Consider the following 72089-nt stretch of genomic DNA (forward strand, 5'->3'; position numbering starts at 1 on the left):
TGGTGTAGAACTGCTTTTCAGATAAGCAAGTTTAAAGAGCACATTCTCTTGTGATCCCTTGCAAAGCTTTTCTGGAAATTGGCATCATTTCAAAAGATAGAGGTGTACCTGACCCATTAGAAAATGAGGACAAAGTCTACCTCCAAATTTGGCTTATCTCTGCCAGTCCCGTTAACACCTGGGGCACAACTCTTCACTGGAGCTCTGTGCAGTAGACATCTCTTTTCTAAGACTGGGCAAGGACTAGACAGAGAAGAGTAAATAGTAAGAGCCATGAACATTGTCTTGGATCTCCTTCTACTTCTGGCCACCATCATCTACTCCTATTTGGAGGCACTGGTGAAGTTTTTCATTCCCCGGAGGAGAAAATCTGTGGCTGGGGAAATTGTTCTCATTACTGGAGCCGGGCATGGGATAGGCAAACTGACTGCCTATGAATTTGCAAAACGGAAAAGCAAACTGGTTCTGTGGGACATTAATAAGGTAATAGATTCATCTGCCTATTTCTTTTAAAATCATAACCAATTCACGTGTTTTAAAAATTGACTTGGCATCTGCTTATCTTTTTATTTTTAACTGTTTGATAAATAAACTTCTTGGAGCCTTATTCTACCTATGCATCAGTTTGATTAGATGAAAGGAACGTAACTGAAACCTAACAGAGATTTTTATACCATGGTATACAAGTTGCTAACACAAGCTTAGGAGCCCTTCTCCCTCTAAGCTGTTTAACTTGGGGATGTCACTTAATTTCTCTGTATTTCAGTTTCCTTAACCCTGAAATGGGGATAATACCTCAGAGAATGATCAAGAACTGGAGTTGGCAAACTTCAGTCAATGGGCCATATCCAGCCAAGGGGCAGCCTATCAAGCTAAGAATGTTTTTTACTTGCTTTTTCTTCCTTTATTAGAGAAGCTGTGGGTCTACAGAACAATCATGAATAAAGTACAAGACTCCCATATATCACCCCCCCACCAACATTCTGCATTGGTGTGGAAGACCTGTCACAATTGATGATTGCCTGGTTTCTTACATTTGTAAAGGGTTATCAAAACAAGCAAACAAAAAAGAATATGCCACCGAGATCTTTTATGTTCTCCTCTCCCAATCCTAAATATTTACTATGTGGCTCTTTACAGAAAAAGTTTTCTAATCCCAGGTTAAGAGGATTAAATGAGTGAATATTTTAAGTGCTTAGAAGAGTGCCTGGTACATGATAAGCATTTTGTTTTTAAAGTAAAATCTACATGCAATGAGTCATTCTGCAACCCATGGATCTAGGATTAAATATGACTTTTAAGTCTTATTATTTATCAAATACATTTTGTAAGGCTATAGCTGCCATGGACAGTGATCCCTCTGATGGATCTGGCCAAAGTAAATTGAAAACCTCCTGGAAAGGATTCACCATTCCTGTTGCCATTAAGAACATTTGTGATCCATGGGAGGAGGTCAAAAGATCAACAATCACCGGAGTTTGGAAGAAGTTGATTCCAACCTTAATGGATGACTTTGAGGGGTTCAACACTTCAGTGTCCTGAAGATGTGGTATGAATAGCAAAAGAATTAGAGTTAGAACTGGAGCCTGAAGGTGTGATTGAATTGCTACAATCATATGATAAAATTTGAATCGATGAAGCGTTGTTTCTCAAGGAAGAAGTAGTTTCTTGAGATGGAATCTACTCCTGGTGAAGATGCTGTGAACATTGTTGAGATGACAACAAAGGATTCAGAATATTACATCAATTTAGTTGACAAAGTGGTGGCAGGGTTTGAGAGGATTGACTCCAATTTGGAAAGAAGGTCTGTGGGTAGAGTGCAATCAAATGGTATCTCATGCTACAGAGATATCTTTCAAAAAAGGAAGAATCCATCAATGCAGCAGAATTCATTGTTGTGTTATTTTAAGAAATTGCCATAACCACCCCAACTTTTAGCAACCACCACCCTGATCAGTCAGCAGTCATCAACATTGAGGCAAGACCCTCCACCAGCAAAAAGATTACAGGTCACTGAAGACCCATGATGTTAGTATTTTTTTTTTTTTATCAATGAAGTATTTTTTAATTAAGGCATGTATGCTGTTTTTTGTTTTTTTGACATAATGATATTGCATACTTAATGAACTACAGTATAATGTCGACATAACTTTTTTATGCACTGGGAAACCAAAAAAATTATGTGACTCTATTACAATATCCGCTTTATTGCAGTGGTCTGGAACTGAGTCTGCAATATCTCCGAGGTGTATCTGTAACAACATGAATTTAACCTTAGATTTCTTTCCAGACATTGACTTTGGGGAAAGGAATGGTATTTACTACATTTTTTAGTTTTAAAATTTCCAGTACAAGAAAAAGCAAAATTAGAAAGAAGTTCTATTAAATGATTTTAATGAAATTCTGTTCAAAGGGCCAAAACTCACAAGGTTTCTTTGAATCCTTGAATTTTACTCTTAAACATTTATGGTACTAAATGATTCACTCAAAGGCTGTAAATGCAACTTTGATCTCCTGTAACACAAAAAGGCACTAACTGCCCTTCTGTTACAGCTGGCTCTTTTTGCTTTACAAGATAAGAGTCATGTTAGCAATTTGACCCTCATTCAATCTGAACTGTTGCTTGGGGAACATCATCAAAGTGGAGAAAATGTTCGCTTTGCTTACAAAAAAAGACCAGGAGGGCTCTGGTTCAGTTAGAAGACTGAAGAATTTTTAATTATTTAATGAAATTGTCTAATGAAAGCTCTTATTACTAATGCCCTGTACTGAACTCGAACTAGAGATGAAAGAGTGATGGTGGTGTTTGCAGTATGGCAGTGAGCAAATTGCTGGCTGAAACCTAACTCAGGTGAAAGGTTCTCCTGTCCTCTCTTTTTTATTCCCCTGAACCTACCCCACCCCCACCCCCCACATGAGCCCATATGAGGGGGTATTGGCTCTGTGACTAAGGATCCTAATCTATTTAGGGTTTCTGCTCTTGGGATTTCAGGCTGCTGCTCCAAGGTCATAGCCCAAGATCATGAAATATCAAGGACTCCAGGGAGGTCGCATTGGCAAGGGAACTCACCTGGCCACTTATTCATGGGTTACCCCAAATTCCATCAACACGACTAACATTCCAATATGTGAATACAAAGGCTTTTGAGTATCTTGCCTCTTCATTACAGAGAAGAGTTTACATGTTGCAAGAGAAAAAAGAATACTTTTTTATCATATTCTCTACAAAAGTCAACAGAAGTCAAAACTGAAAAGAATTCTCCTTTTCCAGAAATGCAGATCAAGAAACATTAGGGTCATTTAATCTTGGAAAAAAAGTCACTGAATTTAGGCTGATTAAGTAAGTTGCTCTGTTCCATGTTCCAGAGTTTTGTGCAAGTTTGTTCCATAAATGAGAATACGTTCTGGTCCTTCCCCATCTTCTCCAGAACACCTGAAGAATATAATATATTCCTAAGAATACTAACTTTGTCTCCCTATGAAAGTCATTGCCAAATAAGGATTTTTCTTTCCCCTTCCTTCCTCCAGGAATAAATCAGAATCAAGAAAAAAATACAAAGGGCAGGGTCTATAGTTTTAAATTATTGCTAGTTTAGGCACCAGGAATCGAACCCGGGTCCCTCCATGGCAGGCGAGAACTTTGCCTGCTGAGCCACCATGGCCTGGCCCGAGAGCAATCTTTTTCAAAAACGGTCTTCAAGCTGTAAGAGTAGCCTATTTTTAAAAGCCTCCAAACCACTATGAAAAACTATAAAAACATGAAGGACTCTTTCTTGCTTTTCTTTATTTTGACTGGTGTGGATTGGCTGTCTAGAGTGCAACAACACAAAAGGTGAAAACATACGTCCTATATGAATGCTCACTGGCAGAGAAGCCAGGCATAATCTATTCACAAAATAAGCAATCAGTCTTTCTCCAGGAATTTTCTTAAACAGAAGGAGGCATTTTTGGATATGAATGCTAATCCTCCAAAAAATTTCTTCTTCAGTGCCTTCTCCCCTACTCCTCAGTCCTCTGGAACCAACATCTTTCTCAATTTGTTTTTCCCAATTACAGCACGGTGTTGAAGAAACTGCAGTTCAGTGCCGTAAACTGGGGGCCACCACACACGCTTTTGTAGTAGACTGCAGTAGCAGAGAGGAGATTTACAGCTCCGTAAACCAGGTGAGACTTTAGGTTACAAATTTCTTCAGATGACTTTGCACTCACTGCCAGACTTGGAAAATGAAAAGATCCATTGTGAATGGATTAGATTTTAACTTCTGCTAATTGAGGTAGTTATGTGACCAAGTATGATACATATTTTCCTTGCATATCCTCCATTCAGCTTTGCCTATTATTATTGTCATGTTATTAGTCTATTTCAATCTGATCAGGAATTTGAGCAGTGGCACAGAGTGACTGAGAAAAGATTCATCACCAGGGAAAATGGATCACTTTCTAGTATCCTTTTGGTCCTATTATTTTTGCAGTACTTTCACTTCCCCCTCGCCTTTTTATTATCTCCTTTGTGAGATTCTATTTATTTTGGTGGTAATCTAATCTTCTATAGAAAATGTAATAATAATTTTTATAACAATTTTTAAAAGGAGCAAATATCAAGTGCTCACAATGAGCCAAGCACTCTGATAAACTATTGTATTATTTTAATTTAATTTGAACAACAATCAGTTAACCTCATTTTGCAGATGAGCAAATTGAGGCTCAGAGAAGTTGAGCCAATTGCCAAAGGTCTTGTAGCTAATGGGTGATAGAATCAGGATTACATAGCAGCACCTTAAAAATGTTTGTTCCGAATTTATGTATCAGTTTATCAGCACTAATAATTTCACTTTAGTTATAAGCTGTTGTAAACCATGATGTACTGGGTACTGAAATTTAGGTGTAAAAAAATAAAAGCAGTTTATCCCACCTTTGTGACATTCCCTTTCCTTTACTATTTGGGCTAGAATCTTTTTTCTACCTTAACTCTGAGCGGCCTCATGAAGTACAATAAAGAATCAAATCCCCATATGATACCAGCCTCATAACTGGAGTTTCTATAACATACCAAATTTATGTGCTCTTTTAATTTCAAAAGGTAAAGAAAGAAGTGGGTGACGTAACCATCATAGTAAATAATGCCGGGACAATATATCCAGCTGATCTCCTTAGTACCAAAGATGAAGAAATTACCAAAATGTTTGAGGTCAACATCCTTGCACATTTTTGGGTATGAATCAGAAAATTTTCTCTTTATGTATGTCTGATACCTCCCCTTAAGATCCGTGAAGTTCATAATTCAGTTCACAACTTTCTGGGTGGGAGACTGGCCACTTACGTAAAGAATCCCAAATTAATTTGAATGGACGAGCCATAGAATCTCTGATATAAGGACCCAGAATTTAAGGGGACAAAACCCACCATAATTTAAGCTACTTAGTTTGTCTCATCCACCAGTATTATCAGGCACACATTCCACAGAGGCTTGTGGAGTGAATGAAATAGCAGAAAACCCCATGTGGAAAACCTAAGTATTGCAACAGCATAATCCAAGCAGTTCTGGAGACTTCCATATTATGCTAACTAAAATATCATCCAAAATATCCCAAATTTAATAGAGCTTATCAGAGGGAGGGATATGATTTTAAAGAACTTCCACTTACTCAGATACACAAGTCTATAAGATTTGAAGTTTTTGTAAAAAGCATTATATTTGTGTAAAAAAAATAAAGTAGGCTTTTTGGAGAACCTGAAAACAGCTAAACATTAAAATAATAGTAGAGTGGTTAAGGGGGCAGGCTCTGAGTCAGACTACCTGAGCTCTAATCTGATTGTGTCAATAACAGTGTAAAGTTAACTTCTCTGAGCTCAGCTTCCTTATATGAAATGCACATAACAGCACTTAACCCACAGGGTTGCTGGCAGAGTCAAGAGGTTAATACATGTGAGGTACTTACAGCGGTGTTCAATAAATATTAGCTAGAATTACTTCAGTGGAAAGTAGAGGAGGTGATGCTGGCTCCAGGAGTAGGCAGGGAATCAACCAGTCTAAAGAAGAAAACTCTCAGCTGAGGAAAAAAAAACTGACAAAAATATCAAAAGTCAGAAATAGTAACATATTTTAACTTAAGGAAACAAATTAACTATTGGGAATTAATAGCAGAACTTTGGTTCCTATTAACTTTCTATAAAGTTTGCTGAAGGTTATAGGGTACAGCTTTTCAATTCTTTAGAAGAGATACATACAGTGTATATCTACCCAGGACCTCATTTCATGGAATTGTAGAACTGAAAGGACATCTGAAATCACTACACTGGTATATGTGCAAGCATTTGGGATACTTCTGGGTGGGACACTAGACAAGTTCTAGATCCATGCGTTGTTAGAACTTAGCAATATGACTATACAGACATCTCATAACTGGTTAGTTTTATGGAAAACTGAAATATCAATTTCAACTTCCTTTGTAGAGAGGATTTATATTAATTAACCTTCCAGTGTCTCAGAGTTAGTGGAGAACATAGCATAAATAGCGTCCTGGAAGAGAGAAGAGGAAAAAATGTATGTCCTCCTAACTTCTTCAGCCTCACAAAACTATAGTTTTCTGTAGTTGTGAAATAAATTCTCCCAAAACTTTTGTGGTTTAATATACAATAAATGTTTATTATCCCTCACAGTTTTGTGGGTCAGAAATTCAGTGGTGGCTTGCTTTGGCACTTCTGGTGCTCAAGCAATTGCACAAGATTCATGGGGTAGGTCTGCAAAATGTTCATAAAAATATTGATATTTGCTATAAAACAGTAAAACTTTGGAGAAATAGAAATGCTTTTTGTTTACCATAGCATCAATATATAATGCACAATATTTCTACAGGGAGATGTGAAATCTAGTCATGATGCATAATGATTATGGGTCAGTATAAAACTTTTAGCTTATTTGATTCAATTGATTTGATACTGGTAGATAGGATTTGATTCTTCTAGTTAGAATAATAGAGCACCAAACCAAAAAGTTACATGATCCTACATTATCATCCGGAATTCTTTTGGCTCTGAGAAATCTGAAATTTTCCCGATAGTACTGTTTAGATGATGTATCTGAAAAGAAGCTATTTGATTCCTTCTGAAGGGAAGAAGGGGGAATGTTAGGATGGGTTCTTAGCTCAATTCCAGCTCAAACCAATAAAATATTAGTCTTGTTCATTTCTATCATCTATATAGAAGTAATCATGGATTCTTGGCATATACTGCATATCATCACAAAAGTTGTTTCAAATGCCATTCTGTCCTAACAAAGATAAAACTACCTGGTTTGGAAACGTAATGCCTATGTTATTGTTTCCTTTCTCTCTGCAATGATCCTTAAGATCATAAAAGTACTTCTTCCATCAATGATGAAGAGAAATCATGGCCACGTTGTCACAGTGGCTTCAGTGTGCGGCCATAGAGTGATTCCTTATCTCATCCCATATTGGTAAGTGTTTCTTTCCAGCGAGTTTATGTATTTTTTTATTTTAATGGGTTATTAGCCTTTATATCCCAATCCTCATAGCAAAGTAATTTAGATTTACCAAATATAAATAATAGTCAAGAACAGATTTTTAAAACTGACCTCCTGAAACAATTTAGCTATTGTAACTAAAATATTTCTAGATTCTGAAAACTCTTCTGTGGAAAGCAGTGAAAAAGCACAATAGTGCCAAGCATGTTTCCATCATATCCTGGAATGAACAGATGTTGATAAAAGAAACAGGAAGACTGCAGACCAACTGAAACATACAGAAATCCAAAGGAACACAAATCTATGTCAAGGCTTTGATGCCCAGAATAAGCCAGTCAGAATGATCCCTGGATGAAAATATTTTCCAGTGGGCTTGTGTCATGAAAGGGTGTGTGTGTGTGTGAGAGAGAGAGAGAGAGATTAAGAGAAAGCAAAAGAAAAACAGTGTCTGCCTGATTAAAATACACAGATAGCATACTCCATTCCCAAGCAAGGACATAAAAGAAAAAAGGTTGGAGGCTCTAAGCCTACACTATTTGCAACTTGTCCTTTCCTTGTAAACTCTTCTATTGGTATCTCATTTGCTTCCTTCTGCCTCTATCAACCTCATAGAAAAATTTAACTTGCTAACATTTGGCCATTTCTTTTTGTAACTGCCAATACGAGTATCAGTGGTAGGTGTGTGAGTGGGTAGTTGGTGGATTTATTATTTACTTATACATACAAATCCAAGGTTACACTTAGTCATAAGCCAAATTATTTTTGACACTGAATGAATGATGAATATAGTTAAATTTCAAAAATTGAGATGTCCTAGCATGCACATATGGTTGTTTCAATCTGCTTCTGTACCATCTTAAAACACAAATAAGAATTGCAGAAATTCATCATTTACCATTGTTTAAAAAATGTGGAAACCAGATGTAATAATAGTTTCCTTTTTTATCTTCTCCCTTAAGAAAGCAACCAACCTTTAACCTTATTGCTTTCATTGTCATCTATGTCAAAAATAACATTTATATAGTTCCTTACAGATAATAAAATTTTTGCATCTATCATTTGATTTAATCCTCAAAATTTTTAAATCCTAAAAAATCCTCAAAATCCTCTGATTTTTTAAGATCAGAAAATCAAAGGAAGAAGATAAAGTGATGTGCTGAAGTTCTCACATACAAACACACCAACAACCACACCATCTACAATATTTTGAACCCAGGTCATCACAATGTAATTAAGAAGCCAAAGTAGCACAGGACTTCCGGAGAAGATGGCGGCTTAGTAAGACGCGCGGGTCTTAGTTCCTCCTCCAGAAAAGCAACTAAAGAAACAGAAACAATACAAAACAGCTCCCGGAGTCACGACAGAGACCAAAAAAGACAGCGTACCCCATTCTGGAACGGCTGAACGGGTAGGGAGAATCCACTGCTGTGAGATACCCGAGGGGTGCACGTTTTCCCGGCTGGGGTGGCTGGCGTCTGGGGTCCCCTCCACGCACGTGGCTCCCCGGTCTGACTGGGAACATTGGATAGCGGGGCCCTCCCGTCACGCTTGGTGTCTCGGGCCAGCTGGGCAATTTGGACCGGCACTCCCCCAAGCCACGGCCAGCGACCCCCGCCTCCACGCGCGGTTTCCCGGGCCGACTGCCCCGCAGACAAACGACCGCCACGAGCGCCACCTACTGGGCAGGAAAAGAAAAACAGAGCCCAGAGATTCCACAGAAAAACCTTTCAACCAGCTGGGTCCCACACCCAGGGAGATCTGATCAAATGCCCAGACACCAGCAGAAAATAATGGATGACGCTCGGAAAATTGAAGATATGGCCCAATCAAAGGAACAAACCAATAGTTCAAATGAGATACAGGAGCTGAGACAACTAATGCTGAATATACGAACAGAAATGGAAAAACTCTTCAAAAACCAAATCAATAAACTGAGGGAGGACATGAAGAAGATATGGGCTGAACAAAAAGAAGAAATAGAAAATCTGAAAAAACAAATCACAGAACTTGTGGGAGTGAAGGACAAAGAAGAAAAAATGGAAAAAACAATGGATACCTACAATGGTAGATCTAAAGAGACAGAAGCTACAATTAGTGAACTGGAGGATGGAACAACTGAATTCCAAAAAGAAACAGAAACTATAGGGAAAAGAATGGAAAAACTTGAGCAGGGAATCAGGGAACTGAATGACAATATGAAGCGCACAAATATACGTGTTGTGGGTGTCCCAGAAGGAGAAGAGAAGGGAAAAGGAGGAGAAAAACTAATGGAAGAAATTATCACTGAAAATTTCCCAACTCTTATGAAAGACCTAAATATACAGATCCAAGAAGTGCAGCGCACCCCAAAGAGAATAGACCCAAATAGGCGTTCTCCAAGACATTTACTAGTTAGAATGTCAGAGGTCAAAGAGAAAGAGAGGATCTTGAAAGCAGCAAGAGAAAAACAATCTGTCACATACAAGGGAAACCCAATAAGACTATGTGTAGATTTCTCAGCAGAAACCATGGAAGCTAGAAGACAGTGGGATGATATATTTAAATCACTAAAAGAGAAAAACTGCCAACCAAGACTCCTATATCCAGCAAAATTGTCCTTCAAAAATGAAGGAGAAATTAAAACATTTATAGACAAAAAGTCACTGAGAGAATTTGTGACCAAGAGACCAGCTCTGCAAGAAATACTAAAGGGAGCACTAGAGTCAGATACGAAAAGACAGAAGAGAGAGGTATGGAGTAAAGTGTAGAAAGAAGGAAAATCAGATATGATATATATAATACAAAAGCCAAAATGGTAGAGGAAAATATTATCCAAACAGTAACAACTCTAAAAGTTAATGGACTGAATTTCCCAATCAAAAGACATAGAATGGCAGAATGGATTACGACCCAGCAATACCACTGCTAGGTATCTACTCAAAGGACTTAAGGGCAAAGACACAGACGGACATTTGCACACCAGTGTTTATAGCAGCATTATCTACAACTTCAAAGAGATGGAAACAGCCAAAATGCCCATCAACAGACGAGTGGCTAAACAAACTGTGGCGTATACCTACGATGGAATATTATGCAGCTTTAAGACAGACTAAACTTATGAAGCATGTAATAACATAGATGGACCTAGAGAACATTATGCTGAGTGAGTCTAGCCAAAAACTAAAGGACAAATACTGTATGGTCCCACTGATGTGAACCGACATTCGAGAATCAGCTTGGACTATATCATTGGTAACAGAGACCAGCAGGAGTTAGAAACAGGGTAAGATAATGGGTAATTGGAGCTGAAGGGATACAGACTGTGCAACAGGACTAGATACAAAAACTCAAAAATGGACAGCACAATAATACCTAAGTGTAATGTAACTAGGTTGGAACACTGAATGAAGCTGCACCTGAAATATGGTTTTTTGTTTGTTTGTTTGTGTGTTTGTATCTTTTGTTTTTGTTTTTTCTTTTTCCTTTTTATATATATATATATTATTAGTATTATTATTTTAATTCTCTTCTCTATATTAACATTCTATATCTTTTTCTGCTGTTTTGCTAGTTCTTTTCCTAAATCGATGCAAATGTACTAAGAAATGATGATCATACATCTATGTGATGATACTAAGAATTACTGAGTGCATGTGTAGAATGGAATGATTTCTAAATGTTGTGTTAATTTCTTTTCTTTTTTTTGATTAATAAAAAAATTAAAAAAAATATAAAAAAAAAAAAAAAAAAAAAAAAAAAAAAAAAAAGAAGCCAAAGTGACAATCAGTGTCAATGGAGAAACTGACAAAGGGAGAGAGATGTGCAGAATCCTACAGAAGTTTCTCAATACAGATATTAGTTATGCACTATTTCTCAATCTGTTTTTCTGATTCATATTTTTCAAAATAACAACAGTGATAAAACTGATTAGAAAATAGTTTGAAGATTAAATGGAAAATCTTACGTGTATGGTGAAAAGCAAGCATTAAGCCTGGCAATAAAAATTATTATGATTCATGCTACTATTCTCATTGCTAATTAAGAAGTGGATACATTCAGAATTCTGTATAATCATATAAGAAATTTTAAATATTTAAGTGAATGTCCATTTATCACAAGTAGAAGATTTGGGGCTTTGGCTTCTACTTCTTTTCAAACCAAATCAACACAACCATCTCACTGAAAGCTACAAACTGCGTTTCACTTCCTGTTAGGTAACAGTGGTTGTTAATTATCTTACAGTTCCAGCAAATTTGCTGCTGTTGGCTTTCACAGAGCTCTGACATCAGAACTTGAAGCCTTGGGAAAAAATGGTATCAAAACCTCGTGTCTCTGCCCATTTTTTGTGAATACTGGGTTCATCAAAATCCCAAGCACAAGGTGAGCTCAAAATCAAGTTAAGATAAGAATCTGGAATGAGAAGTTGATATGTAAATTTCATGGTCAACTTTGAGGTGGGTCAACTGAGGTAAGGGAAAAACAATGAAAAAGGGAAACAATTTTTTCTTACTAATGTTATTGTATTGGATTTTTTTCATTTTGATATTAAATGTTTAAAGAAAAAAACATATTAGGGATTCAGCAGGAGTAATAAGCTACCACTGAATTAGGCATCTGTGTGTTCATTTGCATCCAGGTAGATGATTCAACACACACTGGGGTGCAGAGAGTGAGGGGGAGTGTGGTATGGGATGGGCTGGAGAGATGTGTAGGAAGAAACTGAGAGTCTCCTCTTCTGGAAACCACCCCCCAAAAATTGAATGATACCTAATATCCCCCTTTTCCTGTTAGGGTTCATTCTCAAATAGAGATAACCACCTTATAGAAAGGCATGGTATATGCTTCTTTTATATCTTCCACAGCCCTGATCACAATGCTAATATAAAATACTCCAACTTTTCTTAAACTCGTCTGATCCTAAGAATCATCACTGATGATTATATAAAATGTAAATGTTGTTAGCCCCTTCCCTTAGAGATTCTGTTTCAGTAGGCTAGGATGAACTCCAAGAATGAGTTTGATTTTAACAAGTATCCCAGGTTAGCCTGGAAGCAGGTTTGGAAAACAGTGATATATTAAATATAATCTGATGCAGAGTGGTTCAGTGGTAGAATGCTCATTCTCCATGCAGGAGACCTGGGTTCAATTTCCAGAGCATGCACCCGCATCCCTAGCACCCCAAAGAGAAAATATAATCACATGCATGGGATTACTATTACCACCCTGTCGTGCATAAAACTGTCCCTAGAAACACATTAAATTGAGTTTCTAACCCTTTAGTCAATATGAGTTTCTTCTAGAACTTTGTCTCTGCTGTGGCAGGATTTCAGAGAGGAGAAACTGGTCCTAAAAGGGAGGGGGGAAAGCAGAAAGGTGAAGACGACTGCCCTAAAAATAAGCCACCTGTTTCATAAATTTGCCTCAGCCCAAGAGTATATTTTGCTGCAGGTTGACAAAATATATTAAGCTTGTTAATCTGAAATCAATTTATTACTGGAAGGGAATTAGTCTTAAGTATCATTCAAAAGAATTAACAGATTCCCTTTTAAGCTCAACCTCTTTAGACTCTTAAACTCTGAGTTAGCTGTGTTGTCTCTGGATCTGGATTTACTGCTTAGAATTGAAGCCCTAGGGCTATTAACAATGCTAGAATAGAGAACTTGAAAACACAATATCTGAGTAAACACACTGGGATACAATTGGGACCCTCAGCTCAGTTTTCTTAGATTGGAAATTGGACTCCATTAAAATCCTCTTGGAAGGCACTCAGGTGTAGAGTAGAAGGATCTGTGCCAAGAATACCTGACCAGCTAGTGGAGAAGGCATAACAGATTAGAAGAGTAAGCATAGTGTGATCCTGTGTAGTATGGGGATCTGGGGACAACCCTGGAGAAAGACATGGGACACACTAAAGATCTGCCACAAATATCACCTAGGCTGCTGGATTCTGAATTTCTTATGCAAGAACTAAAATGCCAATGTACTGATATCTGGCTTGTCTCTGAGACTGGGTCAATGGGCACAGATGGAAAAAACCAAGGAGAGGCAAAGCAGAAACCAGTAATTCAGTAATTTAGGAAAATGTTGATTTGTGTTACGCTCTACTGACTTTCCACTCAAATCTATGGAAATCTCAAGCCCATAATAATCAATAAACCACAGAATCTCGGGGAAGGAAGTTTTACCATTCACTGCCTACTTAGCTCTTCTGAACAACACAGCACATACCTAACCCTCTCAACTTTGATTCAACATTTTCAGTGCATTTATGTTTTAATTCTGTTATCATTTTACACTAGTGAGCATTTTACACTGGGCCGAAGGTTATATGCACTTCTCTAGAACTATGTACATAGTCTTCAGGAAAAGCAAGGCCACATACCCAGTTGTAATATAATACTCCCTGTGCACATCTTGGACTCTCAGTAAATTGCAAGATAGGCAAGTTAGAGGTGTGTTTCAAGTACTCAATGCCTTTAAAACAATCCAGCTTTATGAGATATCACCATATGGAAGAAGGTATAATTAGCTATAGAATTCTTTCCTTACATTTAACAGGCCCTAGAGATGCCAAGTGATTCCTTTCTGTCCCATTGTTAATCCTACCCACTTCTCTTTCTTACCTGGCTCCCCTACTTCTCCACCATCTTATTCCTCTCCACTACTTTGGCTGAGTGTGCCATAAAACACACCTAGTGGATGTGAAAGTATGAGATTGTGATAACAAAGCTTCAACTTGGCATGGAGGATGTTAGGATTCATGACTTGAATCCTGGAATATTTTAAATCAATTTTAAATTTGGTGGAAAGAAAAATGAATTATCTTGCCTTTGTTAATAAAGACATCCTTTTCTCTTTTTAATCACAGACTGTGGCTTGTATTGGAGACAGATGCAGTTGTAAGAAGCCTGATAGATGGAATACTTACCAACAAGAAAATTATTTTTGTTCCATCATACATCAATCTCTCTCTAACACTGGAGAGGTAAGTACAGTGAAAATACTAAAGCACTAATAGAGCCTTTCAGCAATGAAAGTTGCCTTGAAAACTCTGCAACCGAGTAAGAACAGTAAAATTTCCTCTGTTATTGCCTCACCCATTCTGAAAAAAATGGGTTGATTCATTTTCTCTACTGTATCCACCATCTACACTCAATCTTTGGTTTAAAAAAATGCAATATGGTGAAGTGGTTAAGAATAAAGGCTTTGTGCTCACTTTGGCAGCATATATACTAAAACTGGAATGATACAGAGAAGATTAGCATGGCCCCGGTGCAAGGATGACATGCAAATTCGTGAAGCGTTCCATATTTAGAAAAAAAAAAGAAAAAGAATAAAGACTCTGAAAAAAATGCCTGCTGGGATTTTGATTGGGATTGCATTAACTCTATGAATCAATTGATAGGAATTGACATATTAACAATGCTGAGTCTTCAAATCTATGTAACACAATATATCTTTCCATTTAAAAAAATGTTTTAAATTTCTCTAAGCAATTTTGACAATTTTCAGGGTAAGTCTTGCACATCTTTTGTCAGATTTACCCAAAGTATTTCATATATTTGGTACTATTGTAAATGGTTTTAAAAAATTGTATTTTCCATTTTTCATTCTCATTATATAGAAATATAATAGATTATTGTATCCTGAAAGCTTGCTAAGCTCATTTCTAGTAGTTTTTTCATAGATTCCGTAAGATTTTTTTTTACATAAATGATCATGTTGCCTTCCCATAAAGACATTTTTACTTCCTTCTTTCCAATCTGTATACTTTTTATTTCTTTTTCTTGCCTTACCACTTCATCTATAACCTCCAATACAGTGTTGAATAGAATTGATGAGAGAGAACTTCCAAGTCTTGTTCATTACATGGGAGTATTCAGTCTTTGACAATTCAGTATATTAGCTGTAGAATTTTTGTTTGTTTGTTTTAGTCCATGGTTTCACTTAAGATTCACTATTTGTGTTGTATACTTCCATGGATTCTTTTTTACTTGTAACATATATATGACCTAAAATTTCCCCTTTTAATTACATTCAAATCTTCTTCCTTTTTTTAATCCAATTTGACAGTCCTTGCCATTTAATTGGGTATTTACACCATTAACATTTAATGTGATTATCAGTATAGTTAGAATTTAAACTGTCATCATACTATTTATTTTTTTATGCATCCCACCTATTCTTTGTTCCTTTTTTCTTCCTGACTTCTTTTTTATTAAATTGACTATTTTCATGTTTCTATTTTATTTCCTTTGTTGACGTATTAAAATTCTTTGTTTGTTATTTTAGTGTTTTAGTTATTACTTTAGGGTTTGTAGTATGCATCTTTAGCTTGTCACAGACTACCTTACATGAAATCTATACTAACTCATATGTTTTGGTTCGGCTTTCTGAGACCATGAAATGATAAAAAGTTCATTAGGTTTAAAAGTAGTTTAATTACTAGTGTAAAATAGAATACATTATCGCACTGAAAGTGAACCTAATACAGGTTTACTATTGTAAAACTTTACAATAGTATACTTCCATTTTCCCCTTCCCAGGCTTCATGCTATTGTTTTCACACACCTTACTTTTGCATATGTTATATACCCAAGACAGCACTGTTATTATTTTTGCTTAAACAGTCAATCATCTCTAAAAGAGATCTAAATTTTTAAAAAGTGTGTATATTTACCCATTCAGTTACCATTTCTGATCATCTTCATTCACTTGTATAGGTGCAGATTTCCAGTTGGTATCATTTCCCTTTGCCTCAAGGACAGCCTTTACTGTTTTTTTAGTGGAGGTCTGATGGTGATGAATTATTTCACTTTTTGTATGCCTGACAAATTCTTTATTTTACCTTAGTTTTTTTTTTTTAACTTTTTTTATTAATTAAAAAAATTAACAAATAAAACATTACGATATCATTCCATTCTACATATACAATCAGTAATTCTTAATATCATCACATAGTTGCATATTCATCATTTCTTAGAACATTTGCATCGATTTAGAAAAAGAAATAAAAAGACAACAGAAAAAGAAATAAAATGATAACAGAGAAAAAAAGATTATACATACCATACCCCTTACCCCTCGCTTTCATTTACCACTAGCATTTCAAACTAAATTTATTTTAACATTTGTTCCCCCTATTATTTATTTTTATTCCATATGTTCTACTCTTCTGTTGATATAGTAGCTAAAAGGAGCATCAGGCATAAGGTTTTCACATTCACAGAGTCTCATTGTGAAAGCTATATCATTGTTCAATCATCATCAAGAAACATGGCTACTGGAACACAGCTCCACATTTTCAGGAAGCTCCCTCCATCCTCTCTGCTACATCTTGAACAACAAGGTGATATCTACTTAATGCATAAGAATAACCTCCAGGATAACCTCTCGACTCTGTTTGGAATCTCTCAGCCATTGACACTTTGTCTCATTTCACTCTTCCCCCTTTGGTCGAGAAGGTTCTCTCAGTCCCTTGATGTTAATTCTCAGCTCCTTCTAGGGTTTTTCTCAGTCCCTTGATGCTGAGTCTCAGCTCCTTCCAGGGTTTTTCTCAGTCCCTTGATGCTGAGTCTCAGCTCATTCCAGGATCTCTGTCCCATGTTGCCAGGAAGGTCCACACCCCTGGGAGTCATGTCCCACGCAGAGAAGGGGAGGGTGGTGAGACTGCTCGTCATGTTGGCTGGAGAGAGAGGCCACATCTGAGCAACAAAAGAGGCTCTCTTGGGGGTGACTCTTAGGCCTAAATTTAAAGTAGACTTGACATATCCTTTGCGGGGTTAAGTTTCATATGAACAACCCCCAAGACTGGGGGCTCAGCCTATAGCTTTGGTTGTCCACACTGCTTGTGAGAATATCAGGAATTCAACTTGGGGAAGTTGAATTTCTCCCCACTCTCACCATTCCCCAAAGGGGGCTTGCAAACACTTTTCTAGTCACTGATCAATTCACTCTGGGATTCATCGGGGCATCACTTTGGACAAACTAACAAAATCTCATGTCCTACCTGAGATTCCAAGTACTTATGACATTCAATCTACATGAGTTATATTAGGAAATGCTCTAGTCAAAATATAAATTTTGTAACAAATAAATATTTTTTGCTTTAGTCTCACACATAAGGTGACATTTTAAAGTATTAATTATCATCTATTTTCAGCACCCTGCAATAATGACATTCCTTTGTTCTTCCTCATGCAAAAACATTTTTAAAATTTGTACATTGTACATTTCACTATTATTATACATGCTAGGCATTCCTAGATTATACCATCTTGATCTTTACCATTTATCTTTCTTTCTGATTTCATTTATGTCCCCAGCCCCCTCCCTCTATCATTCTCACATGCAGGTTCATTCAGTGTTTTAACATAATTACATTACTGTTAGGTAGTATTGTGCTGTCCATATCTGAGATTTTATATTCAGTCCTGTTGCACAATCTATATCCCTTCAGCTCCAATCACCCAATATCTCACCCTATTTCTATCTCCTGATGGTCTCTGTTACCAAGTGTGGAGAGCCGCCTCCCGGGTCTGGCCTAGTGGACACGCTGCGGCCTGCTCTAGAGTTCCCCCCGCCCATCGAGTGAGTCAAGATGGCGCCCGCATCCTGTTTCCGCGTATGACGTACGCGCCCACCAACCCTATCTTCCAATCACCTCTGTATACGTGGCACTAACCTATTGGGTTTGGGCACAGTATATGAGGTTACCCGGACAGGGTGGGTGGAGACGACCCATAGGGAGCCGTACCTGACGGCCGCATAGAGGTTGTTCCCCCGCGGGGTATTCTGTCCCACGCGGAATTTGTAACAGAGCTTGCAAGCTTAGCTCCAGTAAAGGTCTGTGCTCACAACTGCAGCGTGTCTCGAACCCGTGTCTGTCACTTGAGTCGGTTTGTCTGCGTCTGTCTCTCTCTCCCTCCTGTTCCCTCCGCCGGCCGGGGACCTGACACCGAGCGAGACGGCGCCGGACAAGTGGTGGCCCGTACGGGGACCCTCCTCTCTCGACACCTCTTCTGCAAGGAGAGCCGTACTGTCTCTTCTTGAACTGAGAAGGACGTGCATCCTGAGCTCGCAGCGGACTTCCCGCGCCTGATCACCGCAAGAAGGTGAGTACTTCTTATTACGTGAGAGTTAAGGCCCGCGGGCTTTCAGGTAGCCCCGGGGACTCGGAAGAGCTCTCCGAGTGATTAAAGTACAGTGCCGACTGCAAACATGGGGCAGTCCGGAAGTTTACCTTTGTTAGCTCCCTTAAAGACCCTTTTAGCGGACGGCTCCTGTGAAAGTGAGCCGCCCACTTGTAAGCCGCCAGAGTCTGGCGCTAGTTCAGACGACTCTGACTCAGAGTCAGATGGTGACGAGACCGAGGGTGCAGACGCGCCTCCGCTGATCGATTGGGGGAGGCCCCCTGTCTCACCCACGCAGCCTTCTGCCCCGCCAGCGCCTGCTGCAGGGGCGCGGCGGCTTCCGGTGAATGGTTTTGGTGATCTCGCCAAAAACCCTCACCACGGGCTCCCTCTAGTGGCCGAATCAGGTAATTACAGTGGCCCTCCTTTGCGAGACCCGGAACCCCCTACAGGCTGGTCTAGGGAGGGGCAGTTACAGCTGTGCCCCCCGCCTGCGTACGCAAGCCCTCAAGACCTTACGTCATCAAGCGGTAGAGGGAGACATTTCTGGAGATGGAACCCCTTTTCAACTTTTAGACCTTTTGGTATGCTGGGTGGTTACAAGCCACTTGGGCCGGAACCAGTCTCAGAAATGTACCCGGTTATTATCAATCCCCAAGGTAATAATCAGTATGAGTCATATGATTACAAAGTCTTAAAGGAGTTGAGGCAGGCCGTCCATCAGTATGGCCCCAATGCCCCTTTTACATTGAATATGGTTGAAAACCTTTCCGCCCTGAATCATACGCCCGCAGATATATATCAGCTGGCCCGTGCTTGCTTGCCCCAGGGCCGATACATAGATTGGAAAGCATGGTTTGAAGAGTTAGCGGAGGAGCAAGCTGCAAAAAACGCAGCGGGGAGACGTGGCGGGTGGAATGCAGATATGCTATTGGGGAAAGGTGCCCATTCCCAGAATCAAACAGGGTTCCCTCAAGAAGTCTATGGACAGATTTTCCATTGTTTCGTAGGAGCCTGGAAAAAGCTGACAGGTGAGGGAGAGGCTCAAGCCTCACTCAGCAACATACATCAGGGCCCCACAGAACCCTTCGTGGATTTTGTAGCCAAAATGCAAACTGCGGCTGAGAGAATTTTCTCAGATCCAGGAGTGGCAGAGACTGTAGTTAAACAAATGATATTTGAGCAGTGCAACAAGGAATGTAAAGTTATCCTAGCACAAAACAGAGGAAAAAACCTGACGGAATGGGTTCGGCTCTGCAGAGATGCTGGTAGCCCGTTAACTAATGCAGGTCTAGCTGCCATGCTAGCCAGCTCCTTACAAGTAGCTGCAAAGAAATCCAAAGACCTAGGAACAAAGCCAAGAGGATGTTATCATTGTGGCCAGTTGGGACACATTAAGAGAAACTGTCCCAATAAAGGCCAACCACCTGCCACTCAACAGTTTGGTAGACCATATGCGGCAACCAGGCTATGTGGCCGTTGCCACAAGGGACCCCATCGCACAGAAGACTGTAGGTCAGCCTTCAATGCACAGGGTGTGCGCCTTTCTGGCCGTCCTGAACAGGACCCAAAAAACGGGCAGAGGGGGTCCACCCTTTCGGTGGACCCCCCTGCATGCCATCCGGCGACACAACACCCGTCCAAATTCGCGCATCCCCTGGATCAGCAGGACTGGACCTCTGTGCCACCTCCAGACTCGTACTGACCCCCTCCATGGGTGTCCAGTTGATAGGGACCTCCTTTAAAGGGCCCTTACCAACGAAGATTGTTGGGCTCATAATAGGGAGGGCGTCCACAGCCCTGAAAGGACTAACAGTTATACCAGGTATTGTAGACTCAGATTTCACAGGTTATGTCCAGATTATGGTACAATCTCAGCAAGGTACTCTGGTCATTGCAGAGGGTGATAAGCTGGCACAGCTCCTGCTCTTGCCCAGCTTACATCCGCTCTTTCCGAGTAAAGCCAGACAAAGAGGAGATAAGGGATTTGGGTCTACTGGAGAAGTTTTTGAGGGCCTCCATATGTCTCTGGAGTCTCGACCCATGTTGACTATTAAGGTACAAGGCAGACCCTTCCTGGGCCTGCTAGATACCGGGGCCGATCGGTCGATTATAAGACAACAAGACTGGCCCTCCACCTGGCCGACGTGCAAGGCGGAGGACACCATTAGAGGAATAGGCCAGGTCTCAGCACCCATGCTGAGTGCCACTGCCCTCCACTGGGCAGATGAGGAAGGACATCAAGGTAGTTTTCAGCCTTATGTATTAGCCCTGCCCGTTTCCCTGTGGGGAAGAGACATTCTAACCCAGATGGACGTTACCTTGACCAGTAGCTGCTCTCCAACTTCTAAGCGCTTGTTAAAAGGAATGGGATATGTCCCCGGCAAAGGCTTAGGAGCCTCATTGCACGGGCGCGCAAGGCCTATACAAGCTGTCTCCAATTCTGACAGACGAGGCCTGGGTTTTTCCTAGGGGCCACTGAGGAGAGATTCCCACCCACACCTATAAAACTAAGGTGGAAAACTAAGACTCCAGTCTGGGTGCCTCAGTGGCCCTTATCACAGGAAAAACTCTCAGTATTACACACTCTAGTGTCAGATCAGCTAAAAAAGGGCCACATCATTCCCTCCACATCACCTTGGAACACCCCTATTTTTGTCATAAAGAAAAAATCAGGCAGATGGAGATTGTTACATGATTTAAGAGCCATTAATAATTGCATGGAGTCCTTAGGACCTGTTCAGATGGGGTTGCCCCTTCTCTCAGCTCTGCCAGAGCATTGGCCTATTTTCATCTTAGACATCAAAGACTGCTTCTTTTCTATCCCACTTCACCCTGAGGATACCCCAAAATTTGCTTTTACTGTATGGCATCCCTTACAACCCTCAAAGACAAGGAGTCATTGAGAGAGCTCACAGGTCTCTCAAAGACTTACTAAAGAAACAGAAAGGGGGAATAGGTCACGGCCTGTCCCCAAAGGCTCAACTGTCTATAGCCTTGTTTACGTACAATTTTTTAAATGAAAATTCACAGGGAATGACACCTGCCCTTCAACACACCACTCCGAGTCCTCCACATAGAGGTCTAGTCCGATGGAAGGATGTCCTGTCAGGACAATGGCAAGGCCCTGACCCAGTGCTCAGCTGGGCCAGAGGCTCTGTTTGTGTCTTTCCCCAGGAACCAGGACGCCAGCCAGTGTGGGTTCCAGAAAGACTGGTGAGAACCGTGACATCGCCCGAGGAGGCCACGGAGCTGTTGCCCAAAAAACCAACAAGCCTTCAACCTGAACCATCAGATCAGGCCTCCAACTCTGCTGATGACGGCGGCGACTGACGAGATGGCAACGAAAACGCCGGTCACCCTTCGATTGTTTAGAAGGGGGACCAGTTTTAATACCCCCCACTCTCCCAACAGGTGGAATCAGACCTTAAAGTGCTTGGGAAGATCAAGTTAACCCCCGTTGCCTTCGACCTTTCCAAACTGGGCGAGACTGTACAAAGTCTGTGGAACCGAGTCACCTCTTGGTTCTCTTGGCCCAATTTGACTACTTGGATTCTCGTAGCGGTGGGACTATTAGTGGGATTAGTCACTGTTAAATGCTTGTTAGAACGCTTGTTCCAGACACAGCAGCAATTGCGTGTTACTACCATGTTGGCTATGTCACTCGCCCCTGGTGCTCCTGACAACGACCGCCCTGCTGCCCAGTCCCCCATTTCACCGTATGACCCATCCCGGCCACTCAGGGCGGGACGCTCGAAAGCAAGACCCGCTGCAAGGCCCATGGCTGTGTCCCGGGTATAAAAGGCGGCACCAGCAGTCATAATTTTGGTCGTAGGCTGATCTCTTAGGTGAAGTCGCAGTCCTGGCCAGACTAGACTCCAGCCATTGCACAGAGACACCTAGCGACACTCTCGATTCTGGTTGCCGCTCTCCTGCCCCCCCTCATAACCCAGTTGCGAGGCGAAGCACTGCAGGGAAAGTCACGTGGTTTCCAGTTCACGGGCTCTCCGGTCTCTATATGAGGTGGCATTCTGGTTGGTGCCTAGCAAGCCTAGTCCAGACTCCCCAAAGCACCAAAACATGTAGTGGGCCACTCAGGCCCACGGGAGCACACTCATCAATGGAGACACTGGGTCAAAATAAATAAAAAAAGGGGAGATGTGGAGAGCCGCCTCCCGGGTCTGGCCTAGTGGACACGCTGCGGCCTGCTCTAGAGTTCCCCCCGCCCATCGAGTGAGTCAAGATGGCGCCCGCATCCTGTTTCCGCGTATGACGTACGCGCCCACCAACCCTATCTTCCAATCACCTCTGTATACGTGGCACTAACCTATTGGGTTTGGGCACAGTATATAAGAGGTTACCCGGACAGGGTGGGTGGAGACGACCCATAGGGAGCCGTACCTGACGGCCGCATAGAGGTTGTTCCCCCGCGGGGTATTCTGTCCCGCGCGGAATTTGTAACAGAGCTTGCAAGCTTAGCTCCAGTAAAGGTCTGTGCTCACAACTGCAGCGTGTCTCGAACCCGTGTCTGTCACTTGAGTCGGTTTGTCTGTGTCTGTCTCTCTCTCCCTCCTGTTCCCTCCGCCGGCCGGGGACCAGAAGCTGAGCGAGACGGCGCCGGACAACCAAGGAAATATTCTAAGTTTATTCACTAACGTCAGTTCATGTCAGTGAGACCATACAGTATTTGTCCTTTTGTTTCTGGCTAATCACACTCAGCATAATGTCCTTAAGGTCCATTCATGTTGTTACATACTTCATAACTTTATTCTGTCTTACAGCTGCATAATATTCCATCTTATGTAAGTGTCACAGTTTGTTTAGTCAACTGTCTGTTGATGGACATTTTGGCTGTTTCCATCACTTGGTAATTGTTAATAATGCTGCTATAAACATTGATGTGTAAAATGTCCATTTGTGTCCTTGGCCTCATGTCCTTTGAGTAGAGACAGCATATAGATGGGTCCTGTTTTTTAATCCATTCTGCCAGACTATGTCTTTTGATTGGAGAGTTTAATCCATTAACATTCAGTGTTATTACTGCATGGGTAGGACTTTCTTCTGCTATTTTCCCTTCTGTATTTTATATGTCATATCTAATTTTCCTTCTTTTTACCTTTACTCATAGTCTTCCTTTCTACACTCTCCTCCACACCTCTCTCTTCTGTCTTCGTATCTGTCTCTAGTGTTCCCTTTAGTATTTCTTACAGAGCTGGTCTCTGGGTCACAAATTCTCTCAGTGATTTTTTGTCTGAAAATGTTTTAATTTCTCCCTCATTTTTGAAGGACAGTTTTGCTGGATATAGAATTCTTGGTTGGAAGTTTTTCTCTTTTAATAATTTAAATATATTATCCCACTGTCTTCTCGCCTCCATGGTTTTTGCTGAGAGATCTGTGCATAGTCTTATTGGGCTTCCCTTGTATGTGATGGATTGCTTTTCTCTTGCTGCTTTCAAGATCCTCTCTCTTTGACCTCTGACATTCTGATTATTAAATGTCTTGGAGTATGTCTATTTGGATCTATTCTCTTTGGGGTACACTGCACTTCTTGGATCTGTAATTTTAAGTCTTTGATAAGAGTTGGGAAATTTTCAGTGATAATTTCCTCCATTAGTTTTTCTCCTCCTTTTCCCTTCTCCTCTCCTTCTGGGACACCCACAACACGTATATTCATGCGCTTCATATTGTCTTTCAATTCCCTGAGTCCCTGCTCATATTTTTCCATTGTTTTTCCTATAGTTTCTGTTTCTTGTCGGATTTCAGATGTTCCATCCTCCAGTTTTGAAATCCTATGTTCTGTCTCTTGAAATGTACCATTGTAGGTTTCCATTGTTTTTTTCATCTCTTCTACTGTGTCTTTCATTCCCATAAGTTCTGTGATTTGTTTTTTCAGACTTGCAGTTTCTTCTTTTTGTTCTTTCCTTGTCTTCTTTATATCCTCCCTCAATTCATTGATTTGTTTTTGATGAGGTTTTCCATGTCTGTTCGTACATTCTGAATTAATTGTTTCAGCTCCTGTATGTCATTTGAATTGTTGGTTTGTTCCTTTGACTGGGCCATATCTTCAGTTTTCCTAGTGTGATTTGTTTTTTTTGCTGGCGTCTAGGCATTTAATTACCTTAATTAGTTTATTCTGGAGGTTGCTTTCACTTCTTTTATCTAGGGTTTTCTTGCTGGATGAATTTGTTGTCTATCTGTTCTTTGACATTCCGTTCAGCTTTATCTGGACCTTTAGCTTAAGTTTTGTTTAACAGAGGAGATTTTTCCAGTTCTTGTTTTCTTGTTTCTTGCCCTGCTTGTGTGGTGCCTTTCACCCACACACATTTAGGAGGGTCTACTTAGATATTATAGACCCCAGCCAGATTTTCCCAGACCAAACTGGCCTCCTATCAGGAGGAAAGAGTCACCTGCGTCGGTTTTCCCTGAGGGTGAGACCCAGCAGGTTGAAAAACTTCCCTGTGAAGTCTCTGGACTCTGTTTTTCTTATCCTGTCCAGTATGTGGTGCCTGTCTGACTGCAGGTCCCACCAGCATAAGATGATGCAGTACCTTTAACTTTGGCAGACTCACCCTGCTGGGGGCATGGTGGAGACAGAGGAGAGGTTGTAGGCTGGTTTTAATGGCTTTAAATTACCAAGCCCTGGTTTCTGAATTCCTTGATGGAGGGATTCCACCTGAGTTGGGCTTCACCCCTCCCCTGGGGAAGGCACAGGCTCCAGACAAGCCCCCAAAAGAGCTCACTTCTGCCTATGTCTGGGGTAGTTGCAGCCTGAAAAGTCCTGCCGCAGTATCCAGAGGCAGTCAAGCCTTTATAGATACACAACCACAAAAACCTCTGTTTCCTTCTTTTTTTTCCCCCCTTTTTCTGTCAGTCCTGCCCCCTTGGCGCGGGGCAAAAATGAGCAACCTCTGCTTTGATCAGGTTCACCTAAGCTGGGGGCTTATTTTTAGTAGTCAGAATTAGTTAATTAGTTCCACAATTGGTGTTTGATTGTGCCCAGTCTCTGCTGCTGGTAAAGTCCTTTCCTTTCCCCTCTGGAAAGCAGCCTGTGGGGGAGGGGCACTGGCTGCTGCAGCTTTGGGAACTCACGGTTTGGGGGGGTGCTCGCAGCCAGTGCAGCTGGTCCAGACTGGGGTACGCTGTGTGTCTGGTCACTATTGTGGCTCTGGGAGCTGTTCTGTACTGTTTCTGGTTATTTAGTAGTTGTTCTGGAGGACGAACTAAAACACGCACGTTGTTAAGCCACCATCTTGACCCGGAAGAGCCCTTTACCTTTGTTTTTGAAAGATATTTTCACTGGGTATAGAATTTCATCCATCTTTGCTGTTGGCTGTTCTAACAGAAGGAAAGACTGTTTTAACTGGAGCACAAGTAGTGAAGTAGTTAAGAATGAAAACTTCACCTGGGATCAAAAAATCACTTTGCCACTTACTAGCTCTTTTATCTTGGACAAGTTATTTAACCTCTATGGTCTCAGTTTCCCATATGTATAATGGAGATGTTCATGATACCACCTAAAATACTATAAGGATAAAATGACACCATACAGGGCAGGCAACAGCGGCTCAGTGGCAGAGTTCTCGCCTGCCATTCTGGACACCCAGGTTTGATTCCCGGTGCCTGCCCATGCAAATATAAAATAAAATAAATGACACCATACAAGTAAAGCCCCTGTCATTAAAGAGGTACAGAAGTCAGGTATTAAAAACTTAGGATGCAGATATTACATGGAATGATAAGAAGAAATAGTATTATTTGCCCCAGAGAAGATAATTTCTCATCTCTCTCCTGAGGGGAGTCTCTAATAAATTTAGATTGTATCAAGGAAAATGTAATTATACTAATTTCATAAGCCCTTAGGACTTTTTTGAATAAAATTCAAATAAACTGTCCACAAACTTGGAATAGAATAACTTGAGAGCAGGGAACAAACTTCACTGCTGCATCCATTTCGGTCTTCCATTTTAGCTTAAATAGAGTAACTTTACTTAGCATGAAGAGAACCTCAATGCAACATTATCGCAAGAGATTTGACCATATTAGTCTTGGTGCTAAGTATTGTTGTGAGGTGCACCAAAAGAGAGACCACACAATTTCAATTGCAAGCCAATCGGGAGTCTTTATTAGCCGACTGGTGACTGCCTCAGAAACCTCTGAGAAGAGATTCAGAGAGCAGCTGCAATAGATTCTCAGAGTTAACTTATAAAGGCTAAAACCACATCCTAGTTCATAGCTGAGAGCAAGCAAGCTTGACCACAGAAGCAGAAAAATGCTGTTAGCTCATGCCAAACTACATCCTGTTCCTTCCATTTCCTACCCTTTGTTTTATTGTTTTTGGTAAGTTGAGTCAATTTTAAATTTTGGGAACTTTCGCCCTAGTTGTTTTGGGGACTTGTCATTGTGTTGGGGCCTGATTTATAGCTCCTGTTTCTGTTGTGTTGGGGCCCGATTTATAGTTCCTGTTTCTGACCCCCCACAAGTATGGTAAGCAATAAATTTGATAGAATTGCTGCCCCAAGAAGGTTTTAAAAAGGTCATACTAATGTTGAAAAATTCTAAAAGTGCAGCAAACATGCGTATGACCAAGATAATAAAACACAGTTATTCTGCCAGGATAGAGAATATGTATAATATTTATATTATAGACTTTTAGTGAAAGAAATATTTCATACCTCTACTATACTAACTTACTGACAATCCCTGTGCAATCAACAAGTCTCAAAGTTTTGGATATCATTGTGGTCTTGGTGGTTTAAGGCTCAGCAACAAGGGCATGTTAATCTCTTTACACATAATTCCTTTAACAGAGATAGACACTTTTTTGAGCAGATGCAGTTGTGAGCATGAAGGCTTCTTTTTTGGTGTAATTAAAAGGCCCACACAAGTTCTCTTCCCTTTTGTTCTTCTTCCACCCCCAAATATAGTAAAGCAAACATACATTAGTCAGCAATACCAAAATGATTTTCAATATGACTTTCTTTGCAGAATGCTCATTTGTGCTCTCTTCCTTTCATCTGCCTACTCAAATTTTACCCATCCTTGAGCACCTAGTTGTCCTTTGAAGCTTTCCTTCACTATTGCAGCCCAAATTAATCCTCCGTATAATTTATAACCTTTAATTGTAGATGACCTATTTTTCATTAATTGTTTCAAAACGGTGATCTTAGCCTTTCAGCTAAACAATAAGGTCCTTAAAGGCAATAGCAATTTTTAAAGTACTTTAGCTTAACTTACTACAGGGTGTATAATAGACATTCAGTAAATGCTTAAGGAGAGCAGGAGAGATGGATGGAATGGATTCTGGTGGTGTCTCTCCATAAGCATTAAGAATAATCAATTGTTTCAACAATGATCCCATACCTTCACTTTTAAATCCTTACTCATGTAAGATCCCATTTAAGATTTGACTAATAGAAGATGAGAGGGTGAAGGGACTGGGACATATTAGTGCTTTCTTTATATTCACATACAATTTGTACTATAAGTATTAAAAGATGAGAGAGAGAGAGACAGAGTCAATGCAAAAGAAGAAAGGTAAGCAACGAGAAATCAAATGCAGACCAGATAACCCTCAGGATGTTTTAACTGACAACCAGAAATGATTCTTCTGTCAGATATATTTACATTGAAATTTTAAAATATTTTTTAATACAGATTTCTTCCTGAACGTGCCTTGGCAGCTATAAATCATGTACAGGGTACTCAACTTGAAGCAGTGGTTGGCCACAAAACCAAAATGAAATGAATAAACGAGCTCCAGCCAGAGATGTATGTACCTTAATAATGTAGATCTAAGTTGAGAATCAATGCTCCAAAACTTTATTTCACATTTTTCGGTACTGCTAATATTAAAAATATTGGTTTGGCATTTGCTGCAGTTCAATGAATAAGATTAATTGCCTTGTCTTTCCATTTTCTCAAGAATATTAAGGTAGTTTAATGGTCAAATCCATTTTTATCCCATGCCTCTTAAAAGCTTCTGTGCTTACATAAACATACTTAAAAAGTCATTTTTCTTTAGGATATTTTATTTCAATTCTTTCTGTTTAAAGGTAAACAAAAGCTACCTTTCTGAGAGCAAATACAAAGAGAATTTATTTACACCAGGGAAAATTTAAGACTTTTTCAAAGCAGCCTTTCGATCCACAACCAAGCCACAAAATATCAGCAAGTACATTGTATGAGATGGTAAAGATCAAGTTTATACAAGCATTTGTGCTCCGAAGGACACAGGTTACTTCTATATTAATGAGATTCTGAATTGAGAAGCTTTCTCAAGCCCCAAACAGTGCCACTGTATTCTAGACTTTATCACCTGATTCTGTCCCTTGTAAGTCTTATGTCCAACAAAGGTAGACCCTTATATTGTCAGCCCTTTTTATTACCTCTTCTTAAAGAACTATTACATTAGAAAAGGTGACTCCATCTTGAATCCCAGAGTACTGAAAATTTAAGCACAGGACAGCTTCTTTTTTTATAGTTTATATTGTCATATATTGTTGGTCCCAGAGATGCTTGGACAGTTTTGAGGTTCAAAAATGAAAGCTAACAAAGGAAAGAAATAAGACTGCCTAATGCTGGGCAATAGACCTAAGACAGGAAGGAAAAAGAAAAATCTGGGACTTTTTTTCTTTGATAGAAAAAAAAAATCTTACTCCTACTACAGCAAGACTAAATTTTTGTGTGTTTTCCATACACACTATAGAATATTCTTGCATTGATTATCCTCTTGTTTGTATTTAAAATGAATGATAAGGGCAGGTTACGGTGTCTCAGCAGGGAGAGTTCGAGCCTGCCATGCTGGAGACCCGGATTCGATTCCCAGTGCCTGCCCATGTGAAAAAAATAAATAAATAAAAATTAAAAAAAAAATAAAATGAATGATTAAAAGCAAATTATGAATAAAAACAATTTATTAAAAACAAACAATAAGGATATTGGTGTGCTTTAAGAAGAATTCTGTAGTTATCAAATTGTTTTCGATTTCTAATCTACACGTTTCTGTTTCAGTTTGCTAAAGCAGCCAGAATGGTTGAATGGGTTGTAAAAAATAACTTACAATTTACTTTCTTAGGCTGTGAAAATGTCCAACTCAAGGTGTCACCAGGATGATACCTGGACTCTGAAGACAGGCTTCTTGCATAGCTGCCTTGCGGTGGTTCTTCTCTCCTAGGTTTCGTTGCTTTCCGCTTTTGGTCCCAGTGGCTTCCTCTCTGAGCTTCTGCGGGTCCTCTCTTAGCCTCTCTGGGGCTTTTCTCAATGAGCTTCTCTTAATTTCATCTCTCAACTTCTCTGGGGCTTCAGTGAGTTCTCTGGACCTTTTCTATATGCCCTTTATCCTCTTGTAAAGGACTTCACTAAGGGGATTAAGACCCATCTTGAATGGGGTGGGTCACATCTCAGTTGAAATACTCTCTATCTTGTAAATCTCCCTAAAGAGTCTAACCCCAATCAAGATCCCAGTTCCAAGGCTAGCCCTAGGATGTGCAGAGCCTGATCAAATATCTTTTGTTGGGTCTTTGTCCATACAAACAATTTGATTTAAAATGTATTATAAAATTCATAGGCCCATGTGAGAAAATTGATTTATTGATGAAATTTTAGAATAATGGGAAATTCTTTTCTATTTATTTTCTAGTCAGTGCACATAAATATTCTTTGTAGTAACCAAACACCCTCTCTTCCTGTTCTGGTCCAGGAACCATTTCTTTGTATTCTTTATTATCAGATACACCATTTCCAGATAATTTCATATCTTTCACCACAAGAAAGGATGGCAATGTTATTTCTTATAATGCCATGGCTCTTTGGAACCTGTTGAAATTCATATATTGAAATAATATGAATCTTCTAGCCTCTGCAATTCCCTACTATGTTTATTTAATGATGGTTACTTCATTAATCTTGGCACTGCTTCATGTGATATGATGCCCATGAATATTGACTTCCAATAACTCAAAGGTTACTACTGCACTTCTTCGATGAGGACCACAAATTCAAGTCTTAGCTGCAGTATGCAGGGAAATGTGAATGATAAGTTGTTTTCTGGGGATATTAAATGTACCATTTAGAATTTTATAGCATAACAGAGAACAATACATCTCCCAACATGTCTTGTCTTGAACTCTTATAGGCAATAATCATTGCATTCCTGAAATGTAATCTCTTTTAGTGTTCACCAGACCCCTGCCTCCCCTACAAAATTCCCAGCAGGAAGAGGATTATACAAAACAAAATGAGTATAAGGAATGTCCATCCCTGATCTGAGAAGGCATAATACCAACCAGGGAGAACAGGCATCACCACATCAGTCAGAGAGATCCATAATAGTCTCAGAGTAGATCCCCACAGGGATCCCAGGTCCCCAAAGGACCACCTGTCACATGGCATAGAATCTGCAAAAGGTGAAGAATGACAGCACTGGGTACCAGTGGCAGAACATGCACAGAGTAAAGGACATTGGACACCATTCTGAGGTCCTTGGGTATTACATGCCAGAGATGGCACCACAGAATATGGACAGTGAGAGTAGATGCATGCAGTTCAGGCAGTGGACCTTAGATAGCCCAGAGCCCTAAATTACATCCAAACTTAGTGAGAATCATCCAAAGTCAGCATGTCAATCTCATTTTGGCAGTCTGATTTTTGTCATCCTGAAATAGAAATATGCACCATGCAGTAGGAGCAATCTGTTTACAAGACTGCCCTCTTGGACCTGGGTCTCACCAACACTGTAGGTGCAAGTCTTAGCATTCCTTGGAGTATCTGCTCAACCCTATATGCAAGTTAGAGGGATGGAGGATACCCCTAAAGGGGAGAAATAAGATCAGCAACAAAGGAGTTAGATTATTACATGGATGGTCCTCCAAAGTCAAGGCTTTCTGAAGTACAGGGCCTGGGAAAGATGTTCCATTTGTCCATGTTTAAGAGTGGTACTGCTGAACTCCTCCAGACTGAAGCATTGCTTAGAGGAATACCAAAGCAAATGTATGACTGAAGAGAAAATGTTTAGTTAAGGTAGGATATAAATCCTGTATCTTTGCATATGATAACGTTTCCAAAAACGAGACTAATATCTAATATTGAAGTTCTTCATTTACTCAGGGCATGATACTCATATGAGGTTTGCTTTATACATTACAGTATGTCCATCACTGTAAGCTCATGGGAAATGCCAAACCTTGAGCCCCATCTCAAACTATGAATTCAGAATCTGCACTTCAAAAGGCCTCCAGTTGATTCCTATGCACATTAAGGTTTGAGAGGCATTACTTCTTATGACATTAACTTTTAATTTAGTGCAGCATCAACTGAATATTATGATAAATTATAATAAATCTAACATTTGCCTTTCTGATTATTTCTCCACAAATTCTGCAAGAAACCATAGGGAGGAAATTCCAACTCTTGAGTTTTAGTTTCCCAGCTGCTAAAACAAATACCCTTATAATGGATAGGCTTAAACAATGGGAACTTGTTAGCTCACAGTTTTGAGACTAGAAGAAGTCCAAAACAAAGGCATCAGCAAGTCAATACTTTCTCCTAGAAGACTTAGTGTTCTGGAGCTGGCTGCCAGGGATCCTTAGTCCTTGACTTTTTGTCATATGGCAATGCACATGGCAATGTCTTCTTCTCCTCCAGGTTCCATTGATTTCCAGCTTCTTCCTATGACTTTCCCTCTCTATGACTGAATTTCATTCTGTTTGTAAATTATTCCAGGTATCCAGATTAAAGCCCAGCCTGATTCAATTGGGCCACACCTTAACTGAAGCAGCATCAAGAGATCATTTTTACCAGTGAATAAAAAAGTATTTGCACAACTCAACAACAAAAAGACAGCCAACCCAATTACAAAATGGGAAAAAGACTTAAACAGACACCTACCAGAAGAAGAAATACGGATGGCCAAGAGGCACATGAAGAGATGCTCAATGTCCCTGGCCATTAGAGAAATGCAAATCAAAACCACAATGAGATATCATCTCACACCCACCAGAATGGCCATTATCAACAAAACAGAAAATGACAAGTGCTGGAGAGGATGCCGAGAAAGAGGCACACTTATCCACTGTTGGTGGGAATGTCAAAGGGTGCAACCACTGTGGAAGGCAGTTTGGCGGTTCCTCAAAAAGCTGAATATAGAATTGCCATACGACTCAGCAATACCATTGCTAGGTATCTGCTCAAAGGACTTAAGGGCAAAGACACAAACGGACATTTGCACACCAATGTTTATAGCAGCGTTATTTACAATTGCAAAGAGATGGAAACAGCCAAAATCTCCATCAACAGAAGAGTGGCTAAACAAACTGTGGTATATACATACGATGGAATATTATGCAGCTTTAAGACAAGATAAACTTATGAACCATGTAATAACATGGATGGACCTAGAGAATATTATGCTGAGTGAATCCAGCCAAAAACTAAAGGACAAATACTGTATGGTCCCACTGATGAACGGACATTCGAGAATAAACTTGAAATATGTCATTGGTAACAGAGTTCAGCAGAGTTAGAAACTAAGACAATGGGTAATTGAAGTTGAAGGATACAGACTGTGAACAGGACTAGATACAAAAACTCAAAAATGGACAGCACAATAAACCTAATTGTAAAGTAATCATGTTAAAATACTGAATGAAGCTGCATCTGAGCTATAGGGTTTTTTTTGTTTTTGTTGCTTGTTGGTTTGTTTGTTGTGTTGTTTTTTACTATTACTACTACTTTTATTTCTTTCTTTATATTAACATTTTATATCTCTTTCTGTTGTGTTGCTAGTTCCTCTAAACCGATGCAATGTACTAAGAAACATGATCATGCATCTATGTGATGATGTTAAGAATTACTGAGTGCATATGTAGAATGGTATGATTTCTAAATGTTGTGTTAATTTCTTTTTTTTTCTTTCCGTTAATAAAAAAAAAAAAAGTTTGCAAAGTCCTCCTTGGGAATGGTGAGAAAGGGTAAATTCAACTTTCCCAAGGAGAATTCTGATATTCTCACACATGGGGACAACCAAAGCAATAGCTGAGTCCCCAATCTTGGGGTTTGTTCATATGAAACTTAATCTTGCAAAGAATAGGCTAACTACTTAAAATTAGGTCTAAGAGCCCCCCAAAGAGAACCTCTTCATCTCAGATGTGCCCTCTCCGCCTCGTGTTAACCACACGACAAGTAAACTCACTGCCCTCTCCCTCTCTACATGGGACATGACTCCCAGGGGTGACCTTCCTCAACATGGGACAGAAACCCTAGAATGAGCTGGGACTCAGCATCAAGGTATTGAAAAACCAAAAGGGAAAGACTGAAAGAGACAAAATAAATGTCATGGCTGAGAGATTCCAAACAGAGTCGAGAAGTTATCCTGAGGATATTTTTACAATTATATACATATCACCTTTTTAGTTAATGTAATAAAGGAGGAAAACTGCCTGAAAATGTAGACTGTTTCCAGTAACCATTTCTTGAAGATGATGTATAATATATAGCTTTTGCAACATGACTGTGTGATTGTGAAAACCTTTTCTGAATTCCTTTATCTACCTTATCGACAGATATAAAATGTGGATTAAAATAAATAAATAATAGGGGGAACAAATGTTAAAATAAGTTTATTAGATTGAAATTCTTGATCAATGAGAGGGAGGGGTAAGAGTATGGTATGTATGAATTTTTTTCTGTTTTTTTAATTTCTTTCTAATTGATGCAAACATTCTAAGAAATGATCATGATGAACACAACTATGTGATGTTTTGTGAGTTATTGATTCTATAACAAGAAAGAATGATCATATGTAAGAATGTGTGGACTTCCAGAGAAGATGGCGGCTTACTAAGACGCGCGGTCTTAGTTCCTCCTCCAGAACAGCTACTAAAAAATAGAAACAGTACAGAAAAGCTCCCGGAGCCACGACAGAGAACAGAAACACAGCGTACCCATCTGGAACACTGAACTGCTAAGAGAATCTGCTGTGATGAGGTCCCCGAGAGCACGCGCTTCCCCAGCCGTGGCACGGCACCAAGCCCCTCCCTCCCTCCTTCCTGGGCCGGCTGGGAATTTGGATCGGTGTCCCTCAAGCCGCGCGGCCGCGCCCCCCCCACACCACGCGGCTTCCCGGCCGGCTGGGAGCTTTGGATCGGCACCCACAAGCCACGCAGCCGGCGCCCCCCCCCAACGCGCTTCCCGGCCGCTGGGAGCTTAGGATCGGCAACCCCCCAAGCCGCGCGCCGGCCCCCCCCATGTGCGCTTCCCAGGCCGCTGGAGATTTGGATCGGCACTCTCCCAAGCCGCGGTGACCGCACCCCCCGCCACACACGGCTTCCCTAGGCCGGCTGGGAGATTTGTATCGGGACTCCCCAAGCTGCGGCAGCTGGCACCCCCCCGATGCGTGGCTTCCCGGGCCGACTGGGAGATCCGGATCGGCACTCCCCCAAGCCGCATCGCTGGCGACCCTCCCCCACAGCGAGAGTCTTCCAAAGTTAAAGGGCCACAGCATCTTGGTGGGACCCCAGACAGACGAGCACCACATACTGGCAGGATAAGAAAAACAGAGCCCAGAGACTTCACAGGAAAGTCTTCAACCTGCTGGGTCCCACACCCAGGAAATCTGATTAAATGTCCAGACACCAGTAAAAAATAACGGATCACACCAGAAAATTGAAGATATGGCCCAGTCAAAGGAACAAACCAATAGCTCAAATGAATACAGGACTGAGACAACTAATTCTGAATATACAAAAGAAATGGAAACCTCTTCAAAAACCAAATCAATAAATTGAGGAGGACATGAAGAAGGCATGGGATGAACAAAAAGAAGAAATGGAAAGTCTGAAAAAACAAATCACAGAACTTATGGGATTGAAGGACAAAGTAAAAAGATGGAAAAAACAATGGAAACCTACAATGGTAGATTTAAAGAGACAGACGAAATTAGTGAACTGGAGGATGGAACATCTGAATTCCAAAAAGAAACAGAAGCTATAGGGAAAAGAATGGAAAAATATAGCAGGGGCTCAGGGAATTGAATGATAATATGAACGCACAAATATACATGTTGTGGGTGTCCTAGAAGGAGAAAAAGGGAAAAGGAGAGAAAAACTAATGGAAAAATTATCACTGAAAATTTCCCAACTCTTATGAAAGACCTAAAATTAAGATCCAAGAATACAGAGCAACCCAAAGAGAATAACCCAATTAGGCGTTCTCAAAGACACTTACTAGTTAGAATGTCAAGGTCAAATAGTAAGAGAGGATCTTGAAAGCAGCAAGAGAAAACAATCCATCATATACAAGGGAAACCCAATAAGACTATGTGTAATTTCTCAGCAGAAACCATGGAAGCTAGAAGACAGTGGGATGATATATTTAAATTACTAAAAGAGAAAAACTGCCAACCAAGACTCCTATATCCAACAAAATTGTCCTTCAAAAACGAGGAGAAATTAAAACATTCTCAGACAAAAAGTCACTGAGAGAATTTGACCAAGAGACCACTCTGCAAGAAATACTAAAGGGAGCACTAGATCAATACAAAAAGACAGAAGAGAGAGGTATGGAGAAGAGTGTAAAAAGGAAATCAATATGATAATATAATACAAAAGGCAAAATGGTAGAGGAAAATAGTATCCAAACAGTAATAACACTAAATGTTAATGGACTGAATTCCCCAATCAAAAGACATAGACTGGCAGAATGGATTAAAAACAGATCCTTCTATATGCTGTCTACAGAAACACATCTTAACCCAAAGATAAACATAGTTGAAAGTGAAAGGTTGGAAAAGATATTTCAGCAAATAACAACCAGAAAAGAGCAGGAGTGGCTATACTAATATCCAACAAATTAGACTTCAAATGTAAAACAGTTAAAAGAGACAAGGATACTCTACTAATAAAAGGAACAATTAAACAAGAAGACATAACAATCATAAATATTTATGCACCAAACCAGAATGCCCCAAAATACGTGAAAAATACACTGCAATCACTGAAAAGGAAATAGACACATCTACCATAATAGTTGGAGACTTCAATTCACCACTCTCATCAATGGACAAACATCTAGACAGAGATCAATAAAAAATAGAGTATTTGAATATTACAATAAATGAGCTAGACTAACAGACATTATAGACATTACACCTCACAAGAGCAGATACACCTTTTTCTCAAGTGCTCATGGATCATTCTCAAAGATAGACCATATGCTGGTCACAAAGCAAGTCTTAACAAATTTAAAAAGATTGAAATCATACACAACACTTTCTTGGATCATAAAGGAATGAAGTTGAAATCAATAATAGGCAGAGTGCCAGAAAATTCACAAATACAGGAGGCTCAACAACACACTCTTAAACAACGAGTGGGTCAAGGAAGAAGTTGCAAGAGAAATTAGTAAATATCTCGAGTGAATGAAAACGAAAACACAACATATCAAAACCTATGGGACGCAGAAAGGCAGTGCTAAGAGGGAAATTTATTGCCCTAATTGCCTAGATCAGAAAAAAAAAGGCAAAAATGCAGGAATTAACTGTCCACTTGGAAGAACTGGAGAAAGAACAGCAAACTAAGCCCAAAGCAAGCAAAAGGAAAGAAATAACAAAGATTAGAGCAGAATAAATGAAATTGAAAACATGAAAAAAATAGAGAAAATCAATAAGACCAGAAGTTGGTTCTATGAGAAAATCAATAAGATTGATGGGCCCTTAGCAAGTTTGACAAAAAGAAAGAGAGAGGACGCAAATAAATAAGATCAGAAATGGAAGAGGAGACATAACCTGACCTCACAGAAAAAAAGGAGGTAATAATAGGATACTATGAACAACTTTACGCTAATAAATACAACAGTTTAGATGAAATGGACGAGTTCCTGGAAAGGCATGACAACCGACTTTGACTCAAGAAGAATAGATGACCTCAACAAACCAATCACAAGTAAAGAAATTGAATCAGTTTCAAAAGCTTCCAAAAAAGAAAAGTCCAGGACCAGACGGCTTCACATGTGAATTCTACCAAACATTCCAGAAAAATTAGTACCAACTCTGCTCAAACTCTTCAAAAAAATCGAAGTGGAGGGAAAGCTACCTAATTCATTCTATGAAGCCAACATCACCCTCATACCAAAACCAGGCAAAGATATTACAAAAAGAAACTACAGACAAATCTCTCTAATGAATATAGATGCAAAAATCCTCAACAAATTCTAGCAAATCGAATCCAACAACACATTAAAGAATTATACATCATGACCAAGTAGGATTCATCCCAGGTATGCAAGGATGGTTCAACATAAGAAAATCAATTAATTAATATACCATATCAACAAATCAAAGCAGAAAAATCACATGATCATCTCAATTGATGCAGAGAAGGCATTTGACAAGATTCAACATCCTTTCCTGTTGAAAACACTTCAAAAGATAGGAATACAAGGGAACTTCCTGAAAATGATAGAGGGAATATGTGAAAAACCCACAGCTAATATCACCCTCAATGGGGAATAATTGAAAACTTTTCCCCTAAGATCAGAACAAGACAAGGATGTCCATTTCACCACTATTATTCAACATTGTGTTGGAGGTTCTAGCCAGAGCAATTAGACAAGAAAAAAAATACAAGGCATCAAAATTGGAAAGGAAGAAGTAAAACTATCACTGTTTGCAGACGATATAATACTATACGTTGAAAACCTGGAAAAATCCACAACAAAACTACTAGAGCTAATAAATGAGTACAGCAAAGTAGCAGGTTACAAGATCAACATTCAAAAATCTGTAGCATTTCTATACACTAGCAATGAACAAGCTGAGGGGGAAATCAAGAAACGAATCCCATCTACAATTGCAACTAAAAGAATAAAATACCTAGAATAAATTTAACTAAAGAGACAAGAAAACTACAAAAAACTGTTAAAAGAAATCACAGAAGACCTAAATAGACGGAAGGGCATACCATGTTCATGGATTGGAAGATTAAATATAGTTAAAATGTCAATCCTACCTAAATTGATTTACAGATTCAATGCAATACCAATCAAAATCCCAACAACTTATTTTTTGGAAATAGAAAAACCAATAAGCAAATTTATCTGGAAGGGTAGGGTGCCCGAATTTAAAAGTATCTTGAGTAAAAAAACAAAGCTGAGGTCTCACACTGCCGGACTTTAAGGCATGTTATGAAACCACAGTGGTCAAAACAGCATGGTATTGGCATAAAGATAGATATATTGACCAATGGAATCGAATAGATTGCTCAAATATAGACCCTCTCATCTATGGACATTTGATCTTTGATAAGGCAGTCAAGCCAACTCACCAGGGGCAGAACAGTCTCTTCAATAAATGGTGCCTAGAGAACTGGATATCCATATGCAAAAGAATGAAAGAGGACCCGTATCTCACACCCTATACAAAAGTTAACTCAAAATGGATCAAAGATCTAAACATTAGGTCTAAGACCATAAAACAGTTAGAGGAAAATGTAGATATCTTATGAAACTTAAAATTGGAGGCGGTTTTATGGTCTTAGACCTAAAGCAAGAGCACTGAAGAAAGAAATAAATAAATGGGAGCTCCTCAAAATTAAACACTTTTGTGCATCAAAGAACTTCATCAAGAAAGTAGAAAGACAGCCTACACAATGGGAGACAATATTTGGAAACGACATTTCAGATAAAGGTCTAGTGTCCAAATTCATAAAGAGATTGTTCAACTCAACAACAAAAGACAGCCAACCCAATTACAAAATGGGAAAAGACTTGAACAGACACCTCTCAGAAGAGGAAATACAAATGGCCAAAAGGCACATGAAGAGATGCTCAATGTCCCTGGCCATTAGAGAAATGCAAATCAAAACCACAATGAGATATCATCTCACACCCACCAGAATGGCCATTATCAACAAAACAAAAGATGACAAGTGCTGGAGAGGATGCGGATAAAGAGGTACACTTATCCACTGTTGGTGGAATGTCAAATGGTGCAACCACTGTGAACAGTTGGCGGTTCCTCAAAAAGCTGAATATAGAATTGCCATACGACCCAGCAATACCATTGCTAGGTATCTACTCAGAGGACTTAAGGGCAAAGACACAAACGGACATTTGCACACCAATGTTTATAGCAGCATTATTTACAATTGCAAAGAGATGGAAACAGCCAAATGTCCATCAACAGACAAGTGGCTAAACAAACTGTGGTATATACATACACGATGGAATATTATGCAGCTTTAAGACAGAATAAACTTATGAAGCATGTAATAACATGGATGGACCTAGAGAACATTATGCTGAGTGAGACTAGCCAAAAACTAAAGGACAAATACTGTATGGTCCCACTGATGTGAACCGACATTCGAGAATAAACTTGGAATATGTCATTGGTAACGAGACCATCAGGAGTTAGAAACAGGGTAAGACAATCGGTAATTGGAGCTGAGGGGTTACAGACTGTGCAACAGAACTAGATACAAAAACTCAGAAATGGACAGCACAAAACTATCTAATTGTAATGTAATTAGGTTAAAACACTGAATGAAGCTACATCCGAGCTATAGTTTTTTTGTTTTGTTTGTGTTTTTTTGTTTTTTTCCTTTTTTTATATATTTTTTTATTTTTTTATTTTTATTATTATTTTTATTTTTTCTCTATATTATCATTCTATATCTTTTTCTGCTGTTTCGCTAGTTCTTTTCCTAAATCGATGCAAATGTGCTAAGAAATGATGATCACACATCTATGTGATGATATTAAGAATTACTGATTGCATATGTAGAATGGAATGATTTCTAAATGTTGTGTTAGTTAATTTTTTTTAATTAATTAAAAAAAGAAAGAAGCAAGAAAAAAAATGTTTGTGTCTGTATGAGGTTATGTATCATAAATGAAAAAAAGAATCGTGTTTACAATAAGTCCATGCCAAATAAATCAGGGCCAAAACCAAGAATATGTCCAAACTTGCATATTTCAGTCCACCATACCTTGCCCTAAGGGTACCCTCACACTTTCTTCTCTGTGCTTTCTCTTGTATCTAAAGGTTGTTAGGTACATGTGACTCCTTTTTCAGTTCACTTCTTCAACTGTGTGAGATGTTTGCTGTAAGACCCTTCTTTATTTGATTGGATATATTATATCTGATCAAATTTGCCTGTCAGCTGCTTTGCAGCAAGGATGGGACTGTAGAAAAGTTAAGTGGCATGTGTTTGATAGGAGTTCTTTTTTTTTTTTTTTTTGGTGCACTTTTTTTTTTATTAATTAAAAAAAGAATTAACAAAACATTAGAAATCATTCCAATCTACATGTACAATCAGTAATTCTTAATAACATCACATAGTTGCATATTCATCATTTCTTAGTACATTTGCATCGATTTAGAAAAAGAAATAAAAAGACAACAGAATAAGAATTAAAACAATAATAGAAAGAAAAAAACAAAAAAAACAAAAACAAAAAACCTATACCTCACATGCACTTCATTCAGTGTTTTAACATAATTGCATTACAATTGGGTAGTATTGTGCTGTCCATTTCTGAGTTTTTATATCCAGTCCCGTTGTACAGTCTGTATCCCTTCATCTCCAATTATCCTTCTCTTTTTTTTTTTTTAATTAACGGAAAAAAAGAAATTAACCCAACATTTAGAGATCATACCATTCTACACATGCAATCATTAATTCTTAACATCATCACATAGATGCATGATCATCATTTCTTAGTACATTTGCATTGGTTTAGAAGAACTAGCAACATAACCGAAAAAGATATAGAATGTTAATATAGAGAAAAAAATAAAAGTAATAATATAAAATCAAAACAAAACAAAACAAAACAAAACAAAACCTATAGCTCAGATGCAGCGTCATTCATGTTTTAACATGATTACTTTACAATTAGGTATTATTGTGCTGTCCATTTTGAGTTTTTGTATCTAGTCCTGTTGCACAGTCTGTATCCCTTCAGCTTCAATGACCATTGTCTTACCCTGTTTCTAACTCCTGCTGAACTCTGTTACCAATGACATATTTCAAGTTTATTCTCGAATGTCCGTTCACATCAGTGGGACCATACAGTATTTGTCCTTTAGTTTTTGGCTGGATTCACTCAGCATAATATTCTCTAGGTCCATCCATGTTATTACATGGTTCATAAGTTTATCTTGTCTTAAAGCTGCATAATATTCCATCGTATGTATATACCACAGTTTGTTTAGCCACTCTTCTGTTGATGGACATTTTGGCTGTTTCCATCTCTTTGCAATTGTAAATAATGCTGCTATAAACATTGGTGTGCAAATGTCCGTTTGTCTTTGCCCTTAAGTCCTCTGAGTAGATACCTAGCAATGGTATTGCTGGGTCGTATGGCAATTCTATATTCAGCTTTTTGAGGAACCGCCAAACTGCCTTCCACAGTGGTTGCACCCTTTGACATTCCCACCAACAGTGGATAAGTGTGCCTCTTTCTCCGCATCCTCTCCAGCACTTGTCATTTTCTGTTTTGTTGATAATGGCCATTCTGGTGGGTGTGAGATGATATCTCATTGTGGTTTTGATTTGCATTTCTCTAATGGCCAGGGACATTGAGCATCTCTTCATGTGCCTCTTGGCCATCCGTATTTCCTCTTCTGAGAGGTGTCTGTTCAAGTCTTTTTCCCATTTTGTAATTGGGTTGGCTGTCTTTTTGTTGTGAGATGAACAATCTCTTTATAAATTCTGGATACTAGACCTTTATCTGATATATCATTTCCAAATATTGTCTCCCATTGTGAAGGCTGTCTTTCTACTTTCTTGATGAAGTTCTTTGATGCACAAAAGTGTTTAATTTTGAGGAGTTCCCATTTATTTATTTCCTTCTTCAGTGCTCTTGCTTTAGGTTTAAGGTCCATAAAACCGCCCCAGTTGTAAGATCCATAAGATATCTCCAACATTTTCCTTAACTGTTTTATGGTCTTAGACCTAATGTTTAGATCTTTGATCCATTTTGAGTTAACTTTTGTAGGGGTGAAGATGGGTCTTCTTTCATTCTTTTGCATATGGATATCCAGTTCTCTAGGCACCATTTATTGAAGAGACTGTTCTGTCCCAGGTGAGTTGGCTTGACTGCCTTATCAAAGATCAAATGTCATAGATGAGAGGGTCTATATCTGAGCACTCTATTCGATTCCATTGGTCGATATATCTATCTTTATGCCAATACCATGCTGTTTTGACCACTGTGGCTTCATAATATGCCTTAAAGTCAGGCAGCGCGAGACCTCCAGCTTCGTTTTTTTCCTCAAGATGTTTTTAGCAATTCGGGGCACCCTACCCTTCCAGATAAATTTGCTTATTGGTTTTTCTATTTCTGAAAAATAAGTTGTTGGGATTTTGATTGGTATTGCATTGAATCTGTAAATCAATTTAGGTAGGATTGACATCTTAACTATATTTAGTCTTCCAATCCATGAACACGGTATGCCCTTCCATCTATTTAGGTCTTCTGTGATTTCTTTTAGCATTTTTTGTAGTTTCTTTATATAGGTTTTTTGTCTCTTTAGTTAAATTTATTCCTAGGTATTTTATTCTTTTAGTTGCAATGTAAATGGGATTCGTTTCTTGATTTCCCCCTCAGCTTGTTCATTACTAGTGTATAGAAATGCTACAGATTTTTGAATGTTGATCTTGTAACCTGCTACTTTGCTGTACTCATTTATTAGCTCTAGCAGTTTTGTTGTGGATTTTTCCGGTTTTCGACGTATAGTATCATATCGTCTGCAAACAGTGATAGTTTTACTTCTTCCTTCCCAATTTTGATGCCTTGTATTTCTTTTTCTTGCCTAATTGCTCTGGCTAGAACTTCCAACACAATGTTGAATAATATGGTGATAGTGGAATCCTTGTCTTGTTCCTGATCTTAGGGGGAAAGTTTTCAATTTTTCCCCATTGAGGATGATATTAGCTGTGGGTTTTTCATATATTCCCTCTATCATTTTAAGGAAGTTCCCTTGTATTCCTATCTTTTGAAGTGTTTTCAGCAGGAAAGGATGTTGAATCTTGTCGAATGCCTTCTCTGCATCAATTGAGATGATCATGTGATTTTTCTGCTTTGATTTGTTGATATGGTGTATACATTAATTGATTTTCTTATGTTGAACCATCCTTGCATACCTGGGATGAATCCTACTTGGTCATGATGTATAATTCTTTTAATGTGTTGTTGGATACGATTTGCTAGAATTTTATTGAGGATTTTTGCATCTGTATTCATTAGAGAGATTGGTCTGTAGTTTTCTTTTTTTGTAATATCTTTGCCTGGTTTTTATGAGGGTGATGTTGGCTTCATAGAATGAATTAGGTAGTTCCCTCCACTTCGATTTTTTGAAGAGTTTGAAGAGAATTGGTACTAATTCTTTCTGGAACGTTTGGTAGAATTCACATGTGAAGCCATCTGGTCCTGGACTTTTCTTTTTAGGAAGCTTTTGAATGACTAATTCAATTTCTTTACTTGTGATTGGTTTGTTGAGGTCATCTATGTCTTCTTGAGTCAAAGTTGGTTGTTCATGTCTTTCCAGGAACCCGTCCATTTCCTCTAAATTGTTGTATTTATTAGCGTAAGTTGTTCATAGTATCCTGTTATTACCTCCTTTATTTCTGTGAGGTCAGTAGTTATGTCTCCTCTTCCATTTCTGATCTTATTTATTTGCATCCTCTCTCTCTTCTTTTTGTCAATCTTGCTAAGGGCCATCAATCTTATTGATTTTCTCATAGAACCAACTTCTGGCCTTATTGATTTTCTCTATTGTTTTCATGTTTTCAATTTCATTTTTTGCTCTAATCTTTGTTATTTCTTTCCTTTTGCCTGCTATGCTTGCTGTTCTTTCTCCAGTTCTTCCAAATGGATAGTTAATTCCTGAATTTTTGCCTTTTCTTCTTTTCTGATATAGGCATTTAGAGCAATAAATTTCCCTCTTAGCACTGCCTTTGCTGCGTCCCATAAGTATTGATATGTTGTGTTTTCATTTTCATTCGCCTCCGCCTCGAGGTATTTGCTAATTTCTCTTGCAATTTCTTCTTTGACCCAGTCGTTGTTTAGGAGTGTGTTGTTGAGCCTCCACGTATTTGTGAATTTTCTGGCACTCTGCCTATTATTGATTTCCAACATCATTCCTTTATGGTCCGAGAAGTGTTGTGTAAGATTTCAATCTTTTAAATTTGTTGAGACTTGCTTTGTGACCCAGCATATGGTCTATCTTTGAGAATGATCCATGAGCACTTGAGAAAAAGGTGTATCCTGCTGTTGTGGGATGTAATGTCCTATAAATGTCTATTAAGTCTAGTTCATTTATAGTAATATTCAGATTCTCTATTTCTTTGTTGATCCTCTGTCTAGATGTTCTGTCCCTTGATGAGAGTGGTGAGTTGAAGTCTCCAACTATTATGGTATATGAGTCTATTTCCCTTTCAGTGTTTGCAGTATATTCCTCACGTATTTTGGGGCATTCTGATTCGGTGCGTAAATATTTATGATTGTTATGTCTTCTTGTTTAATTGTTCCTTTTATTAGTATATAGTGTCCTTCTTTGTCTCTTTTAACTGTTTTACATTTGAAGTCTAATTTGTTGGATATATAGCCACCCCTGCTCTTTCTGGTTGTTATTTGCATGAAATATCTTTTCCCAACCTTTCACTTTCAACCTATGTTTATCTTTGGGTCTAAGATGTGTTTCCTGTAGACAGCATATAGAAGGATCCGTTTTTAATCCATTCTGCTAATCTATGTCTTTTGATTGGGGAATTCAGTCCATTGACATTTAGTGTTATTACTGTTTGGATAATATTTTCCTCTACCATTTTGCCTTTGTATTATATATATCATATCTGATTTTCCTTCTTTCTACATCTTTTCCATACCTCCTGTCTTTTGTATCTGACTCTAGTGCTCCCTTTAGTATTTCTTGCAGAGCTGGTCTCTTGGTCACAAATTCTTTCAGTGACTTTTTGTCTGAGAATGTTTTATTTCTCCCTCATTTTTGAAGGATAATTTTGCTGGATATAGGATCTGTGGCAGTTTTCTCTTTTAGTATTTTAAATATATCATCCCACTGTCTCAGTCCTTTTCTGCTGAGAAATCTACACAAAGTCTTATTGGGTTTCCCTTGTATGTAATATTGTTTTTCTCTGCTGCTTTCAAGATCTTCTCTTTCTCTTTGACCTCTGACATCTAACTAGTATGTGTCTTGGAGAACGCCTATTGGGTCTAATCTCTTGGGGTGCGCTGCACTTCTTGATCTGTAATTATCTTTCATAAGATTGGGAAATTTTCAGTGATAATTCTTCCATTAGTTTTCTCCTCCTTTTCCCTTCTCTTCTCCTTCTGGGACACCCACAACACGTATATTTGTGGTTCATATTGTCCTTGAGTTCCCTGATACCCTGTTCAAATTTTTCCATTCTTTCCCTATAGTTTCGTTTCTTTTTGGAATTCAGATGTTCCATCCTCCAAATCACTAATTCTATCTTCTGTCTCTTTAAATCTATCATTGTAGCTATCCATTATTTTTTCTATGTTTGCTACTTTATCCTTCCCTTCCATAAGTTCTGCGATTTGTTTTTTCAGTTTTCTATTTCTTCTTTATGTTCAGCCCATGTCCTCTTCATGTCCTCCCTCAATTTATCGATTTCATTTTTGAAGAGGTTTCCATTTCTGTTCATATATTCAGCATTAGTTTCTCAGCTCTTGTTCTCATTAGCTATTGGTTTTTCTTTGACTGACCATTATTCTCAATCTTAGCGCAGTTCTTCTGCTGCTGGCGTCTGCATTTATTCAGATTTCTCTGTGTTGGACCCACAAGGTTAATATTTTTCTGTGAAATCTCGGGTTCTTTTTTCTTATCCTGCCCATAGGTGGCCTCTGGCACACGTTTGTCTGCGGGTCCCACAGTAAAAGGTGCTGTGGGACCTTAAACGTTGGAAAACTCTCGCCGTCCTGGGTTCGCTAGCCAAGAGCTTGAGCCGGCCCGATCCAAACGCAGGGAGGGTTGCTGTCGCCGCAGCCGCGAAAGAGCCCGTCCGAATCCTATCGGCTCTGGCAACAAGCGTGGCGGAGGCGCCAGCGCAGCGCCCGCCCGAGAGAGTCACGTTCCCCGGGAGTCACAGGTCACCGTTCTCCGCGCTGGGGTTTCCGATCCAATTCTCTCAGTTGTCCGGCTCGCGCTGTGTGGGCCCAGTCGCCTTGGTTTCAGGGGACCACCTCTCCAATTCTCCCAGCCGGCCCGGAAGGGAAGATAACTCCGGCAGCTTGCCACCCCGCCCGGTAAGCCCCGCGCCTCGGCGATCTCACCGAGCTGCTCTCTCAGCCACGCATTCCGAACAATGGGTTTGCTGTCTTTTTTATCTCTGTTGTGGCTTTGGGCGCTTCTGTATCGTTTCTACTCCCCTAGTAGTGTCCTGAAAGAAACTAAATCCGCGCGTCTACTAAGCCGCATCTTCCACTGATAGGAGTTCTTTATAGTAATGACAAACACAGTCAAATCAAAAGAAATTATGTTCTTTCCTAGAAATAATCACTTCCCATTCAAACTAGTCTTCACAAGTCCAGGTGCATTTAAGGGAATAGTCAAACTTCACATTAAAACCTTGTAAAAAGCAAATTCCTTTACCTATTGGACCCCAATAATGATCTAGAATTCATACTCCATATTCCCAATAAAATTTTTATTACTTTGAATGTGAGCTAACTTGTGAAATCCAGACTTAAGATATTCCCAAACAACAACCCCAAATAAAATGCCTGTACTCCTTGTAGTTCCATTAAGTAGGATTTTCCTCCTTTTGTTTATCACCTGCTATATCTTTTTTAGGTCCTTTACTTTTCTCATGCCTGTGCAAGTATTTGGTACATTTAGCCCACTTCTTCTTCCATCATACCTTCTTTTTTCTGGCATTGCCTTTTGTATCCCTACCATACCCCAATATGGCTAGAAACACACTGGTGTGTTGAAACTATATTACCCAGAAAATCATTTTCTTGAAGCTAATCCATTCCTGTGGGTGTAAACCTATTGTAAGTAGACATTTTTAGTTTGTAAAACAACATATATACCAAAAGCAATAAATTTTAAAGCACGCGCAACAATTAGTTATAGAACAGATTCAAATTTGGTGGGTTACAATTCCACAATTTAGATTTTTACTATAGCTCTCCAAACACTTAGAATTAAAAAATATATACAAGAATTCAACATCATACTCATTTGTAAAGCCTATCTTCTTGTTACAACTCCACTTTCATCTTGATCTTTCTCCCAATCTTAGGGGTATTTGCTACCATTCTAACTTTTTCATGTTGAAAGGTCTGTCACATATGCTATAAGGATAAAGCATTCTGGATACGGCCTCTCTAGTTTCAAAGCTATCTGCCTGTGAACCCATCTATTGTAGGTTTCTGAAATAATCATAATGCACAGACCTTTGTAAATCTCAGAGAAAGACCTACATTCTTTAGATTGCAGAAATTTTGTGTTGGTTGGCACCATGATATACACATATCAATGTGAACTTGCATAAAATAGGCTCCAAGTAGCCTTTTGATTCTATTTGAAATCTCTCAGCAAAGGACCTTGTTTACAGTTCTTTCCCCCCCTTTTTCAGGCAGGTATTGTTGGTCCCCAGTGCCAGGGCCAGTCTCATCCCTGGATTCATATTTCACATTGCCAGGAACTTTCACCCCTGACATCATGTCCCACCTAGAGGGGAAGTAATGATTTTACTTGCAGTTGGCTTAGAGAAGAGAGACCACATCTGAGCAACAATAAAGTCCTCCGAAGTATTCTTCAGCACACTTAATAAGGTCACTTCCCGCTACATAAATATGCTTCACAAGAGCAAGCCGCAAATCTATCTTGCCTATTGACTTGGAGTCCCTAATGTTGACACAGATCAACTTTCTCCCCGTGGTAAAGTATAATATCTATAGTTTCTCTCCTGTCCCTTAAGGACTTTGCCAATACTAAAAATATCTGCTCAACATACTCTGGGATGTATCTAGCCTTATATTAAGCTGTACAGAATTACAACACTCATTCCCATTCTTGCTCCATGTGTTTGAATTTTAAATATCTCCAGACAGGCTGAGTTAGATTGTATGCTCAGAAAATTAGGTTTTAGACAAAATAAACCTCTCTTCCTTGGTCTCATACAGTAAGTGACATTCTAAAATACAATCTCCTCCTTAACCCTGTATTCTGACTACCTTAGTCCCAACCTGATCAGCTTCATTCTTTTTAAATTGAAGCTTGATCTCTTTTCAATTTCTTTAACAGTGGTTGTGTGTACAATGCTAACTTTCAGACCCGCAGAACTCCTACTCTGAGTCCTAGATGATGTAAGAAGGACCTTTAGATAAGGTCACTTCAGTTAAAGCATGTCCCTTGGGTCTTAATCCTGTTACTGGAATCCTATAGAAGCAGATGAATACAAAGTGAGAGAGAGAAAGCCATGAAAGCAAGAAGCTGAAAACAATGAATCCAGAAGAAAGGGAAGCTCAGCAGACATCCCCCTGTGCCATGCCATGCGACACAGCAATTCAGGATTGCTGGCACCTGGTCTTTCAGAACAAAGTATCACCTGATCATGCCTTGATTTGGACATTTTTCTCAGCCTAAAGCTGAAGCTTGTATGCTAATAAATTCCCATTGCTGAAGCCAACAATTCATGGTACCTGCTTTCAGCAGCCTAGCAAACTATGAAAAATGCCCCATTTTTCATTGCTGAAAATATTCCCTACCCCCTGTGTAGATGTGAAAAAAAACTTGATGTTGAATTCACTTTGGGATGGTATAATTTTAAGTATATTAATGTATTCATTTAGCATGAATTTATTGAACATCTTTCATAGGAAACAAATGATACTAGGCTGTATTAAAAATCATAGATGAAGGGCAGGCCACGGTGCTCAGCAGCAGAGTTCTCACCTGCCATGCTGGGAACTTGGGTTCGATTCCCGGTGCCTGCCATCCAAAAAAAAAAAAAAAATCATAGAAAAATATGATCCTTGCTTTAAAGAAGTTTACAATAGAGTACAAGGAATCACATTTGTAAAAACTGCTCACCCATAGCTAAATAGTGTTAGTACCTTCGAAAAATACTACAACATGATTTGGGATTACAGAGCATGATTAATTTTGGATGGAAGGACAAGTCTTTACTGAAGAGATACATTTAAAATTAAAGAGAAGGAAGCACAAGAATTTCCTTAGCAATGAATAAGGAAAGTCTATGTGGGAACAAAATGCTTCTTTAGGACTTGTGTCTTAGTGTAATAAGTCCAGTCAACAGGGATCATGTGTCATTTGAGGAATAAAAGCTTGAAAAAGTTGTGTGGTAGCAATACATAGAGCCTTGAAAAGCATGCAGAGTGGGACTTTATTGAAGCAAGCTGTGAAAGGGTGGTATACACAAAAGCAGCGTCAGATCTTGTTTAAAAAATACAAACCTGTGTTGTGAGGGGTAGTACTCACACTATGCTCCACAACATGCAGTCACAAAATAAAACCATGCAAAGTTTCAAAGCGGTTAATATATTTATATGTACCATGTAGTAATATAGATTAGCTATCATTGGCCATGAAAAAAGTGAAGTTGATATATTGTAGCTGATTTGTACTGATTATTTTCCAACCTGCTTTATTCCAGAAAGGATCTCAGATGATTAGAAAACTATTTAAAATGATAAAGCATGCAAGTTTAAGGCACTGTGAGAGTGCAATAGAAGATGACTTTTCAATTCAGCTAAATATAAGAGGGCAATAAAAAGTATTAAAATAACCATAGCATCTAAAATATAAACTTAATGGCTGCATAAATAATTATATTTATCTATTGTACTTTATGACACAGAATTGGTTCAGTTCTACAAACCTTTACTAAGTCTACTACAATGGGGATGTGCTAGATGGAACCGAGGATAGAAAATAATTTTTAAGTTTTCAAGAGAATAGAAATCATATTCTCTTTCGGAAAGTATAATATAAAAGGAATTACTCCTTTCAAAAGTTAGCAAATACATGTACGTGCTTATCGGTCTCTAAGACACTTTTCTATGTGCCTAACGTGTATTTACTCATTTAATCTTCACAACAACCCCCTAACGGACGTATTTCTACTGGCTAAAATCTGCAGCAAGGCAACTGTAAATTTAAGTACACAGTTCGAGACCATTTGATTAGTAAATCGTGGCGATGTCAGCCGTTTCCAATTGATACGCTGCACTGCCTCTCACATGAGCGACTGTATTTTTCATTCTTGCCTAGTTTTTCTCTTAATGCTCTGGCTGATTTTCCCTTTCTCCTCTTTGGGGCCCTCTTTCCCCTGCTCCTTCATTACTGCCGCTACTCTAGTAATGGTGTAGTGAAAGGAGGTGTGGAGGCAGGATTGTGAGATCACAGCAAGGTTTTCCATGCTGTGTGCACATCCCGCTTAACCCCGCCACTGTGAATGCGATGGATATTACTCCTTGATGTGGTTGTGTTATATGATGCCGTTGATGTTAAAAAGGAGATTATCCCGATAAGTCTAACCAATATCACATGAGTTTCTTTTGTTTTCTTCTTAAGGCAGAGATGTTTGCTCAGGCCGGTAGACAAGGGAAAGTCAGAAAAGTGCACTCTGTTCAGCTGGCCTGTAAGAAAGGTGACAGTCGCTTTGTGAACTGCCTATCCTATGAAGAGCGCTGGCCTCTAGGAGCTGAAAACAGTCGCCAGCGACAGCTAGCAGGAAAATAGGACCAAGGTCCTGCAGCTGCATGAAATGAATCCTGCCAACACCAGTGAATGTGGAGGGGCTCGTGAGCTTCGGATGAGATCACAGTCGCCTGCTGACACCTTGTTTTGATATGGTGAGACCTCGAACGGAATCCAGCCACGTTGTACTGGACTTCTGACCCACAAAAGTAAACGGGTAGGGGTGCAGGAGGAGTTCAGAGGTTAGAATGCCCGCCTTCCATGCAGGAGGCCAGCCACTAAATAAGTGATTCAATAAAAAACTAATGCAAGAAGTCATTGTAGTAGAGTCTGTTTCCCTGAATAAATACTATGTAGCTTCCATTCCCTCCTTCCAAAGTGTATAAAATATTTAAGAAATAAAATCTAAGTTCTCTTTTTGTAAATGTTGTATAAATATTTGAGCCAGCCTGGTCCTTTCCTGTTTCCTGTGAAATACTTTATAAGTGTATTAAGTTGTCGGGTAATATTCATATCTCCAGATTTTTTTCTCGTAAGAAAATGTTACACGTATTGACTGATCCTGAAGAAGCTGGAATCCAAGAGATAACATTCCGGGTAACCTGACATATTTTTGTGTTGTTTCGTTTTTTACTTGACCCAGCCAGTTCTATAAAATTGTCTAAAACTACTTCCTTCTTTTACAGGCGTGAAAGAACAGGTGAAGTTGAACAAATAAGTCTGGCAGTGAATCCCTAGTGCCTTCTTTCTTTTCTTTTCTTTTTTTAATTAGAGAAGTCAGTTTTCAGAAAAACATATGCAGAAATTACAGAGTTCCCGTATACGCACCACCCCATCCCAACACCACCACTACTATTAGTGTAGTCCGCTTGTTACAATTGATAAAAGAATATTATTTTAATTTACTGTTAACTATTTAGGCCATGGTTTACATTAGGATTCCCTGCCTGTTAGTATTGTACAGTCCTACGTTGGTTTTTGAAAAAATTTTATTCTAGTAACATGTATAGAACCTAAAATTTCCCTCCTTTTAACCATATTCAAATGTAAAACTCAATGCTGATCATTTTTTTCTCTGCTTGGCCATCAAAGACGCTGATCTGGAAAAGGCAATAGCCAGACCATGATGCTTTTTGCTGAAATGATGTCTCACCATGGCTGGGCTTACTGACCTTGCTTTCTCTTCTTTTCCCCCTTGCTTGAGGGTTTGAAGGTGTACTTTTGCTGAGAGAAAATAAAGCCTTTAAGTGTACTCACTTGAAATATGAATTTGAGAGTCGCTGTTCCTGTTTCCAGAATATTCGGAGTTAAACTAGAGGGATCTGTTCCTTCTTACTCCACCTGAACATACGTCTTCTCTGCACAACAACTCAATTCACCCTGAAGGAAGCAGACCTGGTTTGGATAGGTTGTCAACTATTTGACCATAGTGGATGGGGAGGTAGTGGAGGAAATGGGTAGCAGGACAAAGTCAAGATAAACTTTGCTGAATGTGGATGACTATATTTTTACATTCCACGTGATTCGTAAATAAGAGCCGGGAGACAGCTAGTCTGAGAGGCCCTCCATCCTGTTGGTCCCCAGCCTTTCCTTACCACCCTTATGCCCTGGGAGCTAACACTGTTTGGTTCTTTTCTTTGGAACTGCAAACTTCAAGGTCATTAAAGCAATGGATACTGAAATTGATTGCAGAGAAATTGAAAGAGCATTTGACTTGTTTGAACTTGAGGCTTCTTAGGTTTTATTAGCTTTGGAAAGAGGAACCTTGCCATAGAGACTTTGTCTGATGGAGCTTCCGCATTGGGATTTGGGGTTTTTAAATTTTTTTATTTTTATTAATAAAACAACGTACAACACATACATTCTTACCCTACAAACATTCCATACATGGTATACAATCAATGTTCACAGTGTCATCATATAGTTATATATTCATCACCATGATCATTTTTAGAACATTTGCATCACTCTAGAAAAAAGAAAAAACTCATACATACCTTACTCTTTACCCATCCCTCATCAACCACTATATTTCCATCTACCCAATATATATTTTTAATTTTAACATTTGTTCCCCCTATTATTTATTTTTAACCCATGTGTTTTACTTATCTCCATACTGAAGATAAAAGGACATAAGACACAAGATTTTCACAATTAAACTGTCAGATTATGAAGCTATATCATTATGCAATCATCTTCAAGAAACACGGCTACTGGAACCCGCTCTACAGTTTCAGGAACTTTCCTCTAGCCTCTCTAATACACCTTAAACTAAAAAGGGGATATCTACATAATGTTAAGAATAACCTCCAGGATAACCTCTCCACTGTGTTTGAAATCTTTCAGCCACTGACACTTTATTTTGTCTCATTTCTCTCTTCCCCCTTTCAGTTGAGAAGGTTTTCTCAATCCCTTGATGCTGAGTCCCAAATCATGCTAGGATTTCTGTCCCACATTGCCAGGGAGGTTTACACCACTGGTAGTCCTGTCCCACTTAGAGGGGGAGGGTAGTAAGTTTCCTTGCCTTGTTGGCTGAGAGAGAGATAGGCCATATCCCATATTGGGAATTGAAGCACAGTAGAAAATAATTCATATATACCATACCTCTTACCCCTCCCTTTCATTGATCACCAGCATTTCAATCTACTAAACTTATTTTAACATTTGTTCCCCCTATTATTTATTTTTAATCCATATGTTTTACTCGTCTGTCGATAAGGTAGATAAAAGGAACATCAGACACAAGGTTTTCACAATCACACAGTCACACTGCAAAAGTTATATCATTATACAATCATCTTCAAGAAACATGGTTACTGGAACACAGCTCTACATTTTCAGGCAGTTCCCTCCAGCCTCTCTGTTACACCTACACTAAAAAGGTGATATCTATTTAAGGTAGCATTAAGAATAACTTCCAGGATAACTTCTTGACTGTGTTTGGAAATCTCTCAACCACTGATGTTTTATGTTCATTTGCTCTTCCCTCTTTGGGTCGAGAAGGTTTTCTCAATCCCCTGATGCTGAGTCCAGCTCATTCTCGGATTTCTGTCCCAAGTTGCCAGGAAGGTCCACACCCCTGGGAGTCATGTCTCATGTAGAGAGGGGGAAGGCAGTGAGTTTCCGTTGTGTTGACTGAGAGAGAGAGGCCACATGTGAGCAACTGAAGAGGTTCTCTTAGAGTGACTCTTAGGCCTAATTTTAAGTAGGCTTAGCCTATTCTTTGCGGGGATAAATTTCATATGAACAAATCTGCAGACTGAGAGCTCCACCTGTTGGTTTGGTTAACCCCACTGCTTGTGAGAATATCAAGAATTCTGTACTTGGGAAAGTTGAGTTTTCCCCCTTTCTCACCATTCCTCAAGGCAGCTTTGCAAATACTTTTTTATTCACTGTTCAAATCACTCTGGGATTTATCAGGGCATCACTCTGGACAAACCTACAAAATCTCATGCCCTACTCAAGGTTCCAACGATTCATGGTGTTCAATTAAGCTGTCCAAATAAGTTATATTAGGAAATGCACTAGTCAAAATATAAATTTGTACCAAATAAACATTTTTGCTTTAGTCTCATACATAAGTTAAAGTTTTAGCATATTAATTACTATCTATTTTCAACACCCTGCAATATTGACATCATTTTGTTCTTCCTCATGCAAAAACATTTTAAAATTGTACATTTAGTCACTATAATTATACACGCTAGGCATTCCTAGATTATACCATCTCAGTCTTTATCATCTATCTTTCCTTCTGATTTCATTTGTGCCCCCAGGCCTCCTCCCCTATCATTCTCACATTCAGCTTCATTCAGTGTTCTAACATTATTGTGCTACAATCAGGTAGCATTGTGCTATCCATTTCTGAGTTTTGACAATCAATCCTGTTGCACAATCTATATCCCTTCAGCTCCAATTACCCAATATCTTACCCTATTTCTATCTCCTGATGGTCTCTGCTACCAATGAAATTCTCCAAGTTTATTCACTAATGTCAGTTCATATTAGTGAGACCATACAGTATTTTCCTTTTGTTTCTGCTAATCTCACTCAGCATAATGTCCTCAAGGTCCATCCATGTTCTTACATACTTCATAACTATTCTGTCTTATGGCTGCATAGTATTCCATCGTATGTATATACCACAGTTTGTTTAGCCACTCATCTGTTGTAGGACATTTTGGATGTTTCCAATCTTTGCAGTTGTAAATGATGCTGCTCTAAACATTGGTATGCAAATGTCCACTTGTGTCCTTGCCCTCATGTCCTCTGAGTAGATACCTAACAATGGTATTGCCTGGTCATATGGCAGTTCTATTTTTAGCTTCCTGAGGAAATGCCAAACTTCCTTACACAGCGGTTGTACCATTTGACATTCCCACCATCAGTGGATAAGTGTGCCTCTTTCTCCACATCATCTCCAGCACTTGTCATTTTCTTTGTATTGATAATGGCCATTCTGGTGGGTGTGAGATGATATCTCATTGTGGTTTTGATTTGCATTTCCCTAATTGCCAGGGAAGTTGAGCATCTTTTCATGTGCCTTTGGCCATTTGTATTTCCTCTTCTTAAAAGTGTCTGTTCAAATCTTTTGTCCATTTTGTAATTGGGTTGTCTGTCTTTTTGTTGTTGAGTTGAACAATCTCTTTATATATTCTGGATACTAGACCTCTGATATATTGTTTCCAAATATTGTCTCCCATTGTGTAGGCTCTTTTTACTTTCTTGACAGAGTTCTTTGAGGCACAAAATTATTAATTTTGAGGAATTCCATTTCTTTCTTTCTTTCTTCAATGCTTGTGCTTTGGGTATAGGTCTAGGAAACCACCTCCTATTATAAGAGTTATAAGATATCTCCCTACATTTTCTTCTAACAGTTTTATGGTCTTAGATCTAATGTTTAGGTCTTTAATCCATTTTGAGTTAATTTTTGTATAGGGTGTGAGATACAGATCCTCTTTCATTCTTTTGCATCTGGATATCCAGTTCTCTAGGCACCATTTATTGAAGAGTCTGTTCTGTCCCAGGTGAGTTGACTTGACTGCCTTATCAAAGATCAATTGTCCATAGATGAGAGGGTCTATATCTGAGCACTCTATTCAATTCCATTGGTCAGTATATCTATCTTTATGCCAGTACCATGCTGTTTTGATCACTCTAGCTTCATAATACACATTAAAGTCAGGTAGCATGAGACCTCCAACTTCATTTTTTTTTCTCAGGATAGTTTTAGCTATTCGGGGCACCCAGCCCTTCCAGATAAATTTGGTTATTGGTTTTTCTATTTCTGAAAAGTAAGTTTTTGGATTTTAATAGGTATTGCATTGAATCTGTAAATCAATTTAGGTAGAATTGGCATATTAACAATACTTAGTCTTCCAATCCATGAACACTGTATGCCCTTCCATTGATTTAGGTCTTCTGTGATTCTTTTAACAATTTCTTGTTGTTTTCTTTGTATAGGTCTTTTGTCTCTTTAGTTAAATTTATTCCTAAATATTTTATTCTTTTGGTTGCAGTTGTAAATGGAATTTTTTCTTGATTTCCCCCTCTTATTGTTCATTACTAGTGTATAGAAACACTACAGATGTTTGAATGCTGATCTTGTAACCTGCCACTTTGTTGTACTCATTTATTAGCTCTGGTAATTTTGCTATGGATTTTTTGGGATTTTCAACATATAGTATCATATCATCTGCAAACAGTGATAGTTTTACTTCTTCCTTTCCAATTTTGATGCATTATAGTTCTTTTTCTTGTCTAATTGCTCTGACTAGAACTTCCAACACAATGCTGAATAAAAGTGGTGATAGTGGACATCCTTGTCTTGTTCCTGATCTTTGTTTTCAGTTTTTCCCCATTGAGGATGATGGTAGCTGTGGGTTTTTCATATATTCCCTTAATCATTTTAAGGAAGTTCCCACTATTCCTATCCTTTGAAGTGTTTTCAACAGGAAAGGATGTTAAATTTTGTCAAATGCCTTTTCTGCATCAATCGAGATGATCACGTGGTTTTTCTGCTTTGATTTGTTGATATGGTGTATTACATTAATTGATTTTCTTATGGTGAACCATCCTTGCATACCTGGGATGAATCCTACTTGGTCATGGTGTATAATTCTTTTAATGTGTTGTTGGATATGATTTGCTAGAATTTCGTTGAGGATTTTTGCATCTATATACATTAGAGAAATTGTCCTGAAGTTTTTTTTTGTTTTGTTTTATTTTTTTGTTGTTGGTTTTTTTTTTGTAATATCTTTGTCTGGCTTTGGTATGAAGGTGATGTTGGCTTCGTAGAATGAGTTAGGTAGCTTTCCCTCCTCTTAAATTTTTTTGAAGAGTTTGAGCAGGATTGGTACTAATTCTTTCTTGAATGCTTGGTAGAATTCATATGTGAAGCTATCTGGTCCTGGACTTTTCTGTTTGGGGAGCTTCTTAACGACTGATTTAATTATTTACTTGTGATTGGTTTGTTGAGATCATCTATTTCTTCTCATGTCAAAGTTGGTTGTTCATACATTTCTAGAAAGTTGTCCATTTCATCTACATTGTCGAATTTAAAGTTGTTCATAGTATCCTGTCATTACTTCCTTTCTTTCTGTGGGTCAGCGGTTATGTCTCCTCTTCCATTTCTGATTTTATTTATTTGCATCCTCTCTCTTCTTTTTGTCAGCCTCACTGAGGGTCCATCAATCTTGTTGATTTTCTCATAGAACCAACTTCTGGTTTTGTTGATTTTCTCAGTTGTTTTCATGTTCTCAATTTCATTTATTTTGGCTCTAATCTTCATTATTTCCTACCTTTTGCTTGCTTTGGGATTAGTTTGCTGCTCTTTCTCTAGTTCTTCCAAGTGGACAGTTAATTTCTCTATTTTTGTCCTTTCTTCTTTTTTTGATATAGGCATTAAGAGCAATAAATTTCCCTCTTAGCACTGCATTTGCTGCCTCCCATAAATTTTGATATGCTGTGCTTTTGTTTTCATTTGTCTCAAGATATTTACTGATTTCTCTTGTAATTTTTCCTTGACCCACTGGTTGTTTAAGAGTGTGTTGTTGAGCCTCCACATATTTGTGAATTTTCTGGCACTCTGTCTATTATTGATTTCCAACTTTGTTCCTTTATGATCTTAGAAAGTGCTTTGTATGATTTCAATCTATTTATATTTACTGAGACTTGCTTTGAGATCCAGCATATGGTCTATCCTTGAGAATGATCCATGAGCACTTGAGAAAAAGGTGTATTCAGCCACTGTGGGGTATAATGCTCTGTAAATTTCTGTTAAGTCTAGCTTATCATTGTATTATTCAAATTCTCTGCTTCTTTATTGATCCTCTGTCTAGATGTTCTGTCCATTGATGAGAGTGGGGAATTGAAGTCTCCAACTATAGTGGTAGATGTGTCTATTTCTCTTCTCAGTGTTCATGTTTGCCTCATATATTTTGGAGCATTCTGGCTTGGTGCATAAATATTTATGATTGTTAGGTCTTCTTGTTGAATTGCTCCTTTTATTAATACATAGTGTCCTTCTTTGTCTCTTTTAACTGTTTTACATTTGAAGTCTAATTTGTTGAATATTAGTATAGTTACTCCTCCTCTTTTCTGATTGCTATTTGCATGAAATATCTTTTTCCCAAGTTTCACTTTCAACCTATGTTTATCCTTGGGTCTAAGATGTGTTTCCTGTAGACAGCATATAGGCAGGTCCTGTTTTTTAATCCATTCTGCCAGTCTATGTCTTTTGATAGGGAGTTTAATCCATTAACATTTAGTGTTACTACTATATGAGCAGTACTTTCTTCTACCATTTTGCCTTTTGGAATTTATGTCATATCTAATTTTTCTTCTTTTTACCTTTACTGAGTGTCTTCATTTCTACACTCTTCTCCACACCTCTGTCTCCTGTCTTTTCATATCTGCCTCTAGTGCTCCCTTTAATATTTCTTGCAGAGCCAGTCTCTTGGTCACAAATTCTCTCAGTGATTTTTTTGTCTGAAAATGTTTTAATTTCCCCTCATTTGGGAAGGACAATTTTGCTGGATATAGAATTCTTGGTTGGCAGTTTTTCTCTTTTAGTAATTTAAATATATCATTCCACTGTCTTCTTGCCTCCATGGTTTCTGCTGAGATATCTACACATAGTCTTATTGGGCTTCCCTTGTATGATGATTGCTTTTCTCTTGCTGCTTTCAAGATTCTCTTTCTCTTTGACCTCTGACTTCTGATTAGTAAGTGTCTTGGAATACATCTATTTGGATCTATTCTCTTTGAGATATGCTGGACTTCTTGGATCTGTAACTTTAAGTCTTTCATAAGAGTTGGGAAATTTTTGTGATAATTTCCTCCATTAGTTTTTCCCCTCCTTTTCCCTTCTCTTCTCCTTCTGGGACACCCACAACATGTATATTCTTGCACTTCATGTTGTCATTCAATTCCCTGAAGCCCTGCTCATATTTTTCCATTCTTTTCCCTATATTTTCTTTTGCTTGTCGGTTTTCAGATGTTTCGTTCTTCAGTTCACTAATCCTATCTTCTGCCTCTTGAAATCTGACATTGTAGGCTTCCATTGTTTTTTCATCTCTTCTACTGTGACTTTCATTCCCATAAGTTGATATTTGTTTTTTCAGACTTTCAATTTCTTCTTTTCGTTCATTCCTTTCCTTCTTTATATCCTCCCTCAATTCATTGATTTGATTTTTGATGAGGTTTTCCATGTCTGTTCAAACGTTCTGAATTAATTATTTCAACTCTTTTATCTCATTTGAATTGTTGGTTTGTTCCTTTGACTGGGCCATATCTTCAATTTTCCTAGTGTGATTTGTTATTTTTTGCTGGCGTCTAGGCATTTAATTACCTTAATTAGTTTATTCTGGACATTGTTTTCACTTCTTTTACCTAGGATTTTCTTGCTGTATGACGTTGTTGTCTATCTGTTCTTTGACATTCCATTCAGCTTATTCTGAACCACTAGCTTAGTTTTGTTTAACAGGGCAGAATTTTTCAGTTCTTGTTTCTTGCCCTGCCTGTATGGTGCCTTTTCCCACCCACCTTTAGGAGGGTCTTCTTAGGTATTATCGACAATCAAAGAAGAGGGACAGTTTATCAGTGGGTGAAATGTTCAATTAAAGAAAGATCTAGCCTGGCCCATGCACTTCCCAAGCAAACAAACAAGCAAACAAAAACCAAGCAAAATTTCAATAAATGGTGGCACTGCAATAAGGGGATGCTCACATGGAAAAAGAATGAAATGTGATCCCCACCATAGCACATATGAAAAAAAACCTAGGACTTTGTTTCACTATTATTGAAGTTTACCACCTCATCTTTCCACAGTTAAAACAAATTCCCCATTCAAGCACTAACACTGGATAATATGTAGAGATTGTGTTGATGTAACAATTTCAGATATTCACAAGCATCAGTATTTGTTCCAAACAACTCAGATGGTAAACACGTTTTGGGGGGAAAAAATTCATGAAGCAGAAAACTACATATTATCAACTATGCCTATAGACTCGGTTTGAACATTTTAAAATAGGTAGGACAACTGGCAAAGTTTGAATAAAATCTTTAGATTGATTCATGGAATTATAACAATGTTAATTTCCCAGTTTGAGTAATTGTGCTATGATTTAGGTAAGATATTAACAATTGGAAAAACTGGGTGAAGGGTGATGGAAACTCTTTGTACTATTTTTGCAACCATTTTGTAAATCTGAAACTATTTCAAAATAAAATTTTTTTTAGGTAAAAATTTTTCAGTTATAATTGCTCTGTACATAATTGGCATCTGCTGAGTAAAACTTAAATATGTCTTTTTGTCCCAAGTTGTACTGATTAGAGACTGAGAAAGGCACATATTGTAGGAAGGTAAAAATAAAAAGGCAACAATCTTGGTCATCGTAAATCTGAGCAAGCAGCAGGAAATGCTGGGAGCTTTTGCCCAGAAACACAGCTTCCGATATGTATAGGAGGGCCAGGTGTCACCAATGAACCAGAAATACACAGATTTCTTAATTTATGACTTTTTAGTAAGAATTTCATTTCCAAAAAGCCAGAGTAAACCTGGAACTTGGATTCATATTTAATACAGGAGGAAATGGGCTAGTATCATTTTAATTTATTATTACTAGAACAAAGGAAAATGCACTTATTTAACCTTCCTAATAATTTAACATAGTTACATTTTCATGAATTTCTTATTAATGTTTTCCTCTTGAGTTCCTGCATGAGCTTATCACATGCTCTCCCTGTGTTCAATAAACCTGAGCCAACCTCTGACCCTTTATTGTGCAAGTAATATAATCTTTGATCCTGATATTAAAAACAAAGAGTGGCTATTAATTTCACAGCAGTTATTAACCAGTAAACAAAGCACAGATCTTATTTTAAGGAAAAAGCCCTGGGTCATAGAGCCAAGTATGAAAGAAAACTCTGTGTAACTTAAGACAAATGGTTGCTCTGAAGAAAATTCAAGCAATCAACCATTTTTCTCAAATGGTACAAAATATCCAGTTTCAGTAAGGTGGATGGTTCGACATCATAGAGACACCGCTCAAATGTTGAGTTCCTTTCTAATTTCCAGTTATGCCATCATGGATGAAGACAGGTCTGACTCATGAGTGTGCAACCTGTGCAAACATCATAGAACCCTATGCTCAAAAGACCTCCATGATTAGTTTACTACTCTGATGTCTCCACCTCATATTTTTAATAATTTTTAAACAAGGAGTTCCACTTTTTTATTTTGCATAGTGTCTTAGTTTGTCAGGGCTGCTATGACAAGTACCACACGGTGGGTTGGCAAAAACAATGGGAATTTATTGTCTCGTGGTTTTGGAAGTAGAAGTCCCAAATTAAGTACTCAATAGGCCATGCTTTCTCCCAGGGTTTTGTAGCATTCTGGGGCTGCCTTGTCATAATTCTTGGAGTTCCTTGGTTTGCATTTCTACCTCTATCACATGGTGATTTGCTTCATTGTCTCAGTTCTGCTGACTTTCAGCTTCTATTGACTGACTGCATCTGAATTTCCTCTGCCTTATAAGGACTCCAGTCATATGGATTAAGGCCCACCCTGATCCAGTTTGGCCTCATGAAAATAGAGCTTTAAAGATCCTGTTTACAAAAAAGTCTGGACCTTAGCATCTAATATTAAGATTATCTAATAATAACATTTTCAAAGGAACTATTTACAAATGGGTTCTCACCCATAGGAACATGGGTTAAGACATGAACATGTCTTTTGGCAAAGGTGAGGGAACATGATTCAATCCCCAACACACAGGGTTCTGCAAAATATGTGACTAGTCCTGGATGAAGGAACCTCCAATACCAATCAGACCTCATCCAGAGTAAAACTTCATGAACACCAGGGCCTCAAGTACCTACACTCTTAGCCCCAACTTCTGTCCCTTTGTGTTGGATAAACAACCTTAAGGTTGTTTATCATTTATCCAAAAAGCACTCTATGAATATTAGTTCCCTTTCCTTTCCCCTGGTTCTTCTCTCTTTCTTCCTCATTTCCACTTCTATTTTCCTTCTTCCCCATTATGCTGGTTTAAAAGGACCTAGAAAAACCATGTTTTAATTCTGATCCATCGGTAGAGGCAGAAGTTTCTTTTAATCCCTATTCAGCACTGTAGATTGGAAAGTTGATTAGATTATCTCCAAGGAGCTGTGACACACCCAATTGTGGATATTAACCTTTGATTAGAGAGAGGTGTGACTCCACCCATTCCAGGTGGGTCTTGATTAGTTTACTGGAATCCTTTAAAAGAGGAAACATTTTGGAAAGACATGAGTGTCATAGAGCCACACAGCCAGAGATCTTTGGAGATGAAGAAGGAAAATGTCCCTGATGAAGCTTCATGAAACAAGAAGCCTGGAGAGAATCTAGCAAATGTCACATTTGCCATGTACCTTTCCAGTTGAGAAAGATACCCTGAACTTCATCAGCCTTTCTTAAGTAAAGATAACTCCTTTTTGATGCCTTAGATTGGATATTTTTTATAGATTTGCTGTAATTGAGACATTTTCACAGCCTTAGAACTGTAAACTTGCAACTTAATAAATTCCCCCTTTTAAAAGCCATTCCATTTCTAGGATATTGCATTCCAATAGCTAGCAAACTAGAACACCACCTTATGTTCCTTCATTCTTCTGTGTCTTCTTCTTTTAGTACTCCCTCCACTGTACCAATTTCTCCTCTCCTATTCTACACTTCTCCCATTTCTAATGTTCCAAATTCTCATTCTGTAAGAATTCGAGAGTTTTGCCACGCAAAGGAGGACTCCAAGAGACATTCTCTCATGCAACACGCAAGGGGGTTATTTACCACACATGCGTGGGGCTCACTGAACACGCAGGAACAGAGAGCCCCTAGCCTGGGTTTGGGGAAGCTTTTAAGGGGGAGGAGGAGGGGGGTGGGGGTCGAGCATGGGTCACAGGTGTTGCTTCATGCAAGAATCAGATAACGATCATTTTCACAACAAGCATTTCTGGTGCAAGGAGTCATGGGGGTTGCAAGAGGCAGATAACCACCCCGGAAGGTCCCGAGTTGTTTTTCTTAGCCTGATGGGGCCCATAACTCTTTCCTTCACAATCCTTAACTCACACCAAATGCATAGCAGTGAATATAAAATGACACAAATGCTTTTGCTAGATATTTCTATCATTCAGAAGCTAAAATACATGTAAATAGCTAAATTAGGCAAGAAAAGTTAGCTACTGTTAAGTTTTATAAAATCCTTCTTTACATAAGAAAAGTTAGCTACTGTTAAGTTTTATAAAATCCTTCTTTACATAAGAAAAGTTAGCTACTGTTAAGCTTTATAAAATCCTTCTTTACATTCCCCACTCCTTTTTGTACATATCTCTAATCTTAGAGATTTTCTGGGTTATTTAATACTGAGTACTGTTGTCTGATGAGCATTAATTTGACATTTCCAATCTGCCTTTGTAAAAACTGTATAATTCTATTTAGAATATATGGTCCTATAGTTATTATTAAAAGTAACACAATTAAAGGCCCAGTGAGAGCAGATAATAGCGTTGTCAACCAGGGGGACTTAGTAAACCAAGATTCAAACCACCCCTGTTGCGCCTCTTGTTCTTTTTGTCTTTCACGAAGGCACTCTCTGAGTTTTGTCATGGACTCTTTAACAACACCAGAGTGATCCGCATAGAAACAGCACTGTTCTTTTAAAGCTGCACATAGTCCCCCCTCTTTAAGGAAAAGTAAGTCAAGTCCTCGCCTATTTTGCAGAACTACTTCTGAAAGGGAGGTTAGAGAGTTCTGAAGGGCTGAGACAGATCTTTCTATTTCACTTAAGTCTTGATCTATCGCGGCATGTAATTGACTGGTTTGTTGATTGCTATGTACAATGGCAGCAGTCCCTGTGCCTATACTGGCAGTGGCGGTTACCCCCATAAGAACTGCCAGGGTTATTGAGATTGGTTCCCTTCTGTATCTGGTTTGGCTTAATAGTACAGTTTCTAATTCTGTCCCTGAATGATAGAGAATTCGGGGGTATATAGAAACCAACACACAATAGTTGACAGAGTTGTTAAAAACCTTTGTAGATACACAAGGGGTAATTCCAGTGTTACATTCCCACTTTAAACCTGGGGGAAGTTGAAGGAATTTATCATTATCTTGGGTTTGATTAATGGTAGCACATAAGATTTTAACGTGGGGAGGAGGGTTACCTATACAAGTTCCTTGTCCCATAACCTCAGGCAGGGTGAGTTTATGGTCACTGTCCCAGTCGCAAGACATGCCATTAGGGAGGATGGTATATGACTTATTTATAGCTATTCCTTCATAATAGGGCAGCGAAGCCGACAGGCAAAGCCAGCATGACTGGGTGAGATTAGCTCGGGAGTGATTGAGGGCAGAAAAGGCTCCTAGAATTAGGTTGTATAATCGGTCGCCAGGAGTCTCTGGATTGTAGGGAGAAGTACTATTGGGAGTCGGAAGGGGGGAAGAAGTGGGAATTCGGGAGCTATTGCTAGGCCTTCCTGGGGGCGTAGGCTTTGCACAAGGCCCTGGGTTTTTCATAGTCAGAACAGGGTTGGGGCCTACCCTGATAGCTTTTTGGGGAATTTCTTCCTTTTTAATTAGTATTAGCTTCCCCCTGTCTGTGCCGGTTTCGTATAATCTGGCTCCCCAGGTTTTTCCAGTTATCCAACTATTATCTGAGGGGTTAGTGATATTAAGCCAAATTTTAGTGCAAGGGTTTTGTGAGAAATCTGTTGTAGGCCTACCGCCGGTCATGAGTGTTCCATGGTGGGCCCCGGGCCATCCATCAGACCCACAGCTTCCAGGATTAGAACAGGTTTTCTGGTATCCTATTTTGAGGAAGGGGTCGCCTAAGGTTGTCCATTTTGAAGTTAAAGTCTCACAGCCCCAGTAGGCACAATAATAGTGTCCTGGGCTGTTACAGTAACTTTTTCCCTGATTGGATGCAGGACATAGGTAGATGGGGGTCAGGTCGCAACAGGGCTCATTCCCCAGAGTGGTAAGATTACAAGGGGTCACTAGGAAAGAAGGCTCCCCTGCTCCCTCCCAAGTTTTTATAGTCTTCCCATCATCCCATCTGGTTATTGTCCATTTCCAAGGCTTATGCGGGTTGGAATTGGGTTCCCCTAGGGGAAGGAGGAGAAGGAGTAGTAACCCTATGAACCCGCAGCTTGAGAGGATTGTCAGTCCTTTCCAGTTTCCATTGGGACTCAGAGGACGAAGGCGCAGGTTTGAGATGAGACGCATGGATCCAGGATGTGATGCCATCGACCTTGACTGCGGTGGGGGTGGTCAAGAGTACCTGATACGGTCCTTTCCAGCGAGGTTCAAGAGTCTGTACCTGGTGACAGCGGATGTAGACAAGTCTCCCACCTGATATTGATGTGGAGTTCTGTTGTCTCCTGGCTGGTAGGAGGTGGAGAGCTGCTGCCACAGGAACCGCTGGGCTTTTTCCAAGGCTCGCAGCCTGTCAAGCAAGGGGGTATGGAGGAAACTATTAATCTCTAGAATGGAGGACATGTCTTTGACTGGAGGTGGCGCTCCATACAAGATTTCATAAGGGGTTAGATTATACATGAGAGCAGAGGGGGTATTCCGGGCCCTGAACAGGGCATAAGGCAGGAGCATGGTCCAATCCTTCAAGCCAGTTTCTATAGCTAATTTGGTTAGGGTCTCTTTAATTGTCCTGTTCATTCTTTCTACCTGTCCTGAACTTTGGGGTCTGTATGCGCAATGCAATTTCCAATCAATCCCCAATATCCTGGCCACACCCTGACTTACCTGGGCTACAAATGCAGGTCCGTTATCTGACCCTATTACCTTTGGTAGACTGAACCGGGGAAAAATTTCTTCCATAATCTTCTTGACTACGACCTGGGCTGTTTCTCTCCTAGTTGGCTAGGCTTCAACCCATCCTGAAAAGGTGTCTATAAAAACTAGTAAGTATTTAAGTCCATATTTTGCAGGTTTAATTTCAGTAAAGTCAACTTCCCAGAACTGCCCAGGTCGAGTTCCCCTTAGTCTTTTTCCGTTAGGAGCTTTGGGGGGGTAGGCGTTCACAATTTGACATGCCTGACATTCTCTAGCTGCACGATCTGCCAGTTCTCTTCTTTTTGAGGCTGCCAGAGGGTACAATTCCCTCTGATCTTGCAGGGGCTGCTGTAGTTTCCCTGTACCCAGGTGAGTGAGCTGGTGGACCTGCTGTATGTAAGCTAGGGCTTCCGATTCTCCTTGGGGTGTAACCTCAGATAGTGTTTCAGGGGGTTGCTGGTTTTCTTTGGTTATTAGGACCAAGTTTACAGGGTCCCTTAATGCTGCCACTTTGCTTCTTCATCTGCTCGCTTATTACCCATGGTTATTGGGTCCGAGCCTCTTTGGTGGCTAGCACAGTGGACAATGGCTAGTTCTTTGGGAAGCATGACTGCTGCCAGGAGTTTAAGAATTTCCTCTTTGTGTTTGATTTCTTTACCAGCTGAGGTTAATAGCCCTCTTTGTTGGTAAATTGCCCCATGTACGTGGGCAGTAGCAAAGGCATAACGGCTATCTGTATAGATAGTCGCTCGTTTTTCTTTTGCTAATTCTAGAGCTTTTGTGAGGGCAATTAGTTCAGCTTTTTGGGCAGATGTTCCCTCCGGGAGGCTAGAAGACCAAATAACTTTTGTCCCACTGACTACCACTGCTCCTGCTCGCCTCTTACCGTGTTGGAGAAAGCTGCTTCCGTCCGAAAACCAGGTTACCTCTGAGTTAGGTAATGGTTGGTCTTTTAAGTCTCTGCGGATTCCGGTCTCTTCAGCTAATATCTCTTGGCAAGTGTGCAGCACAGGTCCCGCGGTCTCGTCTGGGAGCAGGGTAGCCGGGTTTAAAGCTGATGGGGCCCCGAAAGTCACCCTGTCTTTGTCTAGGAGGATGCTCTGATAGTGGGTAATTCTGGCATTTGACATCCATCTATCTGGAGGCTGGCGGATTATGCTCTCCCAGGCATGAGGGGCTATTATGGTCAGCTTCTGTCCTACAGTGAGTTTGTCTGTGTCTTTTGCCAGGAGGGCAGCTGCCGCAATGGCCTTGAGACAGCGTGGCCATCCGCTGGCAACTGAATCTAATCGCTTGGACAGATAGGCCACCGGTCTCCTCCAGGGGCCTAAAGCCTGTGTTAGGACCCCTCTAGCCACACCTCTTTTTTCTTCTATGTAGAGCATGAAAGGTTTATTCACGTCTGGGAGGGTTAAAGCTGGAGCTGACAGGAGCGCTTTCTTAATGCTGTTGAAGGCTTCCTGCTGTTCTATTCCCCACTGGAAATCAGCGCTCCCTTTGAGCAAGGGGAATAATGGGGCAGCAAGGGCTGCAAACCCTGGGATCCACAACCGGCAGAATCCCGCTGTCCCTAAGAACTCTTGTAGCTGCTTTCAGGTCGTGGGCGGGGGTATCTGTGTTACAGCTTTCTTTCTAGCCTCAGTGAGCCATCGCTTTCCATTCTTAAGAGTATATCCCAGGAAGATTACTTCCCTTTTACAGATTTGGGCCTTTTTGGCCGAGGCTCAGTACCCCAGTGCGGCTAGCTCACTTAACAGTTTTCGGGTTCCATACTCACAGTCCTCCTTAGTGTCTGCTGCCAACAGTAAGTCGTCCACATATTGTAGCAAGGTGACTCTGGGATGCTGAATTCTGAAGGAGCTTAAGTCTTTATGAAGAGCTTCGTCAAAAATGGTGGGGGAGTTTTTGAACTCCCCTGGGGCAAGCGTGTCCAAGTCAGTTGGTTCGAGGATCCCGCCTCTGGATCGATCCACTCAAAAGTGAACAAGGGTTGACTGTCCTTATGCAAGGGCAGGCAGAAGAAAGCATCTTTTAGATCAAGCACAGTATACCAAGTCTTTTCAGGATGGAGAGTACTGAGCAGGTTATAGGGATTTGGCACCGTAGGATGTATATCCTGCACTCTGCTATTTACTTCCCGTAAGTCTTGCACCGGTCTATAGTCTCTAGTCCCTGGCTTTTTGACCGGCAATAAGGGAGTGTTCCAGGCTGATTGGCAGGGCTTAAGTACTCCTAAGCCAAGGAATTTCTCTATATGGGGCTTGATTCCTTCCCAGGCTTCCTTGCTTAAGTAGTATTGTTTTACCCGAATTGGAGAGGCGGTGGGCTTTAGGGTCACTACTACTGGGGGCTGATTGACTGCCAACCCTAACCCGGCAACTTCTGCCCAGGAATTAGGGAATTCTTCAAGTCAGGCCTGAGGAATAGAACTGTGGAGCTGTTCTGGTTTTACGTACAGCTGATGTTCTTCTTCGACTGGCAAGGTGAGGGCAGTTATTACAGGTTGGCTTACTAGCGGGTTTAAAAATTCCACCTTTGGCCCCTTAGGATTGAAGGTGATTCTCGCCCTTAGTTTAGTTAACAAGTCTCTTCCCATAATCGGGGCAGGGCACTCAGGGATAACTAGGAAGGAGTGTTGAACCTTCCCCTTCCCCAGGTCCATGGTTCTTTTGGTAGTCCAGGCGCGATAGCGACTGCCATTTGCTCCCCGCACCAAGGACCTTTTTGTAGAGAGCGGGCCTATAGGTTCTTGGAGGGCCGACACTACTGCTCCTATGTCGACTTCAAAATTAATTGGTACCCCCTCCACATTAAATTTACCCTGAGCTCGGGGAGGGGTGCCGAGCCCTGACTCCCCTAGTCTTCACTTTCTAGAGCCAACGTGGCCAGTTGTTGCCAATTTGGGGGCCTAGTACCCCTCCGTATTTTCGGACAGTTTTTGGCCCAGTGCCCAGTTTCTTTGCAGTAGGCGCACTGGTCTGGACTAAGAGGGGTATGATAATGCAGACCCGAGGGATTTTCTCCAGCTCGTCCTCTACCTTCAGTGTTTCTTTCAACTACTGTGGCCAGGATCTTTGTTAATTCTTTCGTTCTCCTTTTCTCTCTTACCAACTCTTTTTCCTCTCTCTCTCTCTCTCTCTCTCCTTTGTTCTTTTTCCTCCTCTGTTTCTCTCTTATAAAACACTTTTTCAGCTTCTTTGACTAAATCTTGCAAAGCTAGGTCCTGCAACCCGTCTAAGCGCTACAGCTTGTGTCTAATGTCTGGAGCTGATTGGCCGATAAAGGCCATGGCCACTGAGGCTCTTTGATCCTCTGATTGAGGGTCAAAGGGAGTATACCTACGGTATGCTTCCATTAGTTTTTCTAAAAAGACTGAGGGCGATTCGTCCGCTCCCTGAATAACCTCTCTTACCTTGGCCAAATTGGTGGGCCGGCGTGCAGCTGCTCGGAGACCCACTACTAGAGTCTGGCGATAGATGGACAGATGCTCCCTACCTTCAGAGGTGTTCGGGTCCCAATTAGGTCGGCGCAGTGGGAATCGATCATCGATGACATGCTGGAGTTGGGTGGGTCTCCCGTCTTGTCCAGGAACTTGCTTCCTGGCTTCCAGTAGGATCCGATCTCGCTCCTCTGTGGTGAAGAGAGTCCCCAGGAGTTGTTGACAATCATCCCAAGTGGGCTGGTGAGAGAACATAAGGGACTCCACCAATCCAGTCAGCCTAGTGGGAGCCTCGGAAAAAGGAGGGTTATTATTTTTCCAGTTATATAAGTCAGAGGAGGAAAAGGGCCAGTATTGTAGAGCGGGCATTTCTCCCCTGTGTCCATCATCCACTGGAGGCCTGTATGGTCTGAGGGGGAGAGTGACTGCCACATCAGATGGGTTTAGTGCTCATCTGCTTCATGTACTATGTGCTGGTCCTGGTTCATCTGGGATCGTCTGTTGGTGAACCTGCGGAGAGGGAATGGAAGAGGGCGGGGAGAGAGAACTAGAGGAGGGGGAAGGTGAGCTAAGAGAAGGGGGGTCCTGTACCGGAGCTGAAGGGTAGGGAGGAGGGGAAAAAGGACCTGCGTCGAAGAGGAGTAGATCCGATTGGGATTCCGGTAGGACTGCAGGAGGCAAAGAAGGATAGAGTTTTGGAGCTTGAGAAGGACCCGGCACCTTGATTGGGAGTACAGAGGGAGAGTCATGTTGACCAAGAGGAGTAAGAAATGGCTTTACTCATAGAGGTGGGTTTTCACACAGGTCCTGCCAAACCATGATGTAGGGCTGCTGGTCCGGGTGGCCATACGGGTCAGGGCGGAAGATGACTGACTTGACGGCCTGAATCAAGGGTAGATGAAAAGCTCCTTCACGAGGCCATTCCACGTTAAAGGAGGGCCACTCGGCCGAGCAGAAGGTCTGCCATTTGCCTTTCTTTACAATAAGAGATAGATTCTGACCTCTTTCCCTGACCTCCGACCAGTGTCTTAAGGTCAGAGAAAGTGGAGTCGACATTCCCTGACCCATCTTCGGTAAAACAAAAACAATTCCCAACACACAAATACAGACAGACACACACAGAGCCGGCACACCACGTTTACATGGTTTCAGAGACACAGCTTCGACTGGCCTGATGACTGTGATCGAGTCTTCCCCCGTCAGAAGGGAAACAGAATCAGAGTCAGCCCTGTAGGAAGCCTCCAGGCATCCCCAGAGGTCCCCCAATCCCGAGGCGTCCCTTGGGAGAGTGACCTGCAACCCCTGGACACGTCTGTTGGTTGTGGTCGGGGAGTGCTCACGCGACTCTCCGACAGTCACTGCCAGTCTGACAGACTAAGCGATCACACCTCAGAGAAAAAGCCCTCACTTACCCCAAGAGAGAAGGCTGTTGGAGCCTCCCCTACGAAGAGCCAATCTCAGTGGGACCTCCAAATGTAAGAATTCGAGAGTTTTGCCACGCAAAGGAGGACTCCAAGAGACGTTCTCTCATGCAACACGCAAGGGGTTTATTTACCACACATGCGTGGGGCTCACTGAACACGCAGGAACAGAGAGCCCCTAGCCTGGGTTTGGGGAAGCTTTTAAGGGGGAGGAGGAGGGGGGTGGGGGTTGAGCATGGGTCACAGGTGTTGCTTCATGCAAGAAGCAGATAACAATCATTTTCACAACAAGCATTTCTGGTGCAAGGAGTCATGGGGGTTGCGAGAGGCAGATAACCACCCCGGAAGGTCCCGAGTTGTTTTTCTTAGCCTGATGGGGCCCATAACTCTTTCCTTCACAATCCTTAACTCACACCAAATGCATAGCAGTGAATATAAAATGACACAAATGCTTTTGCTAGATATTTCTATCATTCAGAAGCTAAAATACACGTAAATAGCTAAATTAGGCAAGAAAAGTTAGCTACTGTTAAGTTTATAAAATCCTTCTTTACATAAGAAAAGTTAGCTACTGTTAAGCTTTATAAAATC

At 39.8% G+C, this 72089-nt stretch overlaps 2 protein-coding genes and 1 non-coding gene across 3 annotated transcripts in view; 2 read left to right on the forward strand and 1 right to left on the reverse strand.

Moving 5' to 3' along the window:
- The first annotated feature begins 207 nt into the window (after positions 1–207).
- Positions 208–51590, forward strand: HSD17B13 (hydroxysteroid 17-beta dehydrogenase 13). The gene is made up of 8 exons (XM_077142407.1): positions 208–483; positions 4057–4164; positions 5081–5212; positions 7350–7456; positions 11705–11842; positions 14331–14447; positions 28249–28362; positions 51182–51590. Exons 1-7 carry the CDS (start codon positions 274–276, stop codon positions 28337–28339), a joined length of 903 nt encoding a protein of 300 aa, XP_076998522.1. The 5' UTR covers positions 208–273; the 3' UTR covers positions 28340–28362; positions 51182–51590.
- Positions 14671–14777, forward strand: LOC143668656 (U6 spliceosomal RNA). Its single transcript, XR_013168521.1, has one exon. It is a non-coding gene; the product is annotated as a U6 spliceosomal RNA (small nuclear RNA).
- A 10277-nt stretch (positions 51591–61867) lies between the features above and the next one.
- LOC143668273 (uncharacterized) overlaps positions 61868–72089 on the reverse strand; it is a 17810-nt gene continuing 7588 nt past the window's right edge. The window contains exons 1-2 of the mRNA XM_077142900.1: positions 67525–72089; positions 61868–66294 (exon numbers count right to left, since the gene is read on the reverse strand). The exon at positions 67525–72089 is cut by the window's right edge and continues 7588 nt beyond it. Coding sequence (XP_076999015.1) covers positions 66155–66294; positions 67525–68023 — 639 coding nt within the window. The 5' untranslated portion in view covers positions 68024–72089 and the 3' untranslated portion in view covers positions 61868–66154. The remainder of the gene's footprint in view (positions 66295–67524) is intronic.

The sequence above is a fragment of the Tamandua tetradactyla genome, chromosome 24, assembly GCF_023851605.1.
Source record: "Tamandua tetradactyla isolate mTamTet1 chromosome 24, mTamTet1.pri, whole genome shotgun sequence".
NCBI lineage: Eukaryota > Metazoa > Chordata > Mammalia > Pilosa > Myrmecophagidae > Tamandua > Tamandua tetradactyla.

Coding starts and splice junctions, on each gene's coding strand:
- HSD17B13 (XM_077142407.1), top strand. CDS start 274: ATGAACATTGTCTTGGATCTCCTTCTACTTCTGGCCACCATCATCTAC. Junction 484..4,056: donor TTCTGTGGGACATTAATAAG/GTAATAGATTCA, acceptor TCCCAATTACAG/CACGGTGTTGAAGAAACTGC. Junction 5,213..7,349: donor ACATCCTTGCACATTTTTGG/GTATGAATCAGA, acceptor ATGATCCTTAAG/ATCATAAAAGTACTTCTTCC.